At 47.7% G+C, this 72089-nt stretch overlaps 1 protein-coding gene across 1 annotated transcript; it reads left to right on the forward strand.

Moving 5' to 3' along the window:
- The first annotated feature begins 863 nt into the window (after nucleotides 1-863).
- On the forward strand, nucleotides 864-56143 carry SDHAF3 (succinate dehydrogenase complex assembly factor 3). Its single transcript, XM_069729363.1, has 3 exons — nucleotides 864-926; nucleotides 7824-8007; nucleotides 55638-56143. Exons 2-3 carry the CDS (start codon nucleotides 7837-7839, stop codon nucleotides 55839-55841), a joined length of 375 nt encoding a protein of 124 aa, XP_069585464.1. The 5' UTR covers nucleotides 864-926; nucleotides 7824-7836; the 3' UTR covers nucleotides 55842-56143.
- The last annotated feature ends 15946 nt before the right edge of the window (nucleotides 56144-72089 follow it).

Below are 72089 nucleotides of genomic sequence, written 5' to 3' on the forward strand. Positions count from 1 at the left end.
TTTGCGTGGATTTTTTGCGGAATTTTTGCGGATTTTTTTTTTTCCGGAATGTCCTTTTTGATAGGAAATCCGCAAAAAATCCGTAAAAAGATAGAGCATGTACGTTTTTTTTGCGGAATGCGTTTTTTTTGCGGAAAAAAACTCTAACATATGCACAAAAAATGCGGAATGCATTCTAAAAGATAGGATGCATAATGTTAGCGTTTTTTTACTGTATTTATAGCGTTTTTATAGCGAAATTCCGCAAAAAAAACCCCGCTAAAAATCCTGACGTGTGCACATACCCTCAAAGTTCACTTCTTTTCCACAAAACCACCCAATATAAATCAGTTTGTGTGGGGGGCGTATTCTTATTCCACGACCCATAACTTTTCTCTTGTTTGGGTTTATTTTCCTGATACGTTGTACTTTTTTCTGCTGCCATAGATGTGTAATGACGCACAGGATACATAGTTATACTTTTATAATTGGGAGTCGAGGATTACAGCAAAACCCAAATGATGCCATTTTTTTAAACCTTTTGCTCTTTCACTGCAAAATCACTTTTTAATGATCTGAGAATTATCACGTTTTTAACTTTTTACAGAGCTGTATGATGGCTTGTTGATTTTTGCTTACCAAGCTGTAGTTTTTTTTTATTTGGGAACTACAACTCCCAGCACAAAACTGCGCGCGGTACGTGGAGGTCTCATCACGGCTAGGAGACTGACACAAGCGCTGGTCACATTTATCTGCTGCACGTACACGGGCGCCATCTGGTGCTCAATGTTGGTATTGCAGACCAGCCTTCTACCCACACTAAAGATGGCGCCTCTGTTACTTCCGGTGTGTGGCCGGCCTTTTTTTGTGGTCATGTGATTATCCACTACCGGAAGTACAGTGTCTGCAAAGGTCAAAAGTAAAGAGAGAAGAAAATCGCGTTTCTGGTAAGACTGTTATTTTATATCATTGGCTTCTTCCTTCTATGCGGCGACATCGCTATGTGACATTATTACTACTATTATTACACTGCTCTGTACCGACCGGGGACTCACACAGCGCCAGATACAAGCCCCTCAGAATGTCAACTACAGGTCCCCAGTGAGTGCCAGATATCCCCCCCGAAGACTGCCAGCCACAGGTCCCCCCACCCTGAAGACTGCCAGCCACAGGTCCCCCCACCCTGAAGAGTGCCAGCCACAGGTCCCCCCACCCTGAAGAGTGCCAGCCACAGGTGTCCCCACCCTGAAGAGTGCCAGCCACAGGTCCCCCCACCCTGAAAAGTGCCAGCCACAGGTCCCCCCCCCACCCTGAAGAGTGCCAGCCACAGGTCCCCCCACCCTGAAGACTGCCAGCCACAGGTCCCCCCACCCTGAAGAGTGCCAGCCACAGGTCCCCCCACCCTGAAGAGTGCCAGCCACAGGTGTCCCCACCCTGAAGAGTGCCAGCCACAGGTCCCCCCACCCTGAAAAGTGCCAGCCACAGGTCCCCCCCCCACCCTGAAGAGTGCCAGCCACAGGTCCCCCCACCCTGAAGACTGCCAGCCACAGGTCCCCCCACCCTGAAGAGTGCCAGCCACAGGTCCCCCCACCCTGAAGAGTGCCAGCCACAGGTGTCCCCACCCTGAAGAGTGCCAGCCACAGGTCCCCCCCCACCCTGAAGAGTGCCAGCCACAGGTCCCCCCCACCCTGAAGAGTGCCAGCCACAGGTCCCCCCCACCCTGAAGAGTGCCAGCCACAGGTCCCCCCCCACCCTGAAGAGTGCCAGCCACAGGTCCCCCCACCCTGAAGACTGCCAGCCACAGGTCCCCCCCCACCCTGAAGAGTGCCAGCCACAGGTCCCCCCCCACCCTGAAAAGTGCCAGCCACAGGTCCCCCCCCACCCTGAAGAGTGCCAGCCACAGGTCCCCCCCCCACCCTGAAGAGTGCCAGCCACAGGTCCCCCCACCCTGAAGACTGCCAGCCACAGGTCCCCCCCCACCCTGAAGAGTGCCAGCCACAGGTCCCCCCCCCACCCTGAAGAGTGCCAGCCACAGGTCCCCCCACCCTGAAGACTGCCAGCCACAGGTCCCCCCACCCTGAAGAGTGCCAGCCACAGGTCCCCCCCCCACCCTGAAGAGTGCCAGCCACAGGTCCCCCCACCCTGAAGAGTGCCAGCCACAGGTCCCCCCCCCCACCCTGAAGAGTGCCAGCCACAGGTCCCCCCCCGCCCTGAAGAGTGCCAGCCACAGGTCCCCCCGCCCTGAAGAGTGCCAGCCACAGGTCCCCCCCACCCTGAAGAGTGCCAGCCACAGGTCCCCCCCCACCCTGAAGAGTGCCAGCCACAGGTGTCCCCACCCTGAAGAGTGCCAGCCACAGGTCCCCCCCCCACCCTGAAGAGTGCCAGCCACAGGTCCCCCCCCACCCTGAAGAGTGCCAGCCACAGGTCCCCCCCCACCCTGAAGAGTGCCAGCCACAGGTCCCCCCCCCCCCCACCCTGAAGAGTGCCAGCCACAGGTCCCCCCCACCCTGAAGAGTGCCAGCCACAGGTCCCCCCACCCTGAAGAGTGCCAGCCACAGGTCCCCCCCCCACCCTGAAGAGTGCCAGCCACAGGTCCCCCCCCACCCTGAAGAGTGCCAGCCACAGGTCCCCCCCCACCCTGAAAAGTGCCAGCCACAGGTCCCCCCCCCACCCTGAAGAGTGCCAGCCACAGGTCCCCCCACCCTGAAGAGTGCCAGCCACAGGTCCCCCCCCACCCTGAAGAGTGCCAGCCACAGGTCCCCCCCCACCCTGAAGAGTGCCAGCCACAGGTCCCCCCCCACCCTGAAGAGTGCCAGCCACAGGTCCCCCCCCCACCCTGAAGAGTGCCAGCCACAGGTCCCCCCCCACCCTGAAGAGTGCCAGCCACAGGTCCCCCCCCACCCTGAAGAGTGCCAGCCACAGGTCCCCCCCCACCCTGAAGAGTGCCAGCCACAGGTCCCCCCCCACCCTGAAGAGTGCCAGCCACAGGTCCCCCCACCCTGAAGAGTGCCAGCCACAGGTCCCCCCACCCTGAAGAGTGCCAGCCACAGGTCCCCCCACCCTGAAGACTGCCAGACACAGGTCCCCCACCCTGAAGAGTGCCAGCCACAGGTCCCCCCATCCTGAAGAGTGCCAGCCACAGGTCCCCCCACCCTGAAGAGTGCCAGCCACAGGTGTCCCCACCCTGAAGAGTGCCAGCCACAGGTCCCCCCACCCTGAAGAGTGCCAGCCACAGGTCCCCCCACCCTGAAGAGTGCCAGCCACAGGTCCCCCCCCACCCTGAAGACTGCCAGCCACAGGTCCCCCCCCCACCCTGAAGAGTGCCAGCCACAGGTCCCCCCCCACCCTGAAGAGTGCCAGCCACAGGTCCCCCCCACCCTGAAGAGTGCCAGCCACAGGTCCCCCCCCCACCCTGAAGACTGCCAGCCACAGGTCCCCCCCCACCCTGAAGAGTGCCAGCCACAGGTCCCCCCCACCCTGAAGAGTGCCAGCCACAGGTCCCCCCCACCCTGAAGAGTGCCAGCCACAGGTCCCCCCCCACCCTGAAGAGTGCCAGCCACAGGTCCCCCCACCCTGAAGACTGCCAGCCACAGGTCCCCCCCCACCCTGAAGAGTGCCAGCCACAGGTCCCCCCCCACCCTGAAAAGTGCCAGCCACAGGTCCCCCCCCACCCTGAAGAGTGCCAGCCACAGGTCCCCCCCCCACCCTGAAGAGTGCCAGCCACAGGTCCCCCCCCACCCTGAAGAGTGCCAGCCACAGGTCCCCCCACCCTGAAGAGTGCCAGCCACAGGTCCCCCCCCCACCCTGAAGAGTGCCAGCCACAGGTCCCCCCCCCACCCTGAAGAGTGCCAGCCACAGGTCCCCCCACCCTGAAGAGTGCCAGCCACAGGTCCCCCCCACCCTGAAGAGTGCCAGCCACAGGTCCCCCCCCACCCTGAAGAGTGCCAGCCACAGGTCCCCCCCCCACCCTGAAGAGTGCCAGCCACAGGTCCCCCCCCACCCTGAAGAGTGCCAGCCACAGGTCCCCCCCCACCCTGAAGAGTGCCAGCCACAGGTCCCCCCCCACCCTGAAGAGTGCCAGCCACAGGTCCCCCCCCCACCCTGAAGAGTGCCAGCCACAGGTCCCCCCCCCCACCCTGAAGAGTGCCAGCCACAGGTCCCCCCCCACCCTGAAGAGTGCCAGCCACAGGTCCCCCCACCCTGAAGAGTGCCAGCCACAGGTCCCCCCCCACCCTGAAGAGTGCCAGCCACAGGTCCCCCCCCACCCTGAAGAGTGCCAGCCACAGGTCCCCCCCCACCCTGAAAAGTGCCAGCCACAGGTCCCCCCCCCCACCCTGAAGAGTGCCAGCCACAGGTCCCCCCCACCCTGAAGAGTGCCAGCCACAGGTCCCCCCCCACCCTGAAGAGTGCCAGCCACAGGTCCCCCCCCACCCTGAAGAGTGCCAGCCACAGGTCCCCCCCCCACCCTGAAGAGTGCCAGCCACAGGTCCCCCCCCACCCTGAAGAGTGCCAGCCACAGGTCCCCCCCCACCCTGAAGAGTGCCAGCCACAGGTCCCCCCCCACCCTGAAGAGTGCCAGCCACAGGTCCCCCCCCCACCCTGAAGAGTGCCAGCCACAGGTCCCCCCACCCTGAAGAGTGCCAGCCACAGGTCCCCCCACCCTGAAGAGTGCCAGCCACAGGTGTCCCCACCCTGAAGACTGCCAGACACAGGTCCCCCACCCTGAAGAGTGCCAGCCACAGGTCCCCCCACCCTGAAGAGTGCCAGCCACAGGTCCCCCCACCCTGAAGAGTGCCAGCCACAGGTGTCCCCACCCTGAAGAGTGCCAGCCACAGGTCCCCCCACCCTGAAGAGTGCCAGCCACAGGTCCCCCCACCCTGAAGAGTGCCAGCCACAGGTCCCCCCCCCCACCCTGAAGACTGCCAGCCACAGGTCCCCCCCCACCCTGAAGAGTGCCAGCCACAGGTCCCCCCCCACCCTGAAGAGTGCCAGCCACAGGTCCCCCCCCCACCCTGAAGAGTGCCAGCCACAGGTCCCCCCACCCTGAAGAGTGCCAGCCACAGGTGTCCCCACCCTGAAGACTGCCAGCCACAGGTCCCCCCCCACCCTGAAGAGTGCCAGCCACAGGTCCCCCCCACCCTGAAGAGTGCCAGCCACAGGTCCCCCCCCACCCTGAAGAGTGCCAGCCATAGGTGTCCCCACCCTGAAGACTGCCAGCCACAGGTCCCCCCCCACCCTGAAGAGTGCCAGCCACAGGTCCCCCCCCACCCTGAAGAGTGCCAGCCACAGGTCCCCCCCCCACCCTGAAGAGTGCCAGCCACAGGTCCCCCCCCACCCTGAAGAGTGCCAGCCACAGGTGTCCCCACCCTGAAGAGTGCCAGCCACAGGTGTCCCCACCCTGAAGAGTGCCAGCCACAGGTGTCCCCACCCTGAAGACTGCCAGCCACAGGTCCCCCCCTACCCTGAAGAGTGCCAGCCACAGGTCCCCCCCCCACCCTGAAGAGTGCCAGCCACAGGTCCCCCCACCCTGAAGAGTGCCAGCCACAGGTGTCCCCACCCTGAAGAGTGCCAGCCACAGGTGTCCCCACCCTGAAGAATGCCAGCCACAGGTCCCCCCACCCTAAAAAGTGCCAGCCACAGGTCCCCCCACCCTAAAAAGTGCCAGCCACAGGTCCCCCCCACCCTGAAGAGTGCCAGCCACAGGTGTCCCCCACCCTGAAGAGTGCCAGCCACAGGTCCCCCCACCCTGAAGAGTGCCAGCCACAGGTCCCCCCCACCCTAAAAAGTGCCAACCACAGGTCCCCCCCACCCTAAAAAGTGCCAGCCACAGGTCCCCCCACCCTAAAAAGTGCCAGCCACAGGTCCCCCCCACCCTGAAGACTGCCAGCCACAGGTGTCCCCACCCTGAAGAGTGCCAGCCACAGGTGTCCCCACCCTGAAGACTGCCAGTCACAGGTCCCTCCACCCTGAAGACTGCCAGTCACAGGTCCCCCCACCCTGAAGAGTGCCAGCCACAGGTGTCCCCACCCTGAAGACTGCCAGTCACAGGTCCCCCCACCCTGAAGAGTGCCAGTCACAGGTCCCCCCACCCTGAAGAGTGCCAGCCACAGGTGTCCCCACCCTGAAGAGTGCCAGCCACAGGTCCCCCCACCCTGAAGAGTGCCAGCCACAGGTGTCCCCACCCTGAAGAGTGCCAGTCACAGGTCCCTCCACCCTGAAGACTGCCAGTCACAGGTCCCCCCACCCTGAAGAGTGCCCTCCACAGGTGTCCCCCACCCTGAAGACTGCCAGCCACAGGTGTCCCCACCCTGAAGACTGCCAGTCACAGGTCCCCCCACCCTGAAGAGTGCCAGCCACAGGTGTCCCCACCCTGAAGACTGCCAGCCACAGGTGTCCCCACCCTGAAGACTGCTAGCCACAGGTGTCCCCACCCTGAAGAGTGCCAGCCACAAGTCCCCCCCACCCTAACAAGTGCCAGCCACAGGTCCCCCCTGAAGACTGCCAGCCACAGGTCCCCCCACCCTAAAAAGTGCCAGCCACAGGTCCCCCCTGAAGACTGCTAGGCATAGATATGCTGCCCTCCCTGAAGACTGCCAGCCACAGTTTTGTCCACCTGACCCCAAAGAGGTATCTTGAGCCCCCTCCCCCCCCCTCCACATGTGTCCCCCACCCTGAAGAGTGCCCTCCACATGTGTCCCCCACCCTGAAGAGTGCCCTCCACATGTGTCCCTTACCCTGAAGAGTGCCCTCCACATGTGTCCCCCACCCTGAAGAGTGCCCTCCACATGTGTCCTCCACCCTGAAGAGTGCCCTCCACATGTGTCCCTTACCCTGAAGAGTGCCCTCCACATGTGTCCCCCACCCTGAAGAGTGCCCTCCACATGTGTCCCTTACCCTGAAGAGTGCCCTCCACATGTGTCCCCCACCCTGAAGAGTGCCCTCCACATGTGTCCCTTACCCTGAAGAGTGCCCTCCACATGTGTCCTCCACCCTGAAGAGTGCCCTCCACATGTGTCCCTTTCCCTGAAGAGTGCCCTCCACATGTGTCCCCCACCCTGAAGAGTGCCCTCCACATGTGTCCCCCACCCTGAAGAGTGCCCTCCACATGTGTCCCCCACCCTGAAGAGTGCCCTCCACATGTGTCCCCCACCCTGAAGAGTGCCCTCCACATGTGTCCCCCACCCTGAAGAGTGCCCTCCACATGTGTCCCCCACCCTGAAGAGTGCCCTCCACATGTGTCCCCCACCCTGAAGAGTGCCCTCCACATGTGTCCCCCACCCTGAAGAGTGCCCTCCACATGTGTCCCCCACCCTGAAGAGTGCCCTCCACATGTGTCCCCCACCCTGAAGAGTGCCCTCCACATGTGTCCCCCACCCTGAAGAGTGCCCTCCACATGTGTCCCCCACCCTGAAGAGTGCCCTCCACATGTGTCCCCCACCCTGAAGAGTGCCAGCCACAGGTGTCCCCCACCCTGAAGACTGCCAGCCACAGGTGTCCCCCACCCTGAAGAGTGCCAGCCACAGGTGTCCCCCACCCTGAAGAGTGCCAGCCACAGGTGTCCCCCACCCTGAAGAGTGCCAGCCATGTTACCCCTGTTCCTATAACAGTACCAGTGGTCCAGCACCCACGCACTGTGCCAGCCAGCGTGCCTATGACAGTGCCAGTTCTCAGCCATGTGTCCACTCTCGCTGTCCCCCTGGTCACCGGGGCAGGGAGCACTTGTCCTGGGGGCAGAGAAGAGTTCCTATTAGTGACATTAGTGGTCACATGACCAGTGCTGGGGCCAGTGGACTGCGCCTCCCATCATGCACTGCTCTACCTCCTGTCTCTTGTGCTTCCTGCAGGTCCGCGCCAGTGATGGCGTCTCACGTGTCGCAGGTCCGAGCTCTGTACAAGAAGATCCTCCTGCTGCACCGCACGTTACCGCTGCACCTGAAGGCTCTGGGAGACCAGTATGTGAAAGACGAGTTCAGGAGACACAAGAGCGCGGGGCAATCCGAAGCCAAACTGTTCATGAAGGAATGGGAGGTACTGACCACCTCTGATCAGGGGTAGTCCCTAGGATAATCCCCACCTGCAGACCTCGGGCTCCCTCTTTCCTCCCACTGGTCCCCGTAAATTAGTATTTTCCCTTTACATACTTGCTGGGTGGGATGTTCATGAAGAGATGTCAGAGCTGAGCGATGGTCGTCCAGCTTCCTTTCATTTTTCCTGATTTATTGCAATACTGAGAAGCTGCAGCTGCATCCCCCTCCTCTCCCCTCCGTCTTCTTAACTACTTTCGAACCCCCCATAGACTTTATCTGTCTGGGTGGGCCTCATATAGCTCTAACGTGACATTCTAGGAGCGGGGAGCAGCTGTCAGACACAGCCAGACTCTCCATAGAGAAGACAGAGAGGGTTTACCACCGACTCTGCCTTCCTGATAACTGTATACACGGCACTGAACGAGCGCAGAATACACAGTATGGTTGGGAGGGAGCAGGAATTCTCGTAGCAAATCATAGTAACATAGTAACATAGTAACATAGTTAGTAAGGCCGAAAAAAGACATTTGTCCATCCAGTTCAGCCTATATTCCATCATAATAAATCCCCAGATCTACGTCCTTCTACAGAACCTAATAATTGTATGATACAATATTGTTCTGCTCCAGGAAGACATCCAGGCCTCTCTTGAACCCCTCGACTGAGTTCGCCATCACCACCTCCTCAGGCAAGCAATTCCAGATTCTCACTGCCCTAACAGTAAAGAATCCTCTTCTATGTTTGTGGAAAAACCTTCTCTCCTCCAGACGCAAAGAATGCCCCCTTGTGCCTGTCACCTTCCTTGGTATAAACAGATCCTCAGCGAGATATTTGTATTGTCTCCTTATATACTTATACATGGTTATTAGATCGCCCCTCAGTCGTCTTTTTTCTAGACTAAATAATCCTAATTTCGCTAATCTATCTGGGTATTGTAGTTCTCCCATCCCCTTTATTAATTTTGTTGCCCTCCTTTGTACTCTCTCTAGTTCCATTATATCCTTCCTGAGCACCGGTGCCCAAAACTGGACACAGTACTCCATGTGCGGTCTAACTAGGGATTTGTACAGAGGCAGTATAATGCTCTCATCATGTGTATCCAGACCTCTTTTAATGCACCCCATGATCCTGTTTGCCTTGGCAGCTGCTGCCTGGCACTGGCTGCTCCAGGTAAGTTTATCATTAACTAGGATCCCCAAGTCCTTCTCCCTGTCAGATTTACCCAGTGGTTTCCCGTTCAGTGTGTAATGGTGATATTGATTCCCTCTTCCCATGTGTATAACCTTACATTTATCATTGTTAAACCTCATCTGCCACCTTTCAGCCCAAGTTTCCAACTTATCCAGATCCATCTGTAGCAGAATACTATCTTCTCTTGTATTAACTGCTTTACATAGTTTTGTATCATCTGCAAATATCGATATTTTACTGTGTAAACCTTCTACCAGATCATTAATGAATATGTTGAAGAGAACAGGTCCCAATACTGACCCCTGCGGTACCCCACTGGTCACAGCGACCCAGTTAGAGACTATACCATTTATAACCACCCTCTGCTTTCTATCACTAAGCCAGTTACTAACCCATTTACACACATTTTCCCCCAGACCAAGCATTCTCATTTTGTGTACCAACCTCTTGTGCGGCACGGTATCAAACGCTTTGGAAAAATCGAGATATACCACGTCCAATGACTCACCGTGGTCCAGCCTATAGCTTACCTCTTCATAAAAACTGATTAGATTGGTTTCACAGGAGCGATTTCTCATAAACCCATGCTGATATGGAGTTAAACAGTTATTCTCATTGAGATAATCCAGAATAACATCCCTCAGAAACCCTTCAAATATTTTACCAACAATAGAGGTTAGACTTACTGGCCTATAATTTCCAGGTTCACTTTTAGAGCCCTTTTTGAATATTGGCACCACATTTGCTATGCGCCAGTCCTGCGGAACAGACCCTGTCGCTATAGAGTCCCTAAAAATAAGAAATAATGGTTTATCTATTACATTACTTAGTTCTCTTAGTACTCGTGGGTGTATGCCATCCGGACCCGGAGATTTATCTATTTTAATCTTATTTAGCCGGTTTCGCACCTCTTCTTGGGTTAGATTGGTGACCCTTAATATAGGGTTTTCATTGTTTCTTGGGATTTCACCTAGCATTTCATTTTCCACCGTGAATACCGTGGAGAAGAAGGTGTTTAATATGTTAGCTTTTTCCTCGTCATCTACAACCATTCTTTCCTCACTATTTTTTAAGGGGCCTACATTTTCAGTTTTTATTCTTTTACTATTGATATAGTTGAAGAACAGTTTGGGATTAGTTTTACTCTCCTTAGCAATGTGCTTCTCTGTTTCCTTTTTGGCAGCTTTAATTAGTTTTTTAGATAAAGTATTTTTCTCCCTATAGTTTTTTAGAGCTTCAATGGTGCCATCCTGCTTTAGTAGTGCAAATGCTTTCTTTTTACTGTTAATTGCCTGTCTTACTTCTTTGTTTAGCCACATTGGTTTTTTTCTATTTCTAGTCCTTTTATTCCCACAAGGTATAAACCGCTTACAGTGCCTATTTAGGATGTTCTTAAACATTTCCCATTTATTATCTGTATTCTCATTTCTGAGGATATTGTCCCAGTCTACCAGATTAAGGGCATCTCTAAGCTGTTCAAACTTTGCCTTCCTAAAGTTCAATGTTTTTGTGACTCCCTGACAAGTCCCCCTAGTGAAAGACAGGTGAAACTGCACAATATTGTGGTCGCTATTTCCTAAATGCCCAACCACCTGCAGATTTGTTATTCTGTCAGGTCTATTAGATAGTATTAGGTCTAAAAGTGCTGCTCCTCTGGTTGGATTCTGCACCAATTGTGAAAGATAATTTTTCTTGGTTATTAGCAGAAACCTGTTGCCTTTATGGGTTTCACAGGTTTCTGTTTCCCAGTTAATATCCGGGTAGTTAAAGTCCCCCATAACCAGGACCTCATTATGGGTTGCAGCTTCATCTATCTGCTTTAGAAGTAGACTTTCCATGGTTTCTGTTATATTTGGGGGTTTGTAACAGACCCCAATGAGAATTTTGTTACCATTTTTCCCTCCATGAATTTCGACCCATATGGACTCGACATCCTCATTCCCTTTGCTAATATCCTCCCTTAAAGTGGACTTTAGACAAGACTTTACATAGAGACAAACCCCTCCTCCTCTCCGATTTTTACGATCCTTTCTAAACAGACTGTAACCCTGTAAGTTGACTGCCCAGTCATAGCTTTCATCTAACCATGTCTCGGTTATTCCCACTATGTCAAAGTTACCTGTAGATATTTCTGCTTCTAGTTCTTCCATCTTGTTTGTCAGGCTTCTGGCGTTTGCGAGCATGCAGTTTAGAGGATTTTGTTTTGTTCCAATCTCCTCACTGTGGATTGTTTTAGAAATGTTCTTACCTCCCTTCTGAGTATGTTTTCCTGGGTCGTCTTTGTTCGAGTCTAATGTTTTTCTTCCCGTCCCCTCTTCTTCTAGTTTAACGCCCTCCTGATGAGTGTAGCGAGTCTTCTGGCGAATGTGTGTTTCCCAGGTTTGTTGAGATGTAGTCCGTCTCTGGCGAGGAGTCCATCATACCAGTAATTCACACCGTGGTCCAGGAATCCAAATCCTTGTTGTCTGCACCATCGTCTTAGCCAGTTGTTTGCATCAAGGATCCTGTTCCATCTCCTGGTGCCATGCCCGTCTACTGGAAGGATAGAAGAAAAAACTACCTGTGCATCCAGTTCCTTTACTTTCTTCCCCAACTCTTCAAAGTCCTTGCAGATTGTCGGTAGGTCCTTCCTTGCCGTGTCATTGGTGCCAACATGTATCAGAAGAAATGGGTGGATGTCCTTGGAGCTGAAGAGCTTTGGTATCCTATCGGTCACATCCTTGATCATCGCACCTGGAAGGCAGCATACTTCTCTTGCAGTTATGTCCGGTCTGCAGATGGCTGCTTCTGTGCCTCTCAGTAGTGAGTCTCCCACCACCACCACTCTTCGTTGCTTCTTGGCTGTACTTTTTGCTGTCACTTGTTGCTGTGTGCCCTTTTCTTTTTTGCTTGCTGGTATTGCTTCATCCTTGGGTGTGCCATCTTCATCCTCTACAAAGATTTGATATCGGTTCTTCAGTTGTGTGGTTGGTGATTTCTCCATGGTCTTCTTGCTTCTTTTGGTCACATGCTTCCACTCATCTGCTTTTGGAGGTTCTCTGACACTTTTTGCACCTTCTGTGACCAGTAGAGATGCTTCTGTTCTGTCTAGAAAGTCTTCATTCTCTTTGATGAGTTTCAAAGTTGCTATTCTTTCTTCCAGACCCCGCACCTTTTCTTCTAAAAGGGCCACTAGTCTACACTTCTGACAGGTGAAATTGGATTCTTCTTCTGGTCGATCTGTGAACATGTAGCACATGCTGCAGCTCACCATGTAGGTTGTCACATCTGCCATGTTGCTCCTAGATCCTGCTGACTTGCTGTGTGTTTTCCTTCTTGTGTAATCTACTCAGCCAAGCTCTCTTGCAATAATGTCCTACAGGCAAAAATTTGCGCGCCGTAAGGCGCGCGGTTTGGTGATGCTTTCGAAGCAGCTGGTCCCGGCTGTACCCAACGATCTTCTAGCTTAGGGAGACTTCGCTTCTCCCAGAAGGCACCTGGAATATGCAAATTAGCCTCCTGAAGCTTGAATCCCTGGTTTGGTGATGCTTTCGAAGCAGCTGGTCCCGGCTGTACCCAACGATCTTCTAGCTTAGGGAGACTTCGCTTCTCCCAGAAGGCACCTGGAATATGCAAATTAGCCTCCTGAAGCTTGAATCCCTGGTTTGGTGATGCTTTCGAAGCAGCTGGTCCCGGCTGTACCCAACGATCTTCTAGCTTAGGGAGACTTCGCTTCTCCCAGAAGGCACCTGGAATATGCAAATTAGCCTCCTGAAGCTTGAATCCCTGGTTTGGTGATGCTTTCGAAGCAGCTGGTCCCGGCTGTACCCAACGATCTTCTAGCTTAGGGAGACTTCGCTTCTCCCAGAAGGCACCTGGAATATGCAAATTAGCCTCCTGAAGCTTGAATCCCTGGTTTGGTGATGCTTTCGAAGCAGCTGGTCCCGGCTGTACCCAACGATCTTCTAGCTTAGGGAGACTTCGCTTCTCCCAGAAGGCACCTGGAATATGCAAATTAGCCTCCTGAAGCTTGAATCCCTGGTTTGGTGATGCTTTCGAAGCAGCTGGTCCCGGCTGTACCCAACGATCTTCTAGCTTAGGGAGACTTCGCTTCTCCCAGAAGGCACCTGGAATATGCAAATTAGCCTCCTGAAGCTTGAATCCCTGGTTTGGTGATGCTTTCGAAGCAGCTGGTCCCGGCTGTACCCAACGATCTTCTAGCTTAGGGAGACTTCGCTTCTCCCAGAAGGCACCTGGAATATGCAAATTAGCCTCCTGAAGCTTGAATCCCTGGTTTGGTGATGCTTTCGAAGCAGCTGGTCCCGGCTGTACCCAACGATCTTCTAGCTTAGGGAGACTTCGCTTCTCCCAGAAGGCACCTGGAATATGCAAATTAGCCTCCTGAAGCTTGAATCCCTGGTTTGGTGATGCTTTCGAAGCAGCTGGTCCCGGCTGTACCCAACGATCTTCTAGCTTAGGGAGACTTCGCTTCTCCCAGAAGGCACCTGGAATATGCAAATTAGCCTCCTGAAGCTTGAATCCCTGGTTTGGTGATGCTTTCGAAGCAGCTGGTCCCGGCTGTACCCAACGATCTTCTAGCTTAGGGAGACTTCGCTTCTCCCAGAAGGCACCTGGAATATGCAAATTAGCCTCCTGAAGCTTGAATCCCTGGTTTGGTGATGCTTTCGAAGCAGCTGGTCCCGGCTGTACCCAACGATCTTCTAGCTTAGGGAGACTTCGCTTCTCCCAGAAGGCACCTGGAATATGCAAATTAGCCTCCTGAAGCTTGAATCCCTGGTTTGGTGATGCTTTCGAAGCAGCTGGTCCCGGCTGTACCCAACGATCTTCTAGCTTAGGGAGACTTCGCTTCTCCCAGAAGGCACCTGGAATATGCAAATTAGCCTCCTGAAGCTTGAATCCCTGGTTTGGTGATGCTTTCGAAGCAGCTGGTCCCGGCTGTACCCAACGATCTTCTAGCTTAGGGAGACTTCGCTTCTCCCAGAAGGCACCTGGAATATGCAAATTAGCCTCCTGAAGCTTGAATCCCTGGTTTGGTGATGCTTTCGAAGCAGCTGGTCCCGGCTGTACCCAACGATCTTCTAGCTTAGGGAGACTTCGCTTCTCCCAGAAGGCACCTGGAATATGCAAATTAGCCTCCTGAAGCTTGAATCCCTGGTTTGGTGATGCTTTCGAAGCAGCTGGTCCCGGCTGTACCCAACGATCTTCTAGCTTAGGGAGACTTCGCTTCTCCCAGAAGGCACCTGGAATATGCAAATTAGCCTCTTGAAGCTTGAATCCCTGGTTTGGTGATGCTTTCGAAGCAGCTGGTCCCGGCTGTACCCAACGATCTTCTAGCTTAGGGAGACTTCGCTTCTCCCAGAAGGCACCTGGAATATGCAAATTAGCCTCCTGAAGCTTGAATCCCTGGTTTGGTGATGCTTTCGAAGCAGCTGGTCCCGGCTGTACCCAACGATCTTCTAGCTTAGGGAGACTTCGCTTCTCCCAGAAGGCACCTGGAATATGCAAATTAGCCTCCTGAAGCTTGAATCCCTGGTTTGGTGATGCTTTCGAAGCAGCTGGTCCCGGCTGTACCCAACGATCTTCTAGCTTAGGGAGACTTCGCTTCTCCCAGAAGGCACCTGGAATATGCAAATTAGCCTCCTGAAGCTTGAATCCCTGGTTTGGTGATGCTTTCGAAGCAGCTGGTCCCGGCTGTACCCAACGATCTTCTAGCTTAGGGAGACTTCGCTTCTCCCAGAAGGCACCTGGAATATGCAAATTAGCCTCCTGAAGCTTGAATCCCTGGTTTGGTGATGCTTTCGAAGCAGCTGGTCCCGGCTGTACCCAACGATCTTCTAGCTTAGGGAGACTTCGCTTCTCCCAGAAGGCACCTGGAATATGCAAATTAGCCTCCTGAAGCTTGAATCCCTGGTTTGGTGATGCTTTCGAAGCAGCTGGTCCCGGCTGTACCCAACGATCTTCTAGCTTAGGGAGACTTCGCTTCTCCCAGAAGGCACCTGGAATATGCAAATTAGCCTCCTGAAGCTTGAATCCCTGGTTTGGTGATGCTTTCGAAGCAGCTGGTCCCGGCTGTACCCAACGATCTTCTAGCTTAGGGAGACTTCGCTTCTCCCAGAAGGCACCTGGAATATGCAAATTAGCCTCCTGAAGCTTGAATCCCTGGTTTGGTGATGCTTTCGAAGCAGCTGGTCCCGGCTGTACCCAACGATCTTCTAGCTTAGGGAGACTTCGCTTCTCCCAGAAGGCACCTGGAATATGCAAATTAGCCTCCTGAAGCTTGAATCCCTGGTTTGGTGATGCTTTCGAAGCAGCTGGTCCCGGCTGTACCCAACGATCTTCTAGCTTAGGGAGACTTCGCTTCTCCCAGAAGGCACCTGGAATATGCAAATTAGCCTCCTGAAGCTTGAATCCCTGGTTTGGTGATGCTTTCGAAGCAGCTGGTCCCGGCTGTACCCAACGATCTTCTAGCTTAGGGAGACTTCGCTTCTCCCAGAAGGCACCTGGAATATGCAAATTAGCCTCCTGAAGCTTGAATCCCTGGTTTGGTGATGCTTTCGAAGCAGCTGGTCCCGGCTGTACCCAACGATCTTCTAGCTTAGGGAGACTTCGCTTCTCCCAGAAGGCACCTGGAATATGCAAATTAGCCTCCTGAAGCTTGAATCCCTGGTTTGGTGATGCTTTCGAAGCAGCTGGTCCCGGCTGTACCCAACGATCTTCTAGCTTAGGGAGACTTCGCTTCTCCCAGAAGGCACCTGGAATATGCAAATTAGCCTCCTGAAGCTTGAATCCCTGGTTTGGTGATGCTTTCGAAGCAGCTGGTCCCGGCTGTACCCAACGATCTTCTAGCTTAGGGAGACTTCGCTTCTCCCAGAAGGCACCTGGAATATGCAAATTAGCCTCCTGAAGCTTGAATCCCTGGTTTGGTGATGCTTTCGAAGCAGCTGGTCCCGGCTGTACCCAACGATCTTCTAGCTTAGGGAGACTTCGCTTCTCCCAGAAGGCACCTGGAATATGCAAATTAGCCTCCTGAAGCTTGAATCCCTGGTTTGGTGATGCTTTCGAAGCAGCTGGTCCCGGCTGTACCCAACGATCTTCTAGCTTAGGGAGACTTCGCTTCTCCCAGAAGGCACCTGGAATATGCAAATTAGCCTCCTGAAGCTTGAATCCCTGGTTTGGTGATGCTTTCGAAGCAGCTGGTCCCGGCTGTACCCAACGATCTTCTAGCTTAGGGAGACTTCGCTTCTCCCAGAAGGCACCTGGAATATGCAAATTAGCCTCCTGAAGCTTGAATCCCTGGTTTGGTGATGCTTTCGAAGCAGCTGGTCCCGGCTGTACCCAACGATCTTCTAGCTTAGGGAGACTTCGCTTCTCCCAGAAGGCACCTGGAATATGCAAATTAGCCTCCTGAAGCTTGAATCCCTGGTTTGGTGATGCTTTCGAAGCAGCTGGTCCCGGCTGTACCCAACGATCTTCTAGCTTAGGGAGACTTCGCTTCTCCCAGAAGGCACCTGGAATATGCAAATTAGCCTCCTGAAGCTTGAATCCCTGGTTTGGTGATGCTTTCGAAGCAGCTGGTCCCGGCTGTACCCAACGATCTTCTAGCTTAGGGAGACTTCGCTTCTCCCAGAAGGCACCTGGAATATGCAAATTAGCCTCCTGAAGCTTGAATCCCTGGTTTGGTGATGCTTTCGAAGCAGCTGGTCCCGGCTGTACCCAACGATCTTCTAGCTTAGGGAGACTTCGCTTCTCCCAGAAGGCACCTGGAATATGCAAATTAGCCTCTTGAAGCTTGAATCCCTGGTTTGGTGATGCTTTCGAAGCAGCTGGTCCCGGCTGTACCCAACGATCTTCTAGCTTAGGGAGACTTCGCTTCTCCCAGAAGGCACCTGGAATATGCAAATTAGCCTCCTGAAGCTTGAATCCCTGGTTTGGTGATGCTTTCGAAGCAGCTGGTCCCGGCTGTACCCAACGATCTTCTAGCTTAGGGAGACTTCGCTTCTCCCAGAAGGCACCTGGAATATGCAAATTAGCCTCCTGAAGCTTGAATCCCTGGTTTGGTGATGCTTTCGAAGCAGCTGGTCCCGGCTGTACCCAACGATCTTCTAGCTTAGGGAGACTTCGCTTCTCCCAGAAGGCACCTGGAATATGCAAATTAGCCTCCTGAAGCTTGAATCCCTGGTTTGGTGATGCTTTCGAAGCAGCTGGTCCCGGCTGTACCCAACGATCTTCTAGCTTAGGGAGACTTCGCTTCTCCCAGAAGGCACCTGGAATATGCAAATTAGCCTCCTGAAGCTTGAATCCCTGGTTTGGTGATGCTTTCGAAGCAGCTGGTCCCGGCTGTACCCAACGATCTTCTAGCTTAGGGAGACTTCGCTTCTCCCAGAAGGCACCTGGAATATGCAAATTAGCCTCCTGAAGCTTGAATCCCTGGTTTGGTGATGCTTTCGAAGCAGCTGGTCCCGGCTGTACCCAACGATCTTCTAGCTTAGGGAGACTTCGCTTCTCCCAGAAGGCACCTGGAATATGCAAATTAGCCTCCTGAAGCTTGAATCCCTGGATTCCCTTGAATCCTCAGCTGTGCTCAAAATATTCAGGCCCTAAATGTAAAGCAAGCTGTTCCTGTACACCGAGAGCAAGCAAAGATGTTGAAAGCGAGGAAAATTTTGAATACAAAATTCTATACACCGATTTTGATGGAAGTGTAAAATCCGCCAAAGTCATTAATTCTGGCATCCAAACTGGTGTGCAATACTGAGTTTTACCACTAGGTGGCAGTAGATACATGCGATATAATAGAACATGCATGTAAAAAGCTGGTGATGTCCTGCACTGGAGGAGTTAATGCTGCATTATATGTTTTAACTTTGAATGAAAAATATATATATATATTTGGTTTGTGCTGCCATTTACTGAGATTTGTAACTTTTTTTGGATTTTCTTGATAATGGAGCTGTGTGATGGTTCATTTGTGTGGCGAGCCGATGTGTTTATTATCAATATGACTTTGGGAAACTTTTATTTTTCTTTTTCATCGCTTTTTCCCTCCACCTTTTGGGAGATGAGCAGTGAACAATAAATGTCACTTCTGGTGTTTCTATTTTTTTTTTCTTCTTTTACGGACTGAATATAATTTCATAATGTCTTTAATTTTCAAGCTGGTAAAAGTGGTGATTGCAATTTTATTTTTTTTTACTATTTAAATTTTTTTTTTTTTTTTAACTTTTTTTTTTTTTAAGTTCCCTTAGGGGACTTGAGTTAATTACCACAATATGTAACAAGTCCCTGACTGCAATGGCAGCCGCCATCCCTCTCCGAAATCCACGGTTGCCACATTTCAAGGGTTTGATCATGTTTATCCAAAAAAAAAAAGGGTCAAAAAGTTTTTCATGGGGAATGTTCCATATCTTCCTTGAATGGGCGACTGATTACTTGGCCGAAGACTTGTAAGAACGTCTATTTGTACTCTTGTGATTTCTGGTGTCCTTAATACAAAAGGACAGCTAAAGGGTAACGCCAGGTGCTAGTGTCAGCGCTGCAGTCAATCGGTGAGCTCAGCGGCAACATAGGTGGAGATGATTGGCTGCAGCATTGTCAACCAGATGTCAGCACTGCAGACAATCGCATAATCTGAGAGCAGCAGTGGGGACTCAGTATTGGACCTGGGGAGGGTGAGGAAGGCAACGGCAGCCAAGGAGAGTTTACAAAAAAAAAAAAGGAAGACCGCTTTAAAGTGGGTATATCAGTTATTTCCCTTTGATAGGAAACTAGGATATTGATCGCTGGTGCTCTTACCGGTGAGAACCCCACCCACTGAATGTAGCAGGGGTCGAGCATGCGCACCTTTCCTCCATTGATCCTATATGTGATCGGTAAAAATAGCCAGGCTCTGCACTAGAGGATGAATGGAGCGCAGGTGCGTAGAGACCCCATTCTTGGGATTGGAGGGGATTCCAGCAGTCGGATCCCAGAGATCAATACATATATAATTTTTTTTATTTTGCAATGTATTACACCTCCAGTGGATACTGAATCCCATCAGCTTTGCACCATCTCACTGCATCGGGTGTGTGAACTTCTTCCTCCTTTCCTTTACTACGTATTTTGAACGCTGGGGTCTATACGTAGAGGAGAATATATGGAATTATATATTTTATACATTGTTCCTACCACAAGGTGGCGCCATTACTCTATATTCCAGTTTGGGTTATATCTGATCATATGCAGCTTCCTAACAAAACTCAGAGCCCTGTCTTATGCCTTTTTACAGCTGACACTGTGCTACAATGGTGTACAGTCTAGGCAATATTCTGTCAGATAGACCACCAGGACTTTCTGGTTGAACAGGACCTTGAAAGTGGTGAGGATAGGACACTTGATACATTAAGGCTCAATACAGACTGATACATGAAGCAAACGATCAGGACCGACTGATACATGGAGCAAACGATCAGGACCGGAGGGAAATTTATGCCATCAATGTGTCAGGCTTACACAACATGAATACAATTTTAGAAAATGAAAACAATTCAATCTTTTTCTATCCACATATATACAGTCATGGCCAAAAGTATTAACACCCCTGCAATTCTGTCAGATAATACTCAGTTTCTTCCTGAAAATGATTGCAATCACAAATTCTTTGTTATTATTATCTTCATTTAATTTGTCTTAACTGAAAAAAACACAAAAAGAATTGTCCTAAAGCCAAATTGGATATAATTCCACACCAAACATAAAAAAGGGGGTGGACAAAAGTATTGGCACTGTTCGAAAAATCATGTGCTGCTTCTCTAATTAGTGTAATTAACAGCACCTGTAACTTACCTGTGGCACCTAACAGGTGTTGGCAATAACTAAATCACACTTGCAGCCAGTTGACATGGATTAAAGTTGACTCAACCTCTGTCCTGTGTCCTTGTGTGACCACATTGAGCATGGAGAAAAGAAAGAAAACCAAAGAACTGTCTGAGGACTTGAGAAACCAAATTGTGAGGAAACATGAGCAATCTCAAGGCTACAAGTCCATCTCCAAAGACCTGAATGTTCCTGTGTCTACCGTGCGCAGTGTCATCAAGAAGTGTAAAGCCCATGGCACTGTGGCTAACCTCCCTAGATGTGGACGGAAAAGAAAAATTGACAAGAGATTTCAACGCAAGATTGTGCGGACGTTGGATAAAGAACCTCGACTAACATCCAAACAAGTTCAAGCTGCCCTGCAGTCCGAGGCTACAACAGTGTCAACCCGTACTATCCGTCGGCGTCTGAATGAAAAGGGACTGTATGGTAGGAGACCCAGGAAGACCCCACTTCTTACCCCGAGACATAAAAAAGCCAGGCTGGAGTTTGCCAAAACTTACCTGAAAAAGCCTAAAACATTTTGGAAGAATGTTCTCTGGTCAGATGAGACAAAAGTAGAGCTTTTTGGGCAAAGGCATCAACATAGAGTTTACAGGAGAAAAAAAGAGGCATTCAAAGAAAAGAACACGGTCCCTACAGTCAAACATGGCGGAGGTTCCCTGATGTTTTGGGGTTGCTTTGCTGCCTCTGGCAATGGACTGCTTGACCGTGTGCATGGCATTATGAAGTCTGAAGACTACCAACAAATTTTGCAGCATAATGTAGGGCCCAGTGTGAGAAAGCTGGGTCTCCCTCAGAGGTCATGGGTCTTCCAGCAGAACAATGACCCAAAACACACTTCAAAAAGCACTAGAAAATGGTTTGAGAGAAAGCACTGGAGACTTCTAAGGTGGCCAGCAATGAGTCCAGACCTGAATCCCATAGAACACCTGTGGAGAGATCTAAAAATGGCAGTTTGGAGAAGGCAGCCTTCAAATATCAGGGACCTGGAGCAGTTTGCCAAAGAAGAATGGTCTAAAATCCCAGCAGAGCATTGTAAGAAACTCATTGATGGTTACCGGAAGCGGTTGGTCGCAGTTATTTTAGCTAAAGGTTGTGCAACCAAGTATTAGGCTGAGGGTGCCAATACTTTTGTGTGGCCCATTTTTGGAGTTTTGTGTGAAATGATCAATGTTTTGCTTTTTGCTTCATTCTCTTTTGTGTTTTTTCATTTAAGACAAATAAAATGAAGATAATAATACCAAAGAATTTGTGATTGCAATCATTTTCAGGAAGAAACTGAGTATTATCTGACAGAATTGCAGGGGTGTCAATACTTTTGGCCATGACTGTAAATTTCATATTCACTGGCAGTAGAGGTCTTGAAAATTGTATGAAATTCATGCATAAATAATTTTAAAAAGTTGCAGAATATTTTACTACACAATGATTTATTCATCTATGATTTATTGGAGGACCTGGCCCAAACATCGGAGCCGAATTTTTATTAAATGGTCGCTGTCATTTAAACAAACTTCCCATAAATCCATAATGCAGACGAATGTAAGAAACTTTGTAACATATCTTATTAGCGAAATAAGCTGCTTTCTCCACTTTTGAGCCACTTCTTCGCCCCACCCTCCCCCTTTCTGCCTCCTGAATTCATGACTTAAAAATTCAGCTCTAGTCAGTCTCTGACTAGAAGCAAGAAGATTGTCAGATCACTGGGGGATCAGATTACAGCTGCTTTATTAAGTCTATGAGGAACGGAAGGGGGGAGGACAGTGAGAGTACAGGCAGAGTTAGTCGTCACAGTTCATGCTGCTGCTTTTTCTAGTTTTTTTTTTTCTCACCCCTGTGGTAGATTCCCAGCTACACTGCTCAGTACTTCAGTATAATGTTCTCCATGTTGCTGCTGCTTTTGAACATGTACTACAAAGAGACAGGAGAGCAGGAATCCCTCTTGTCAGTGTGCACTTTGTTTGGGAGACCTCATGACAGCTAGTCTCACCCCAGAGCTGGATTCACAGCTACACAGCACGATACTGCTATATATTGTCCTCCATGCTGCTACTTTTTCTGAGAATGACCTGCTTAGAGACAGGAGACAGCATAGGAAAAGGGGAGAGGATTTAATCAGTGCTCACCAGAGTATCATAGGACCACGGGTGCCAGGTTCAATGTGGCTGGAGACCACATCATAGCAGCTAGTCTCACCCCAAAGCTGTATTCACAGCTACACAGGTCAATACTGATGTATAATGTGCTGTCATGCTGCTGCTTCAGAACATAAGCTACTTCAAGACAAGAGAGCAAGAAACCCTCATATCTGTGTGTGCTGTGTATGGGACACATCATGACACCCACTAGCTCAGAGGCAACTGAAAATTTAGAGTGTTAATGTTATTCCTTACTTTTTTTTTTTTTCTGAAAAGGCACCTAAAATGACAGGTTTTCTTTAAGATCTGAAGACCTTCGCTTTATAGACGGTTTCCATTTATAACCCTACTGTTCACTTATCACGATCTTCAGCCCTTTGGTGTTTGTGCTGTCAGGGGTGACGTTACATTCAGGATGATATTGTGCATTATTAAATAATAATTGTAATCTTATCTGTATAAGTATTGAGATTCCTTTAGTTCAGTATTTGAGACTTGATTGTTGTGGATGATCAGAGGAAACGTTATGTATAATATCCCTGTAGAGGGTCGAGAGATCCAGAGCGTTTATTCAGCGATAAAGTAAGGAAAGCAACATTTCATCTGGGACCTGATAATCCGGAATATTTTGTATGTTAGATAATCAGATGCTGGATCCTGTATACACCTGCAGGATTACACTTTCGCTCCTTTCATGGTTTTTATTTTTCTTCGACTCAGTATAAAGAAAGTCGCCGAAGAGAATGCGGGGGATAAATGCACTTGGAAGGAATTGTCTTCTATGGCTCCTAATGGTGGAGCCGCCATCGGTGAAGACCTTGTGTTTTCAGGGCTCTCAGCAGGAATCGTCTGTGGAATGAGCTCCTGCCGAACACATGAAAAGAGTCTGAAGAAAATGAGTTCATAGGTGACCGTTCCTGTGTGTAAGGGAAATAACTGCTGTAATTCTGCATAATCGTAACATCATCGACCAAACCTATAAATACCGGAATAATAAGAATATTACTGACACTGATGTGTACATACATTACATTACTGATCCTGAGTTACATCCTGTATTATACTCCAGAGCTGCACTCACTATTCTGCTGGTGCAGTCACTGTGTACATACATTACATTACTGATCCTGAGTTACATCCTGTATTATACTCCAGAGCTGCACTCACTATTCTGCTGGTGCAGTCACTGTGTACATACATTACATTACTGATCCTGAGTTACATCCTGTATTATACTCCAGAGCTGCACTCACTATTCTGCTGATGCAGTCACTGTGTACATACATTACATTACTGATCCTGAGTTACATCCTGTATTATACCCCAGAGCTGCACTCACTATTCTGCTGGTGTAGTCACTGTGTACATATATTACATTACTGATCCTGAGTTACATCCTGTATTATACTCCAGAGCTGCACTCACTATTCTGCTGGTGTAGTCACTGTGTACATACATTACATTACTGATCCTGAGTTACATCCTGTATTATACCCCAGAGCTGCACTCACTATTCTGCTGGTGCAGTCACTGTGTACATACATTACATTACTGATCCTGAGTTACATCCTGTATTATACTCCAGAGCTGCACTCACTATTCTGCTGGTGCAGTCACTGTGTACATACATTACATTACTGATCCTGAGTTACATCCTGTATTATACTCCAGAGCTGCACTCACTATTCTGCTGGTGCAGTCACTGTGTACATACATTACATTACTGATCCTGAGTTACATCCTGTATTATACCCCAGAGCTGCACTCACTATTCTGCTGGTGTAGTCACTGTGTACATATATTACATTACTGATCCTGAGTTACATCCTGTATTATACCCCAGAGCTGCACTCACTATTCTGCTGGTGCAGTCACTGTGTACATACATTACATTACTGATCCTGAGTTACATCCTGTATTATACTCCAGAGCTGCACTCACTATTCTGCTGGTGCAGTCACTGTGTACATACATTACATTACTGATCCAGAGTTACATCCTGTATTATACCCCAGAGCTGCACTCACTATTCTGCTGGTGCAGTCACTGTACATACATTACATTACTGATCCTGAGTTACATCCTGTATTATACTCCAGAGCTGCACTCACTATTCTGCTGGTGCAGTCACTGTGTACATACATTACATTACTGATCCTGAGTTACATCCTGCATTATACCCCAGAGCTGCACTCACTATTCTGCTGCTGCAGTCACTGTGTACATACATTACATTACTGATCCTGAGTTACATCCTGTATTATACTCCAGAGCTGCACTCACTATTCTGCTGATGCAGTCACTGTGTACATACATTACATTACTGATCCTGAACTACACCCTGTATTATACTCCAGAGCTGCACTCACTATTCTGCTGGTGCAGTCACTGTACATACATTACATTACTGATCCTGAGTTACATCCTGTATTATACTCCAGAGCTGAACTCACTATTCTGCTGGTGCAGTCACTGTGTACATACATTACATTACTGATCCTGAGTTACATCCTGTATTATACCCCAGAGCTGCACTCACTATTCTGCTGGTGCAGTCACTGTGTACATACATTACATTACTGATCCTGAGTTACATCCTGTATTATACCCCAGAGCTGCACTCACTATTCTGCTGGTGCAGTCACTGTGTACATACATTACATTACTGATCCTGAGTTACATCCTGTATTATACTCCAGAGCTGCACTCACTATTCTGCTGGTGCAGTCACTGTGTACATACATTACTGATCCTGAGTTACATCCTGTATTATACCCCAGAGCTGCACTCACTATTCTGCTGGTGCAGTCACTGTGTACATACATTACATTACTGATCCTGAGTTACATCCTGTATTATACCCCAGAGCTGCACTCACTATTCTGCTGGTGCAGTCACTGTGTACATACATTACATTACTGATCCTGAGTTACATCCTGTATTATACTCCAGAGCCGCACTCACTATTCTGCTGGTGCAGTCACTGTGTACATACATTACATTACTGATCCTGAGTTACATCCTGTATTATACCCCAGAGCTGCACCCATTATTCTGCTGGTGCAGTCACTGTGTACATACATTACATTACTGATCCTGAGTTACATCCTGTATTATACCCCAGAGCTGCACTCACTATTCTGCTGGTGCAGTCACTGTGTACACACATTACATTACTGATCCTGAGCTACATCCTGTATTATACCCCAGAGCTGCACTCACTATTCTGCTGGTGCAGTCACTGTGTACATACATTACATTACTGATCCTGAGTTACATCCTGTATTATACCCCAGAGCTGCACTCACTATTCTGCTGGTGCAGTCACTGTGTACATACATTACATTACTGATCCTGAGTTACATCCTGTATTATACCCCAGAGCTGCACTCACTATTCTGCTGGTGCAGTCACTGTGTACACACATTACATTACTGATCCTGAACTACATCCTGTATTATACTCCAGAGCTGCACTCACTATTCTGCTGGTGCAGTCACTGTGTACATACATTACATTACTGATCCTGAGTTATATCCTGTATTATACCCCAGAGCTGCACTCACTATTCTGCTGGTGCAGTCACTGTTCATACATTACTTTAATACTTATACACCATATGTGGAAAAGTATTGGGCGCATGAATCATTTAAGTCTGTGTTGTTCTTCAGTCCCATTGCCCCCAGTGTATAACCCCCATGCCCCCCCATATGCCATATTAATTTACCACCATATGACAGAACACCAGTGGTCCAGAGTTCACTGATCCCAGCGTGGTCCTGTAATAGGAGCCACTGGGGTTACAAGTCCATCCATGACATTTCTTTCTCCTGAATCTTCCCCATCACCTGTGAGTGATATTACTGAGAAGTGGAAGAAAACGCAGCAACTCAGCCAAAAAGTGGAGACCCCATAATGTTACAGAGCGGGGGGCCAAGTACTGAGGAGCAGAGGGCAGGAAAGTCACCAACGCTCTACTGACCCCGTAACTGCAGAGTCCAGACCTCTTCTCCATCAGTACAAACACTGTTCCCCCTCTGGGAGTTTCATGGCTGAGCAGCTGCATGCAGCCGTACATCACCAAGCACAATGCTGACCATCGGATGGAGTGGTGTAAAGCCGCCACCACTGCACTCTGGAGGAGACGTGTTCTGTGCAGTGACGGATCACACTTCTCTGATGGAGGAGTCTTGGTTTGGTGACACCAGGAGGACGTTCCCCCCTGACTGCACTATGGGGCTGTTATCAGGGGGCGGCCTCGGACCCTCAGCTCCAGTGATGAGAAATCTTAATTCTTCAGCACAAGACATTGTGGACAATAGTATCTTCAGCTTTGTGGGAACAGTTTGAGGAAGACCCTTATCTGCCCCCCATGACTGTGCTCAGAGCACAAGCTCCATACAGACATGGGGGGAGAACATGAGCGGCCGCACAGAGCCCGGACCCCAGCCCCCTCCTATAATGAGGATTGTGAGCCCGGCCGCCCCCCAACATCTGGGTCTGACCCCAAAAATGATCTTCTGGATGAAGGGGCAAAAATTCCAACAGAAGCCTCCAAAATCTTGTAGAAACCCTTCCTGAAGAGGAAACATCATGTCGTCATCGCAGGAGTCGGGGATGACTTATTGATGAGCACTAGTCGGCCTCTTACCAACCTGACACAGTGGCACAGCGGGTGGTGGGCAGTTGCCCCATGCACCACAGTCCGTTGGGGGAAATTTCACCCACTGCCTCTCTCCAATGTATCCTGCGCTGTGAAGTAATTGTGCCAGTAAATGCACAGTGAGTGCCCGCCTTGAGCTGCCTATGCAGAGCGCAGCAGTGGAGATGAGTTTGCTTTTGGCTGCTGCGCTCTGCAGTATTTTCCTCCTATTACAATACATGTGCCCGGGTGGAGCGTGAACTGTTCTCATATGACGGGGGGTGCAAATACTTTCCTTGCCCCGGTCGCTGGCAACCCATGCCACCCCACTGACCTGAAGTAGCTGATAACAGGGAACAGTAGACGTTGGACGTAGTGTTCCTTTAAGGGGTAGGGAGTTTATTTAGAAAACACTTCTCCAGGCTCCTAATTGTCTCCTTTAGCAAGTTAAGACGTCTCATTTCTTCCAGTCCGGTCCTGGGAGTCGGTAATCAAAGACCTGCCTGTGTGTATTTGGTGGAGAGGAGCCTGGAGTGCGCTCACACGACATCCGCCGTATGATGAAACGGGGAATGTCATTAGCAGGATTCTCCGGGCGGCCGCCGGGCCTGTGACACACAGCGCTCGCAGCCAGATCCCGCACTCTTTATTCTGATTTTTGTGGATTATGAATATTTCAAGATTTCTCCCTAATCTATTTATTCTAATGAAAACGCATCTGTCATTGCCTGATTATATATTCCCTAGCGTTGGTGCTGCACTGCTCGGAGGGTGTGCATTCTCTTGCAAAATGCATTTTTTGTTGCAACAATGCAATGCTAACATTTAAAAAAAAAAATGTAATAACTACATGATAGTCTTAGTTTAAAACGTCTTATCCTTATGCGTGCACGGCTGCTATGCAGACAGATGTGTCTTCATGGTTACAGACGACAAAATGGTTGACCATGGGAATAAATGCGGAGTGGTGCGCCAGAGCCTTTCCCCTTGTGGTAATGCCCCGTGCCTAATATTGCTGCTCATACCTATATAATGGAGTGGAGCTGAGCTGCAGTACCTGATACAGATGAAGGTGGCGCTGTCTCTCCATCTTGTGCTGAAGATCACCACCTGCTATTGGACCTGCCAACTTTCAAGTAAGACCTTCCTTGAGGCTACCGAATGCGGCAAACCACAGCGGTAAAAAGAATTTTCACTCTTGTCCAAGGTTCATTTTCTAAAAGGAGGATTTTGTGTCGCCCAGAATTTTGCCGACTCTGCTGGGAGTCTTGGAAATCTTTCTTTTTTTTCCCAGGAGTCCTCGTAGGATACAATGGCATGTAAAAGTTTGGGCACCCCCTGGTCAAAATGACCATTACTGTGAACAGTTAAGCAAGAAGAAGATGAAATGATTTCCAAAAGGCCTAAAGTTAAAGTTGACACATTTCCTTTGTATTTTAGGCAAAAAAAAAAAAGTTGTAATTTTATAAAATTACAAAAACGAAAATGGGCCCAGTGGTTTTCCGTTCGATAGAGCTGCAGCATCAGTCAAGAACCATTGAAAGAGGTGCACTGTTATTAGATGAAAAATAGCCTTCATTTTCTAATTCTGAACAACCCCTTTTAAATGAGCATTTGGAAGGCAGTTCTCCATAGACGCCCTCATTTGGGTCCTCATTCCATGATCCAAAGCATAGAGTATGTACAAGGGAGGACCCATCATATCCATACGTTACATGGTCAGCCCAGCAATTGCATTAGGCCACCTGCAATACATAATTTCTCCTGTGGTGGTGCTACAGCTAATAAAACTGGGTGGGTGATGGCAATGGCACAGTTCCGGCTCACCTGGTGAGGTAGATTCACTAAGCTGCAGGTCTGCACGGTCCAGCGAGGTATGGCAAAGCTGGGTAACTTGTACTGGATATGCTGGTCAGTACACAGCGTTGTGTGCAACAGCAGAGCTGAATTTTCACAACAGAATATGGAACAGTGGAGCTGGATATGCAGTACGGCACGTGGAACAGAAGAGCCGAGTGTGCACTCAGACAACTTGGAACAGCAGAGCCAAGAATGCAGACATGCACCATAGAACGGAAGAGCCATGTATGCAGGCAGGCACATGGGTACAGCACCGCTGTGTGTGCGATATAGCAGAGACGAGTTTGTCAGAATGCACCCATTGGAGGATATGTTGCAGAGCAGGGTTTACCTAGTGGCGCTGACACATGAGGTCAAGAATTTGTTAGCCAACAAGAACCTCCAACTAGTGAGTGTCCTGACACCTGAGCCTTCCTAATAAGACTTAGGAGAGGAACGTTAGAGGTGGAGGCCGTGTTACTATGCAGCCGGCCACCAGAGGAGGAGGAAGCAAAGCCCGGCGCTGGAGCCGGGACAGGTGGGCAGCCGGAACAGAAGATTAACAGTGGAGCTGGATATGCTGGACCTCACGTGGAACAGAAGAGCCGAGTGTGCACTCATTCAGCTTGGAACAGCAAAGCCAAGAATGCAGACATGCACCATAGAGCGGATGAGCCATGTATGGGTACAGCACGGCTGTCCGTGCGATGTAGCAGAGAAGAGTTTGTCAGAATGCACCCATTGGAGGATATGTTGCAGAGCAGGGTTTACCTAGTGTCACTGACGCACGAGGTCAAGAATTTGTTAGCCAACAAGAACCTCAAACCAGTGAGTGTCCTGACACCTGAGCCTTCCTAATAAGACTTAGGAGAGGAACGTTAGAGGTGGAGGCCGTGTTACTATGCAGCCAGCCACCAGAGAAGGAGGAAGCCAAGCCCGGCGCTGGAGCCGGGACAGGTGGGCAGCAGGAACAGAACACCAACAGCTGATTTTCAAGCAGACTCTATAGGGCTGGATTGTAAAAAGACACTGCTTTTAAGTACTCTTACTTTTCCTTCTCCATCAATTTAGAGATTGTTTGCCTCTTCTGTACAAATTCCTTGATTTGTGAGATGAAATCCCCGGGGGAATTAATGAAGTCCATAAACTGGATTATCGCAGGTGCTTATCACTGAATCATGTGCTGGAATAGTAAGTGTGCTCGATAAGACCATGCGAGTATGACTGCGCTGAGGACAGGAGATGAGGACACTCCCGAGGGGCCGCTCTTCTCGCTCTGACAGCTATGGTCTTGTTATTCTGAATTTCCCATATCTTCTTGTTTGTTACTGCAAACTCAACTGATAAAATGCCCATAGGAGTGGAAACCAAGCAGCGCCAGCTTCCATTATAATGCAGCGCAATGCATAGACTACTAAAGAGGGTGGCCAATATTTTTACTTTTGAAACTGTACTCTAGGTGGCCCTTACAAAATAAACTCACATAGCAAACCCTTGCTGCTCCCCTGTCCTGCTGCTGCCGGTCACTTGGCTTCCTCTTCCAGTGGGGGCGTTTAGTAACAGCGAACATTCTGCTTTTGGAGTCACCTAATGCTCCCAACAAAAGAGGAATCCAGACTAGCGAGGAACATCGGCAGCAGTACAAAGAAACAACAGGGGTGCAGTAGGCGAGTGTTTTTTTGTTAGGAGCAAAACTCCTATTTTTAAACTAAGTAATAGTAGTGGACAGCCATTTTGAAGAGTGCTCAGTTCATAAGGGTTTTGCAGATGGGACCCCCAAAGCTATTCATGGTCCTGGTCAACAGTGGACAAGCGGCAGTGTGTGGTCCTTTCTTGATGGAACCTGTAAAATGTTGATGGAACCTGTAAAATGTTCCAATCCATTGCAATGTACTGACCTCTTTCTGGTCAACGGTGGCATCTAGGACCGCCACCAACCTGTAGAGTTGCCAATTTCTGGTTATCGGCAGTGGAGAGTTTGCCTTTTGACTTCCACCAGCTCTGGAAATGAGTCATTCTTGGTCCTGGACATGTAGGCCATAGTTTCTGATCATTCTTATGAACGATTGACACTCATTGTAATGGAATGACCTTTTTGTAGTGCCATCTCCTTGTTTCTATTCAAGACTGGAAGTTGTTTCTTTTACAGATCAGAGGAATGAGCTATTCTTGGTATCGGGCAACAATGGAGAGGTGGCCCTTCGAAACCTTCCATCCATGTCAGTAGAGTGACCACCAGTTCTCCATTTGTAGTAAAGACTGGAAGCTTGTAAATCAATCGGCTAAAGAAAAAGGGATTCTTAATCCTAGTGAAAATCGGAGAGGTGGCCATGATTTCTAATGAATCTTTAGCCCAAAGAATCGCCATTAAGACAAACGACTACTTTATTAGGACTTGGTGCTGGATCATAGATCTTGTGTTGAGCTATTCCTGGTCCCGGCCAACAATATAGAGACGACCATGGTTAAATCATTCTTCACTGACGTTAACAATTTCAGAAACCTCCAATTAATTTCGGTAGAGTGTCCACACAGGCACTGCTACCTTTTTTGGTCAGGACAGGCATCTGGGACCTTCACCAATCTCAATATTTAACTATTAATGGTCCCAGACAGCTTAATCTTGTTCATCAGCGGTTCAATGGCCATAAATGTGAGATCAATGTTTATTCCAAACAATGGGAACCCTTACGTTTTAATGGAATGCATTGCCGCCTCTGTTTCTGTTCGAGACTTTTTGCCCTTTTCCCAGTCCCAGTCAATATTGGAGAGGCGGCCATGTTTGTGTGGCCTTTATACATAAAAATAGGCAGGGCAACTGTGGCCCACAGTAATCAGACTTTTATGAATACCATAAAGCTACATGTAGGTCAGTCTCCCTTGTGGACGGTTACTGGTTATACTGGGAGCGATTCTGGTAATGGAGGTATATTAGTGATTTGCTGCGTACACAGTTTCCCAATATATGATTACAGGTCATTAACAATTTACATTTATTGGTATACTATGCTGTAGCCTTGGATTAAAATCTATCCTTATAGAATATACCTTTCCTCTTGGCTCGAGATATCTGAAGATAGCCCAACAGAGGAACGTAAAAGTCATCTGACGCCATTCATCTCAGGATATTTCAGGCCAGACTGGAAAGGTAAGAAAAGACATGTCCGTAAATACAGATCGCCCTCCACACGCCCATCGGAGCGTCCTGTTGCCCTGTTCACGATTACCACTAGATGGCGCTCACAGCTATGGCACACTTCACACTAATCAAAAGTTAAACGTAGAAAACCGCCCAGAAATGTGACCGAAATGGAAAATATGTCAAGACAATATGAAGTGTGATCTTCTGATGTTTAGTGTCACGTCTGCTATATAGTGCACACGACTGCTGTCACATCATACACGTATACAGTGCTGTGCAAAAGTTTTAGGCAGGTTTGGCAAAAATATTACAAAAGTAAGAATTGGAGTGTTAATAGAAAATCTCATCGTCATTTAGGTCATCGCTCTTTGTCTAGATACACTGAATCAGGATTTTTGTTGGATGGTAGTCAAGTGTACCAGTAATTCATTATATCAGACATGTGATAATGATCATAACTTTCATAAATAAGTAGAAACGGTCATTCACTGAAACAGAAACAGCCGTGTAGGAGACTTAAAACTGGGTGAGGAACAAGAAACTCTGCTACAAAGGTAAGGTTGTGAAAGACAGATTCATGACACAGCATTGCAAGACCGAGAAGAGCAACGAGATACAAGGTAGTTATACTGCATCAGCCAGGTCTCTCCCAAAGATTTAAAAGCAGACTGGGGTTTCATCATGTGCTGTTTAAGCTATTTTGAATAAGCACCAATGAATGGGCAATGTTGAGGACCATATACGCACTGGCGGCCAAGGAATCTTGGTGTAGCAGATGAAAAACATATCATGCTTAATTACTTCGAAATTGGAAGATGTCCAACAGTGCCATCAGCTCAGAACTGACCCGGTCAGTGAGACCCGGCAACACCCATCTTCTTCATGGAAGAATTGCGTCAAAAAACCATACCCTTGACATAGAAACAAGGTCAAGTGACTTAACGATGCACAAAAAACATAGGACTCAGGGTGCAGAATAATGACAGCAGGGGCACTGGACTGATGAGCCAAAATGTGAAATATTTGGATGTGTTAGAAGGCAGTTTGTTCTCCGAAGGACTGGAGATCGGCACAATAATGAGGGTCTTTAGGAGTAGTGATGCACAGTGGAGGATCCTGCATATTTGTGGCTGTAGTTCAGAAAATTAAGTTGGGGATTTGGTCATGTTAATAGTGTCCTCAACGCTGAGAAATACTGGCAGATACTTATCCATCATGTAATACCATCAGGGAGACGCCTTGATTGGCTCCAAATTTATTTTTCAGCCGGACAACGACCCCAAAGATACAACCAATGTCATTAAGAACAAAGAGTCATGAAGGTGATGATCCGGCCCCCACAGAGCCCTGATCTCAGATCATCCAGTATCTCCTGGGATCACATGAAGAGACAGAAGGATCTGTACAAGCGACAGAAGATCTGAGGTTTCTTCACCAAGATGTTTTTAATAATCTCCCCAGTTCTTTCAAAAACTGTGCAAGTGACCGAGAAGAAGTTGATTTGATTTAGATTTTCGTTCGTTCACTTTGCATTTTGTTTCTTTATAAAAAATAAACTATCTATCTATTCTACAGTTGGTTACCTGCCGGACCACTCCAGTGTATGCTGGACGAGCTGGAGGTCACGTCTCAATGTAAATCCATGAGAGCCAAAGCGAGTCTCTCCTAGACTTACATTGAGAGCTTGTGACTGTTACCTCTGATTTCGTCATTCAGACATTACGGTCACAAGATGGGAGATTGGGATTGGAGAGGCTGAAGATAGCGGCTGAGTAAATAAATACCGGAGCAGTGCTTTAACCTTTTTCCGACGTTGGGCGTAGTAGTACTCCCACGTCGCACTCCCCTTGTTTGGTACGGGCTCCGGTGATGAGCCCACATTTTTCCAGGCACACGTCAGCTGATCTGTACAGCTGACATGTGCCCACAACAGCCACGGGTGGAATCACAATCCACTCGTGGCTGTTAGCTAGTCAATTTCTGACAGCGGCAGTTAACTCGCGCTTACCAGATGCATGTCATAAATCCCGCCCATCGGTGACCCCATCACATGATTGCAGGTCACCGATGGGTAGGCATGACAACCAGAGGTTTGCAGCAGACCTCTATGGTTGTCAGTGCCAGATTGCTGTGAGTGCCGCCCATTGGTCAGCGCTCATAGCAAGTGAGCATTTCTGCTACACACAGTTAAACTGATCGTCGCCTGTGTGTAGCAGAGGCAGTCAGATTATCGCAGCTTCTAGTCTCCCATGGAGACTATTGAAGAATGCAAAAAGTAAAAAAAAAAGTTTAAAAAAAATAAAAAATATATAAACTTTCAAATGACCCCCCTTTCGCCCCATTCAAAATAAAACAATTACAAAAATCAAATATGCACATATTTGGTATCACCGCGTTCAGAATCGCCCAAACTGTCATTATAAAAAAAAATTAACCTGATCGCTAAACGGCGTAGCGAGAAAAAAATTTCAAAATGCCAGAATTACGTTTTTTGGTCACATCCACATTGTAATAAAATGCAATAGGGGGCGATCAAAAGAACATATCTACACCAAAATGGTATCAATAAAAACATCATCTTGGTGCGCAAAAAATAAGCCCTCACTCAGCCCTAGATCCCGAAAAATGGAGACGCTACAGGTCTCGGAAAATTTAGGAATTTATATCACCACTAGTGTTGAGCGATACCGTCCGATACTTGAAAGTATCGGTATCGGATAGTATCGGCCGATACCCGAAAAATATCGGATATCGCCGATACCGATATCCGATACCAATACAAGTCAATGGGACATCAAGTATCGGAATGTATCCTCATGGATCCCAGGGTCTGAAGGAGAGGAAACTCTCCTTCAGGCCCTGGGATCCATATTAAAGTGTAAAATAAAGAATTAAAATAAAAAATATTGTTATATTCACCTCTCCGGCGGCCCCTGGACATCAGCGGGAGGATCCGGCGTCCGGCACGGCTTCTTTCTTCAAAATGCGCGCCCTCAGGACCTGTGGAATGACGTCCCGGCTTCTGATTGGTCGCGTGCCGCCCATGTGACCGCCACGCGACCAATCAGAAGCCGCGACGTCATTCCTCAGGTCCTAGAAGGCGCTCATTCTAGGACTTTAGCTGAGGAATGACGTCGCGGCTTCTGATTGGTCGCGTGGCGGTCACATGGGCGGCACGCGACCAATCAGAAGCCGGGACGTCATTCCACAGGTCCTGAAGGCGCGCATTTTGAAGAAAGAAGCCGTGCCGGACGCCGGATCCTCCCGCTGATGTCCAGGGGCCGCCGGAGAGGTGAATATAACAATATTTTTTATTTTAATTCTTTATTTTACACTTCCGATACCGATACCCGATATCACAAAAATATCGGATCTCGGTATCGGAATTCCGATACCGCAAGTATCGGCCGATACCCGATACTTGCGGTATCGGAATGCTCAACACTAATCACCACTTAAATAAAAAAGAACCTAGACATGTTTGGTGTCTGTGAACTCATAATGACCTGGAGAATCATAATGGCAGGTCAGTTTTAGCATTTAATGAACAGGGTAAAAAAAAAAAAAAACTGTGGAATTGCACTTATTTTGCAATTTCACCACACTTGGAATTTTTTTCCAGTACATGATATGTTAAAACCAATGGTGTCGTTCAAAAGTTTGACTTGTCCCACAAAAAACAAGCCCTCACATGGCCATTTTGACCAAAAAAATAAAAAAGTTATGTCTCTGGGAAGAAGGGGAGCAAATGATGAAAATGCAAAAACTGAAATACCCCTGGTCGTTAAGGGGTTAAAGGGAACCTATCGCCAGGAATAAACGCTATTGACATCCGAATATGGGGTTAATCTCGAGGTTAATAGTGTTATTAACCTGTCCGACTGTCACGAATTCACACCGCCACCACCAATATGTCACGATTCACCCCGTGAGCGTCACCCCCACGTCACAGATCGGGGTGACTTTAGGCCAACAGACGGCTATCACATGTGCAGGGGGGCTTATCTTAGTTATACCTCCACTGCTACAATGTGATGAAAAAAACACACACAAGGCTATTGACCTCTTAGTTTACAGCAGTGGCTTATTCTAGTTATCCCACTGCTCTTCAATATACCACGAACTGCAGGGATTTATGTATATCCCGATTTACAGTTCTGCTTGAAACTTGCAGCTTTCTAGCGTCCCCCTTATCCTCAGGTCAGACTAGGTACTGCACCTAGGGTAATTAGTCGCCAGAAAGGCTGCCTGCTATGTACTGGCTATTGGGCACGCTGCAGCGAGGCGATTTAACTACTCCCGCTCGGGCAGGAACAATAATTATCAACGCCGCAGTCGCTACAACGACACCCAAAGGCCCCGCACACGATCTGCCACCAGCTCCGATTAAACGGGTCCGAAGCTAACCCCAAAACAGTGGCGTAATTCCCTTCAGAAGACTTAGGGTATGTTTTAGAGCAGAAGAACGAATATAGTATATTAAATATTATACTCCATAAAAGATTTAAGGCAGTGTTTATAAAAAGGCATATAAAGATGTTACAGTATGAGACAATTGAAAAAATATGTACAAGGTAATTATAAAAATAAGAAGGATTAAATAAGAAATCAACACTTACATGTGTTCAGATCATTTCAGGCAAAACCATGCTGGTGGGCTGAGCTCCCCAAATGTCCCAGTGTATCAGGAGGTTTGGATAGAAACAGCTCCTTAAGTAAAACTCTGCTGACTCTGAAGGCTGGGCAAAGTGTGGTCACTTAAATAACCAAAGCCTTGTGACATCACTAACAGTGCTGGCTTCCTTAGACCCTCCTACCTCTTCAGCCTTAGTAAATTTCACACAAGTTTGTCTAATGCCTGTATCTCCGCTACAGAACATGTCAGAATCATAACACACCCAGTATTCATCTTGTATTAAGATTTGCTCTCTATAGATACTAAATTCGGGCTACTAGGGACACTCCGTTCCAGAGAAATCTGTACTTTGTACCTGATGGAGTTAGAAGCTCATGCTTACAGGGGCGGACAGACCCATCGATGGACGTTAGCAATATGTATTTATTATTTTCCTAGCCAAAGTCGTTGGCCAAGAATTTTACAATATTAGGACAAAGGACCTCATGTTTTAACCCCTTCCCGACCTGTGACACAGCGTATGCGTCATGAAAGTCGGTGCCAATCCGACCTGTGACGCATATGCTGTGTCACAGAATGATCGCGTCCCTGCAGATCCGGTGAAAGGGTTAACTCCCATTTCACCCGATCTGCAAGGACAGGGGGAGTGGTAGTTTAGCCCAGGGGGGGTGGCTTCACCCCCCCGTGGCTACGATCGCTCTGATTGGCAGTTTCACTTTCAACAGCCAATCAGAGCGATTTGTAATATTTCACCTATAATAACTGGTGAAATATTACAATCCAACCATGGCCGATGCTGCAATATCATCGGCCATGGCTGGAAACACTGATGTGCCCCCACCCCACCGATCGCCCCCCCAGCCCTCCGATCTGTCCTTTACAATGCTCCGCTCCCCTCCGTCCTCCTGTCCGCTCCCCCCGTGCTCTTGTCCGCTCACCCCCGTGCTCCAATCACCCCCCCGTGCTCCAACCACCCCCCCTGCACTCCACCCCCGTGCTCCGATTTACCCCCCCATGCTCCGATTCCCCCCCCCCTCGTGCTCCCCACCCACCCCATCATACTTACCGAGCCTCCCGTGGTCCGTCCGTCTTCTTTCCTGGGTGCCGCCATCTTCCAAAATGGCGGGCACATGCGCAGTGCGCCCGCCGAGTCTGCCGGCCGGCAGATTCGTTTCAAGTGCATTTTGATCACTGTGATAAAACCTATCGCAGTGATCAAAATAAAAAAAATACTGAATGACCCCCCCCCCCCTTTGTCACCCCCATAGGTAGGGACGATAATAGAATAAAGATTTTTTTTTTCTTCCACTAAGGTTGGGGTAAGAACTAGGGTTAGGGGTAGGGTTAGGGTTTCGGTATGTGCACACGTATTCTGGTCCTCTGCGGATTTTTCCGCTGCGGATTTGATAAATCCGCAGTGCTAAACCGCTGCGGATTTACCGCGGTTTTTCTGCGCATTTCACTGCAGTTTTACAACTGCGATTTTCTATTGGAGCAGTTGTAAAACCGCTGTGGAATCCGCAGAAAGAAGCGACATGCTGCGGAATGTAAACCGCTGCGTTTCCGTGCAGTTTTTCTGCAGCATGTGTACAGCGATTTTTGTTTTCCATAGGTTTACATTGAACTGTAAACTCATGGGAAACTGCTGCGGATCCGCAGCGTTTTCCGCAGCGTGTGCACATACCTTTAGAATTAGGCCATGTGCACACGGTGCGGATTTGGCTGCGGATCCGCAGCAGTGTTCCATCAGGCTTACAGTACCAAGTATACCTATGAAAAACCAAATCCGCTGTGCCCATGGTGCGGAAAATACCACGCGAAAACGCTGCGTTGTATTTTCCGCAGCATGTCAATTCTTTGTGCGGATTCCGCGGCGTTTTACACCTGTTCCTCAATAGGAATCCGCAGGTGAAATCCGCACAAAAAACACTGGAAATCCACGGTAAATCCGCAGGTAAAACGCAGTGCCTTTTACCCGCGGATTTTTCAAAAATGATGCTGAAAAATCTCACACGAATCCGCAACGTGGGCACATAGCCTTAGGGTTAGGGTTGGAATTAGGGTTGTGGTTAGGGTTAGGGGTGTGTTGGGGTTAGGGTTGTGGTTAGGGGTGTGTTGCGGTTAGGGTTGTGATTAGGGTTACGGCTACAGTTGGGATTAGGGTTAGGGGTGGGGTTAGTGTTGGAGGTAGAATTGAGGGGTTTCCACTGTTTAGGCACATCAGGGGTCTCCAAACGCAACATGGCGCCACCATTGATTCCAGCCAATCTTGTATTCAAAAAGTAAAATGGTGCTCCCTCACTTCCGAGCCCTAACGTGTGCCCAAACAGTGGTTTACCCCCACATATGGGGTACCAGCATACTCAGGACAAACTGCGCAACAATTATTGGGGTCCAATTTCTTCTGTTACCCTTGTGAAAATAAAAAAATGCTTGCTAAAACATCATTTTTGAGGAAAGAAAAATGATTTTTTATTTTCACGGCTCTGCGTTGTAAACGTCTGTGTAGCACTTGGGGGTTCAAAGTGCTCACCACATATCTAGATTAAGTTCCTTGGGGGGGTCTAGTTTCTAAAATGGGGTCAATTGTGGGGGGTTTCTACTGTTTAGGCACACCAGGGGCTCTGCAAACGCAACGTGACACCCGCAGACCATTCCATCAAAGTCTGCATTTCAAAAGTCACTACTTCACTTCTGAGCCCCGACGTGTGCCCAAACAGTGGTTTACCCCCACACATGGGGTATCAGCGTACTCAGGAGAAACTGGACAACAACTTTTGAGGTCCAATTTCTCCTGTAACCCTTGGGAAAATAAAAAATTGCAGGCTAAAAGATCATTTTTGAGAAAATAATTTTTTATTTTATTTTCATGGCTCTGCGTTATAAACTTCTGTGAAGCACTTGGGGGTTCAAAGTCCTCACCACACATCTAGATAAGTTACTTTGGGGGTCTAGTTTCCAAAATGGGGTCATTTGTGGGGGATCTCCAATGTTTAGGCGCACAAGGGCTCTCCAAACGTGACATGGTGTCTGCTAATGATTGGAGCTAATTTTCCATTTAAAAAGCCAAATGGCTTGCCTTCCCTTCCGAGCCCTGCCGTGCGCCCAAACAGTGGTTTACCCCCACATATGGGGTATCAGCGTACTCAGGACAAACTGGACAACAACATTTGGGGTCCAATTTCTCCTAATACCCTTGGCAAAATAGGAAATTCCAGGCTAAAAGATCATTTTTGAGGAAAGAAAAGTTATTTTTTATTTTCATGGCTCTGCGTTATAAACTTCTGTGAAGCAGCTGGGGGTTTAAAGTGCTCAATATGCATCTAGATAAGTTCCTTGGGGGGTCTAGTTTCCAAAATGGGGTCACTTGTGGGGGAGCTCCAATGTTTAGGCACACAGGGGCTCTCCAAACGCGACATGGTGTCCGCTAACAATTGGAGCTAATTTTCCATTCAAAAAGTCAAATGGCGCGCCTTCCCTTCCGAGCCCTGCCGTGTGCCCAAACAGTGGTTTACCCCCACATATGAGATATCGGCGTACTCGGGAGAAATTGCCCAACAAATTTTATGATCCATTTTATCCTATTGCCTGTTATGACCTGGTGGTCAGGACAATAATGGACCTGGTGGTTAAGAGCACACGGAATGACCTGATAGTTACTGATAATAAGGACGAGCTCTGGGACGTGGGAACTCTGCTGACCGCAATCCCTAAACCTATCAAACACACTAGAAATAGCCGTGGATTGCGCCTAACGCTCCCTATGCAACTCGGCACAGCCTAAGAAATTAGCTAGCCCTGAAGATAGAAAAATAAAGCCTACCTTGCCTCAGAGAAATTCTCCAAAGGAAAAGGCAGCCCCCCACATATAATGACTGTGAGTAAAGATGAAAATACAAACACAGAGAGGAAATAGATTTAGCAAAGTGAGGCCCGACTTACTGAACAGACCGAGGATAGGAAAGGTTACTTTGCGGTCAGCACAAAAACCTACAAAAAGACCACGCAGAGGGCGCAAAAAGACCCTCCGCTCCGACTCACGGTGCGGAGGCGCTCCCTCTGCGTCCCAGAGCTTCCAGCAAGCAAGACAACAAATTAAATAGCAAGCTGGACAGAAAAATAGCAAACCAAAGAAATACAAGCTGGAACTTAGCTTCTGAAGGGAAGACAGGTCACAAGAACGATCCAGGAGTGAACAGACCAATACTGGAACATTGACAGGTGGCATGGAGCAAAGATCTAAGTGAAGTTAAATAGAGCAGCAGCTAACGAATTAACCTAGTCACCTGTGAAACTCAGAAACACCCACCAGAGGAAGTCCATGGACAGAACCAGCCGAAGTACCATTCATGACCACAGGAGGGAGCCCGACAACAGAATTCACAACAATTGCCCACGTGAAAATGAAAAAATTGAGGCGAAAAGAAATTTTTTGTGAAAAAAAAGTACTTTTTCATTTTTACAGATCAATTTGTGAAGCACCTGAGGGTTTAAAGTGCTCACTAGGCATCTAGATAAGTTCCTTGGGGGGTCTAGTTTCCAAAATGGGGTCACTTGTGGGGGAGCTTCAATGTTTAGGCACACAGGGGCTCTCCAAACGCGACATGGTGTCCGCTAACGATGGAGATATTTTTTCATTCAAAAAGTCAAATGGCGCTCCTTCCCTTCCGAGCCTTACCATGTGCCCAAACAGTGGTTTACCCCCACATGTGAGGTATCGATGTACTCAGGAGAAATTGCCCAACAAATTTTAGGATCCATTTTATCCTGTTGCCCATGTGAAAATGAAAAAAATGAGGCTAAAAGAATTTTGTTGTGAAAAAAAAAAGTACTTTTTCATTTTTACAGATCAATTTGTGAAGCACCTGGGGGTTCAAAGTGCTCACTATGCATCTAGATAAGTTCCTTGGGGTGTCTAGTTTCCAAAATGGGGTCACTTGTGGGGAGCTCCAATTTTTAGGCACACGAGGGCTCTCCAAACGTGACATGGTGTCCGCTAAAGAGTGGAGCCAATTTTTCATTCAAAAAGTCAAATGGCGCTCCTTCCCTTCCAAGCCCTGCCGTGCGCCCAAACAGTGGTTTACCCCCACATATGAGGTATCAGCGTACTCAGGACAAATTGGACAACAACTTTCGTGGTTCAGTTTCTCCTTTTACCATTGTGAAATCAAAAAAAATTGTTGCTAAAAGATAATTTTTGTGACTAAAAAGTTAAATGTTCATTTTTTCCTTCCATGTTGCTTCTGCTGCTGTGAAGCACCTGAAGGGTTAATAAACTTCTTGAATGTGGTTTTGTGCACCTTGAGGGGTGCAGTTTTTAGAATGGTGTCACTTTTGGGTATTTTCAGCCATATAGACCCTGTAAAGTGACTTCAAATGTGAGGCGGTTCCTAAAAAAAATGGTTTTGTAAATTTCATTGTAAAAATGAGAAATCGCTGGTCAAATTTTAACCCTTATAACTTCCTAGCAAAAAAAAATTTGTTTCCAAAATTGTGCTGATGTAAAGTATACATGTGGGAAATGTTATTTATTAACTATTTTGTGTCACATAACTCTCTGGTTTAACAGAATAAAAATTCAAATTGTGAAAATTGCGAAATTTTCAAAATTTTCGCCAAATTTCCGTTTTTATCACAAATAAACGCATAATTTATTGACCTAAATTTACCACTAACATGAAGCCCAATATGTCACGAAAAAACAATCTCAGAACCGCTAGGATCCGTTGAAGCGTTCCTGAGTTATTACCTCATAAAGGGACACTGGTCAGAATTGCAAAAAACGGCCATGTCATTAAGGTCAAAATAGGCTGGGTCATGAAGGGGTTAAAGAACTTCTATACCAGTCCTAGCTGGTACAGATGGGAGGGGCGAGTAAGGTGCTCAGAGCTTGGAATTTATGGCCAGAGCAATAAAAGCCTCTTCTACACATACATTCAGAAACACACAAAGGAGGGGGGGTTTAGCCCGCAGCATGGGTCTGAAGGTCAAAGCATCAAAATCATATTATATTTCATACAATATCGTGACACCATCGTCTGCACTTCCCCGAACACAACCACGCCCAAGGCCATGACTGACAGCTGGCCCTACTGCAGAGCCAGTGTCAGTCAGGGCCAGAGGTGTGGTAACTGAACCTTTGCTGGTGCTGCCCCCATGATTGAAACCCGAACGCTGTCAGGGAGAATAAAGTTAATTTTCTCCCTGCATTGTTTGGCTAAGTGCACCAGGAAGATTAATAACGCTATTAAACTGCAGATTAGCTGGTTCATAGTTTTTTTTCTGGTGACAGGTTCCGTTTATCTTATGTAAGAAAGGCCTTTAGTCTCTCAGAGGTTACCTTGGGTTCCTTTGTTACCTTGCAGACTATTATATGGCGTGCTCTTGGCGTAATCTTTGTTCTATCATTCCTGGGGAGTTTAGTAATGGTCTGGAATTTTTTTCCATTTGTACACAATCTGTCTGTGGAGTGGTGAATTCCAAACTCTTTAAATTTGATTTTATTATCTTTTCCAGCCTGATAAGCATCAATAATCCTTCTTAGACGCTCCTCAGAAGTCTCCTTTATTCTTCCGGTGATTCACTTCCACAGACATGTTTTAGATAAATCCCTGCTGTTTAAATAAAACAGGTCGCCTACTCACACCTGATTGTCATCCCATTGATTGAAAACACAAACTGACTCTAATTTCACTTTACTGCGAATCCTAAAGGTTTAAAAAAAAAAAAGAGTAAAATCCTAATATTTTGTCTCAGATTTGGTTCTCTTTATCTAATTTTATGAAGTGTAAAAATCTGATGACGTTTTAGCTCAAATTTAGGAAGAAATGTCGAATATTTTGAAGGGTTCAGAAACTTTAAAAGACCACTGTACGGGAATAATAAAATTAATTTTGTTATAGCATTCTATTAAAAAAATACAGGAATGGCACGGAGCAGGTATTACATATTTTTATTAATTAACTTTTCTACCTAATTGAAGGAATAAAAAAAGTTCCCAGTTTGTGATCTTGCAGTCATGTGCGGATGGGACTGTTACCTTATAAGCCACTCAGATCCGGAGTATTGCAATAAGTTAATATTTCGTGTCACCTGAATTGGAGACTTGTATTGTATCTTCCAGCACAGATAAAATTCAATAACCGACTCCTACAGGTTTCATTGTATCCTGACCTTTAAAGCAGAAAACCGCACAAGCAGTCCGTCTCCTTTGTATCAACTCCATCATTGTGCGCGAGCAGCAAATCCCGAAAATCGCTTCCAATGAGTCTATATTATGTCCCGTAATGCCTGAAGCCGGCAATTCTCTGACTGCGCCTTGTACCTTCCCGCTCGGCACGGGGGGTTTATTAAATCACAATCCATCGATTCTTTCTAGTTTTAACCAGTTTCTCCCAGAAAAAAAGGAAAAATAAAATCGAGTTGTGAGTCTCTTGTCTACCTAAAAACTTGCTTCTTTGTAGCAAAGATCTTAAAAGGAACCTGCCAGGACATTTTTACTACTGAAGCTTGAGATTACGGCTGTATAGGGTCTAGTGCTACAATAAAAATGATACCTGTTTTGTAGGAATCCGATGTGCCAGTGCTGAGATATCCACCTTTGGTGCCACATGCAAATTAATTATTTTGGAAGCACTTTGGTTGCGTCGACAGGCTCCCAACGCTTTTCCAACACATGTGGCTTGAAAGCTCGATTTCTCAACTGTGGCACATCGTATTACTATAAGACCATATCACTTTTATTGTTATACTAGAATCTATACAGCTGTACTGCTAGTTTTAGTAGCAAAATTTTCTTGAGATGTTCCCCTTTAAGGTGTTTTTATGTATGTAAAGCTGAAAGGGAACCTGACAGCCCATAGTTTGAACAGCATGTATCAAGCTTTATCATTTCAGCCATGGATCATATACTCTGAAATGCTGCGGTCGGCCATGCCGAATGGATGACTAGTCCAATAAAGCAAGTCCCCGGCTGCTTCTCCCCTTGGGTGATAGGTCTTTCTCTATGTGTGTGACCTGTCACTCAAAGGGAACAAGGGAGGAGAATCCACCGGGGATCAGCCTTTTGGGCTAGTCACCCTTGCGGCAGGGTCCACCGTCCCCCACACCGTACTGTTTCAGAGTAAAACATACCTGGCTGAAATGACGGAGACGGTGTCTTGACACGTTCTGCCCGTGGTTTGTATCAGCTGTCGAGTTCCCTTTAATTAATGGATTTTGGACAGAAGCCATGATGCATATGTGATCAGAGCCTAATACAGCATGCTTATTAATGAGGTTATTGTCTACATCCTTGGTGGTCTAAGGCGATAAAAAACGTTCATTGTTGGTCCAACTTAGTGAGGAGGTTATGTTCTGCATCCCTTGTCTTCTAGAGCAATAAAAGGGTTCATTTCAGATTTTTAGAATAATGACAGAGATAGCTGAACACTGGTGCAAACCCCTTAATGTCAGCAGCCTTAGAGGTCTAATGCAGTAAAGGGTTTATTTTAAAGGGAACCTGTCGCCAGACTTGTCCCATATGAGATGAGACTAACACTTGTCAGCCCTGATATACAGCATTCTAGTACGCTATATATCTGCCCCCAATCCAGCCTGCAATACCAGGAGAAGAGATTTTATTATACTCCCTTACAGGCAGGTCGGGTCCAACGGTCGTCGCTGTCTTGGCCGAGTGCCATCCTCCTTCTGTGCTTCGTGTGAATGGCGCATCCTATGTCACCCACACATTGTGCTTCTGCGCAGTCATACTTTTCTGGCCTGCCGAGGGCAGAGAAAAGTATTGCAGTGCGCAGGCACAGGCAAAGGTCAAAGAGACCCTCAGGCATTCTCTTTGCGGTATTTTTTGATCTGCCCTGGTCGTGACCGAGAAGTACAACTGCGCAGTAGCGCAATGCTGGGGAGACTGTGTGGATGACGTATGACGCGCCATCATCACGAAGCTAGAACGAAGACGGCATTGCAAGAAGAAGGGAGGCGCCAGACCAAGTCCAGCGATGCCCCTCGGATCCAACGACCCGGATGGTGAGTTTAATAAAAGGTGATGTTTATATTTAAGGATCTCTGGTGTATAAGCACATTGAAGAGGTTAATGTCAGGATCTCTGGTGGTCTGTGACATTGATGGGGTAAATCTTTCATACTTGGCATACAGTCGCTTACTCCAACTTTGTCCTGCAGCTTTCTGAACTCTAATCGTTCAGTTTTAGAGAGTATGACAGATCAATTCGGCCAGGTCAGGGCTTTGTGACTGTGTCACTTACCTACTCAAAATCCCCAGCCTGACTTTTGATTGGCTGGACTGGTGCAACATTATCATTGCGGCGTGACGCACAGATAAAATTGTGCCAGCCAACGAATCAAAAGCCGAGTCTGGGATACATCCCGGAAGGTAACAGATTTGCAGAGCTCCCGTCCAGTGGTCACAGTCAGAGCACTGACTTGGCCGAGTCCCACGAATCAATCTGCCCGACTCTATTCAACTCCCTCTCTTCTTTCCTGTGCTGAATGTAGATATGGGTGCATATAGGGGAAAGAGAGGACTGTGCAGCTGTAGCTAAATGGCTGCACAGTCCTCTACGATCAGGCAGAGTGTTTTAGGGCCTGATCACTACAGAAGGAAGCGTAGGAAGGTTAGGCAAGGTGGTAGCTTCCAAAATGTGGAGCCATATAGTCAGACCGTACTAACCTTTCCGCAGAACGTCAGTAGTGGACATTGGAAGGGGTTGTCCGGACTACAAAACCCTTTTGCATATACCTAAATTAGGTGATGATGAAGGGGATTCCTATTCAAGACCTTTTTCTAATAATAAAATGGACATTAGCTTCAAAGAGCATCTCACACTCTGGAGGACCTGGAATGTCAATACATGGAGCTGACAACATTGATTTGAATAGGCACGGTGTCATTCTTAATTTTTCCTGTTGTGGCGCTGCAGGGTAATTTAACACCCAGATAATTTCAGATCACTTGGGGTCCCAGCAGCAGGAAACTCTTTGAATTATCATATTTTTGCGAGATTCTTCCAACCATAAGGAAATGTCCAAAACGGAGAACCCTAGTGAATAGTTAAGTTTTTTTGGTTCGGTACCAAGAAAACAAAAATGAAATATGTCAGCATTGATTCTGACAAATTGCATTATCCAATTAGATAGGAACAGCCATTAGGATTAAAAGCATTTAAGAGGAAAACAATCCTACACCTCTGTCTGGGCCGTGTTTGTGCTGTTGTCTCGAGGCTGTGATAAAGTGACTTAATTATCCTGAGGGTTATTATGGAGGATGGGCATACGGGCCGCTTTCAGGAGTTTCGTGTGTAATTGCAGAGCGGCTGGCTTCCCGTCATATTTTCTCGGCATGCAGTCATGGTATTACCGATCCACACGGCTTCTTTCTGTTCTTCCAGCTCCCCAGCCTCCTAAGTCAATGGGAACCAATCTGTTCCAAAATGTTTATCACAAAATAAAGTGAAGTAAATGACCCTCCGAGGAATCATCTCTTTTTTTTCCCCATAAAAATCAGATTGGAATAGTGTAGCCAATATGGAAATAAACTCACATTTGTGGCGGAGTATTTAGAATGTTGAGTAGTTTGTCACAGCGGCGGTCTTCCAATGTGCCGTTACCGGCTGTATTCCAAGCCTGGAACGTGAAGACCCCCTGCAAATGTGATATTGAATCAAACATGAAGAAATGCTTGGCAAAGGATCGGGCAGGAGACTGCTACGTAGCTGCGTCTGAAGCGCCTGAAGAACGCCAGTAACGGTGATCACAACCTGTCGATGTGCCAGGGCCGAGGTGCCATCCATTGAATTTATTGGCCACCAAGTAATACTCTCCTTTCGGCCACATGAGTGTTCAGAGATGGTCACTGGTCGAGTGACCGTAGCTAATAAGTTCACCCAATTTTCAGAATCCCGCTAATTACAAACCTTATTAGCATATAAGGATGTAATTAAGGAGCAAGTATATGCAAAGTTCAGCTCTTCATTTGGAAATTTGCCCAGAGGCGTATCTAGCCTTTCCTGCACCCGGGGCAAAGGATCAGTTCGGCGCCCACCCCCCCCCCCCCCCGACAACAGATTTGGACAGTATGGGGGCACAGGTCTGGACAGTATGGGCCATATTGTCCAGATTTGTGCCCCCAAATGTCCAGATTTGTGCCCCCCATACTGTCCTGATTTGTGCCACAGTGCCCCCATACTGTACTGATTTGTTGTGCCCCCTTAATGTCCTGATTCTGAAACCCATCCGCATCCATTCCCCCCGGCCCCCATATCATGATATGTTCCCTCAGTCAGAGCAGCAGTCTTTCATCCAGCTGAGCTGCCAGTGCCTGCCCCTAAAGGTACCTTCACACTCAGCAACTTACCAACGAGAATGACAATGATCCGCGACGTTGCAGCATCCTGGATAGCGATCTCGTTGTGTTTGACACACAGCAGCGATCTGGATCCCGCTGTGATATCACTAGTCGGAGCTAGAAGTCCAGAACTTTATTTGGTCATCAGGTCGGCGTGACTCGTCATGTTTGACAGCAAAAGCAACAATGCCAGCAATGGTTTTACATGGAGCTAACAACCAGCGAGAACGATAAGTGAGTCGCCGTTACGTCACTGGATCGCTCCTGCATCGTTCTGGAGTTGCTGTGTTTGACGTCTCTACAGCGACCTAAACAGCGACGCTCCAGCGATCTAGTTTAGGTCGGCTCGTTGTCGATATCGCTGCAGCGTCGCTGAGTGTGACGGTACCTTTAGGTTTTGCCTTGCTTTCCTAAGCTTCACAGTCGTCAGACTCACATTCTTACAACAGTGAGTCTGACAGACACACACACCCATTTTTTCCGTTGTTGCCCCTGCCCTGGCCGGCGCTGTCATCAAGACACAGTGGATCCCGAAAATATAAGTATCTGCTCCGCCAAAGACTCAGGGCCCCCCTAATACAAGGATCCGCTCTCTCTTCCAGATATACAAGACCCCCATAATGTAGTCATATGCTCCACCAGAGATGCAGGGGACCACATAATACCAGGATCTATTCCTCCAGAGATTGCGGACCCCCTATAATACAAGAATCTGCTCTCCATAGATCAGGACCCTCATATACAGGTTTGCTCTTCCAGAGACCCCCCATGATGTAAGGATCTTGTCCTCCAGAAAAACAATAATCCCCATAATATAAGGATCTGATCCTCCAGAGACACAGGACCCCCATAATACAGGGATCTACTTCTCCGCATACACAGGACCCCTATAATACAAGGCTCTGCTTTTCCATTGTCACAGGGCCCCATAGTACCAGGATCTGATCCTCCAGAGATATAGGGACCCCCATAATACAAGAGGATCTGCTCCTCCAGTCTGACACAGACACCCCCATAGTACAAGCATCTGCTCCTCCAGAGATCAGATCACTGTAAATCTGCTCATCCAGTCCTACACACCCTCCCCCTATGCAGCAGGCAGCTTTCGGTTCGGTTACTCGGTCGGTGTCTGCAAAGTTACTAACTTAGTTCAGACTCTTCAGAGTCAGACTTCAGCTCCACCCAGTCCCCGTGGCCACGGTCTGGAGCACTTACCACTGGCACCGACGACGTCACCGTCCAGCTCTCCACCCACAAACAGCACACAGAGAGTGCGAGTGAGTGACCGGAGTCACTGACCGGCGCTGCGGCGCAACGACCGTGAGTGACGACGAATGAACTGAAGCAGCAGCGGTACGGCAGCCTGTCACACGCTCAGTGACGTCAGCCGCCGCTGGTGCTTCCCTGATGCGGAAGTGCCAGCAGCGGTCAGCGCCTCTCAGCGGTTGTCAGGGGCGCAAGCAGGGACAGGACTCCTCTTGTCACTGAGTGAGTTACTAGTCACAAGGCAAGCGAACCGGGCGGGTAGTAGCGCAGCAGCACGGGGTGGATTATCTCACTGGTCTGTCTGTGGGGGCGGCAGAATGCCGCCGGCGCCGACGAGGAGCCTAGCTTTGAGACATGCAGCCGCAATGCTGCATCATCAGGTGGCCCCGCTGGCGCCCCCTGTCAGCTGCGCCCGGGGCAGATGCCCCGCCTGCCCCCCCCTGGATACGCCACTGAATTTGCCATAGATTTGCTATTTTATTCAGTAGGACAATCCGGCCTTCACTACCAGTGATAACAGTTGGGTCAGTAGGTTCCTATTCATTCTCAGAGGAGCCTCTGAAGGTTGTTGTATCTACTATATTCAGGAGCACAACTCTTCCCAACTTCTCAACTTTCTGCATGCCGGAAGACAGTGCACTCCTGAAGAGTGACAGCTGGGGTTGGTGGAATGGCTATGCTTCTAGCCCAAACTGTTTGCTCTCAAATGCTGCAGACAGGGGCAGCTTTACCTCTTCACTCTCCAGAGGGACACGGCGGTACTGAATCTGGCCGCATTCAACATTCAGGTGACCTTCAGAGCAGCATTTTAAGTTCTGTAGAAAAGAGCTTGTAAATGCTGTGCTTCTTGCAGAGACCAGTCACCCTTGGCAGGATGCAGCCGTGGCTGATAAACTAGGCAACAAGCTGAACAAAATACAGCTCTAGCAAAAATTAAGAGACCACTGCAAAATGTTCAGTTTTTCCGATATTTCTCTTTTTATAAGTATATTTCTGAGTAAAATGTAAATTGTTCTTTTAGTCTATAAATTTCTAACAACATGTCTCTGAATTTCCAAGCAATAAATTCTGTAGTTTTTTTTCTGAAAAGGAGAAATGGTCAAAATTTTTAAAAAAAAACCAGTGCTTTCAGACCTCAAATAATGCAAAGGAAACAAGTCTATAATCATTTAGAAACAACAATACTAATGTTTTAACTCAGGAAGAGTTCAGAAATCAATATTTTGTGGAATAACCATGATTTTTAATCACAGCTTTCATGCGTCTTGCCATGCTTTCCACCAGTCTTTCACACTGCTTCTGGCGCAAAAATGTAAGCAGTTCTTCTTTGTGTGATGGCTTTTGACCATCCATCATCCTCTTGATTACATTCCAGAGGTTTTCAATGGGGTTCAGGTCTGGAGATTGGGCTGCCCATGACAGGGTTTGGATGTGGTGGTCTCTTAATTTTTGCCAGAGCTGTATACCATAATTAAGAATCCCTCTGTTTGTAGCCCTAAATGCCTATTCTGCCGACCAGACTGTCAAATAACATGGTCCTGACTCCCCTATAAAATGTAATAGCACATAATTATGGATTCCAAAAGTAATAATGCCCATAGAGTGCTCCCTTAACAATAATGCCACAGAGTGTCCCTTAAAAGTAATAATGTACACTGAGTGCCCCCCCAAAAATGAAATAATGTTTCCTAAGTGCGCCCCACGTGTTTGCGCTGTCTCGCAGAGATTCAATGAGTGACCCCACCAGACTATAGACTGAAGGCCAATTGCTACTTGAGGCTTTCGAAACAAAGTAGTAGAGCTGGTAGCCCTTGGCTCACTGATCTACTACAGGCTTTGATTGTAATGGCGTGCATTAAACCCCAATATGGTTGAGTGGCGCTCTCTTGGGGATCTGGTCGGGCCTCACCATCTTACTTTGCTTCTACGAGTCCCATTCATTTTTGGCCAAGACTTGTAATGAATGCGGAGGGATTAAGATAGAAGGCCTGTTAGGCTTGTGCCATGAAGACCACCCTTATCTAGACATCACAGAGGGGTATGTCCGCTCTTCTGATCCCCTCTATTAAAGTTCAGACCTGCTCACCACTCTGGCTTAAGATGGCCATAGACTTTAGCTAGCGATCAGCCAAACATTTCTTTGGCCACAATTACCGCTCACTAGCCTCCTTTACACATGCAAACTTGGTTCGACCAGACACCTCTGGTGACGGCTTGTCTCCTGGCGATCAACAATGCCCAATTCTTCTTTGCCCATGACTTTATCTGTTGGGGTGGAATGTGGACCTCCATTCACATTAGATAGTTGGCTGCTCTCACTGGTTTCTTCGGGTTCTGCCATCTTGACTTTAAAATGTATTGGGTCCATGTTTTGTGCAGTCCTCTTGCCAAAGCCGGACCTTCAGCTGGTCCTCGTGGCACGTGAAGTCCCAGCAGCTGGTAAGTATTCAGCTCTAGTACCAGGCTGGCACAGAAAAGAACCGCGAGTCTCCGGCTTCCACTGGCGCTCTACCTACTTAGTGTATGAATTGTGGATGGTCATTACAAGAACGAGTCGGATTGGGGTATGAGCCAGGCAGTGTGACCGCATGCAGGAGGGGGTGACCTGACATTGATGAATGGGTCCTCCGCCATCGTCGGTGAATAGCACCGCACTCCCAGTGTGCACTCAGCGGGCCACCGTCATTCTGCTGGCTACTAATTGCTTTAATTGCTGCCTGAACGATTGCTTTATCTCCATTGATTTCCTGCTTCTGAGTTTTTGGCCTTTACCTCTGGAACGTGAGTGATTCGCAGCCATGATGACCTTCCTCCTAATATTATTCTGTCCCGGCTAACTGATGCTTCTATTGCAATGCCACATTACCTGCAGCTGGAATAACAGTTTTTCCCCCCCTTTTTTTTCAGTATTTCACCAAATTCCAATGCAAAAATGTATGATCTTTAGGGTTTATTATGGAACCATAAAATATAGGTACTTTTTCAACGTTACTACCTTCAGATAATAACCTGTTCGGATCATGTAATGGACACACGGGTGCACGGATCATTACAAGATTACTGTACCTTTAAGAGTCCTCTTCCTGCGTGTCCATCACTTGTCCAGAACGGGTTATTCTCCCCTGACCGATAACAATGAGGGCTCCTGTGGATGGCAGCAAGCAGAGATCTTAAAAGCGAGTGCAATGAGAAAGGATTTTAGGTTAACAAAGTTTCATCTCGGTATACATGAAAAGTTTTCCAATTTTCTAATATACCGTTTATCATTTATAGGGCTTCAGAAGTCACTTCTCTCTTTTTTTTTTAATGGTTTTTTACGATTTTTTTGCACCAAACGCTTCAGAACGGCGCATGAATTTTATGCAAAATCAAAGATGCATTTCATTTTTGTCTCTTTTACCTTTTTTTGCGCCTTTTAGAGGAAATGTTGCATGTACTACTAAAACATTGCAACATTCGCACCTAAAATTTCTGTTGTACATGAAATCACTCCCGGGGGGAACAGGTGTAAATTTGTTCGAGGATATTGCAACTTTTTCAAAATTTGCAATTGATGAATTAGCTAAAAACATCAATAAACTCCAAATATCATTCAGAACGAGAGACATTAAAAAAGAAGCGAAGACTTTAAAAGAGGCGCAAATTAATAGAATTTGGTCTGAAACATAAAGAAGCGAAAAAACACCAAAAAAAAACCAGACAAATAAAAGGCGCAAGTGCAATGAATCCTGTCAATGTTTAGATAGAAACCATATAATTTTTAGTGTCGTTTTGACCACATAATGCTTTACCGGATCTAACTTTCTATTTCCTTGAGCTGCCAAATAATTTATGTAGCACTTTCTCTTTCATACAGACATTTTATGATGCTCTTTTTTGTTGTTGTAAAGAAATGTTTTTTCAAGTTTGGTTTCATTTGTAATGTGAACAAATAAAAAAAAAGTAAACAGTAAGGCTGGTTTCACACTTGCGTTTCAAAACGCATGCGTTTAAAAAAAACGCATGGTGCAAACGCTGCATTTTTTTGACGCATGCGTTTTTGCATGTGGTGACAAAAACGCAGCGTTATGATGCGTTTACATGCGTTTTTTCATGCGTTTGCGTTTTTTAAACGCATGCTGAGAAATGTGTGACAGCTGCCAATCATCAAAATAAAGTAAAAAACCCACTATAAACAGAAATAGTTAGGGGTAGGGTTAGGGGTAGGGATCATAACCCTAAAGGGATCCTAACCCTAACCCTACCCCTAACCTTAAGCCTAAAGGGATCCTAACCCTAAAGGGATTAGGGTTAGGGTTAGGATCCCTTTAGGGGTAGGGTTAGGGTTAGGATCCCTTTAGGGTTAGGGGTAGGGTTAGGGATAGGGTTAGGATCCCGTTAGGGTTAGGATCCCGTTAGGGTTAGGATCCCTTTATCACCTTTATGGTGGGGGGTGGCATATTAGTGTTTTTTTTTTTTTAATAAAAACGCATGCGTTTTTAACGCAAACAAACGCATGTGCTTAAAAACGCATGCGTTTACATAGACATCAATAGTTTTTTTTGCCGCGAAAAAACGCATGCGTTTTTTTGCGACAAAAAAAACGCCACAAAAATTACTACATGTTGCATTTCTGCAAATGAACGCATGCAGAAAAAAAACGCATGCGTTCATAAACACGACCAAACGCGTATACAAAAAAACCCATGCGTTTTTAATGTTAAAGATAGGGAAAAAAAATGCATGCTTTTTTTGCGGTAAAAACGCTGCAGATGAAAACGCAAGTGTGAAACCAGCCTAAAGTTTACAAAGAAAAGTTTTCAAAAAGTGTTTTTTTTTGTATGGTGTTTTCATTCATTTAGTTTTTTTCTAAACTTATTTTTGTATGCATACTACTGTGCAAAAGTTATAGGCAGGTATGTAAAGTAATGTTGCTGCATTCCGACTCTGACACACAGATGATGTGGCCCCGGGATCTGACGCTCTTAGCAGAACGCCAATCGACATGTGAGATGGGATTTGCTGCCTTTAGTTGCTGTACTCAACCTTCTCAGATCGATCTGCCGGCAGTGACAGCCATCTGAGCAGTTACAGAGGGAGAGTGCTCCATCTGTCAGCTCTTCGCTCACCCTCGAGATTCTATGGCACACGGAGTCTAATAATGGCCTCCCTCCGAATCTGCCATAGCCTATTAGATCCTGCTAGAGGTGGGGTCTAACAGGCCTCCTAGACTGTGATAACGCACTGCACTACATAGGCAGCACAGAGTATCGGGACGAATAAATATTATTATTTTTTTAAATTGAAAACAAACAAATCACAGTTTTCCCAATAAAAAAGTGGTTTAAAGTTGGTGTAAGAAACTTTCTTTCAAAAATAAACAGTGCTGCCTTTACTATTGCTCTGACTGCTACCTAATGCTATCCATTACCAGGTTTGTTCCTAGATGGATTCTTCATTTGTAGGTAATAACACATAGTCTCCTTAGAATCCTGCGTCTCTATTTTATGTTTAAATTCTCCATCATTTTCAAGATCTCTGTAAGCTGTCAATGAATGGGAAACACTGATATTTCCATTCCGAGGCTGTAAACCTGCTCATAGCTCATCCTGCTCTCAGCTGAGAAGTTTTACCTGGTCTGCAATGCTCTGTGAGATAAGCGCATCAGCAGATACTGCACAAATCTCTCGTCTGCTACAGTGTATTAATCTAGAGTCCGCATCTCTATAGGAGAGATTGGTGTCGGTCAAACAAATAGGTTCCCTACAAAGGTGCCAAATATCAGAAGGTTTATACAATGTAATCTGAGAGCAGTATGATGTATGGGGCAGAGACCCTGATTCCAGCGATGTGTCACTTACTAGGCTTTGTTTTCCTGTTTCAATACAATCAGTGTTTTATTAGCATGAGATTATCACTACAGGACTAGGTGTCTGGTGCCTCCTGGTCCAACCACGTCCTCAGCACTGATGCATTTTACACAGGAAGCAGCCAATCAAGTGCTGTGGGCGGGGTTATACACAGCTCAGCATTCCGAGCTTTGCTAGATCTGCTGCAGAGAAAACTGTGATTCTATCACAACTGCTGCATCACTGGAATCAGGCTCTCTGCCTTGACATCTGATTACATAGCAAAATCCTGTTGACAGATTCCCTTTAACAAGCTAAAAAGTTGTGGTCTCTGCAATAAGTAGACATTTGGGGTACTGGTTTGTCTCCCAGTTTATCCCTGTCCCATTATAAGATCATAGAGTATCCTGTAAATATAAATAGTGCTGCCATATCGTGCCCAGACAACATTTTCCATTACTCATCCCTCTTTTGCCTCTGGTCCAGACTGGCACCAAGGCTTATTCCAGGAGCGGGTCATTTTTATGCAGTTCCCCCCTCCCGCCATCACATCGGTCATAAATCTTTTTTGACAAAAGTTGAAACAATAACCGGTTGTGCGAGGGACATTTTCACATGTGTATATCTTCCCATGGACTTGGGTAACCGTCTCCATATTTTTGTTTTTCCTGCTCAGATTTTTCATGTTTTTGGCTTATCTAACGTCAAGGGCCCTTTCTTGTATTCCCCAGGGCTATGCCGCGATGCTATGGGAGCAAGCCAAACACGGGATCCAACATTCGGAAGCCAACGGACACTACGGCGTTCCTCTGACGGAAGATAAACTGGACTGGTTCAATGAGGAGCAGATCGGACAATTACATGAACTTATGCAAGAAGCCACAAAGTCCAAAACGCAGTTTGATGTAGATGAAGACACCGGGCAGAAAAGATAAAAAACTTCTGTGACCAGAAACATTTTAATTTAAAAACTCATAATGAGATTTGTTGTTCTCGATGCTTTAATGTATGATAATGAAAAGTTCAGATTCTGGAGACTGATGGAGCAAAGTGAAGAAATGGAACTTGATGGATATCGTACAAAGCAGACGGCTTTTATTCGCTGCTTTCAGTGACACCAACTGTAATGTCTAAAGACCAACAAGCTGCGTCATGTCAGACGATGATGAAGGTGAACGGTTAGAATACAAATGTGTATATGACGTAAAGGACAGAAAATAAAGAAACAAAAGTGAAATTTCTCTTGTGTGAATCGTCATATCCACTTATTCTTCAGAATATTAACATCAGATTGTAATACATAGTCTATTTTAATAATTAAATACGCAAATGCTCAAATTATAATAAAACAATAATACTTTCCTCTATAACACTGTGCCTATATGCAAGAATACAATTATCATAGTGATACTACCTGAAAGAATATAGCTACTATATTACCCCTATGTACAAGAATAGAACTACTATAATACTGCCCCTATGTACAAGAACATAACTACTATAATACTGCCCCTATGTACAAGAATATAACTACTATAATACTGCCCCTATGTACAAGAATATAACTACTATAATACTGCCCCTATGTACAAGAACATAACTACTATAATACTGCCCCTATGTACAAGAATATAACTACTATAATACTGCCCCTATGTACAAGAATATAACTACTATAATACTGCCCCCTATGTACAAGAATATGACTACTATAATACTGCCCCCTATGTACAAGAATATGACTACTATAATACTGCCCCCTATGTACAAGAATATGACTACTATAATACTGCTCCTATGTACAAGAATATAACTACTATAATACTGCCCCTATGTACAAGAATATGACTACTATAATACTGCTCCTATGTACAAGAATATAACTACTATAATACTGCCCCCTATGTACAAGAATATGACTACTATAATACTGCTCCTATGTACAAGAATATAACTACTATAATACTGCTCCCTATGTACAAGAATATAACTACTATAATACTGCCCCTATGTACAAGAATATGACTACTATAATACTGCTCCTATGTACAAGAATATAACTACTATAATACTGCCCCCTATGTACAAGAATATGACTACTATAATACTGCTCCTATGTACAAGAATATAACTACTATAATACTGCTCCCTATGTTCAAGAATATAACTACTATAATACTGCCCCCTATGTACAAGAATATAACTACTATAATACTGCTCCTATGTACAAGAATATAACTACTATAATACTGCTCCTATGTACAAGAATATAACTACTATAATACTGTTCCCTATGTACAAGAATATACCTACTATAATACTGCTCCTGTGTACAAGAATATAACTACTATAATACTGCTCCTATATACAAGAATATAACTGCTATAATACTGCCCTTATGTACAAGAATATAACTACTATAATACTGCTCCTATGTACAAGAATATAACTACTATAATACTGTTCCCTATGTACAAGAATATACCTACTATAATACTGCTCCTATGTACAAGAATATAACTACTATAATACTGCTCCTATGTACAAGAATATAACTACTGTAATACTGCTCCTATGTACTGGAATATAACTACTATAATACTGCTCCTATGTACAAGAATATAATTACAATAATACTGCTCCTATGTACAAGAATATAACTACTATAATACTGCTCCTATGTACAAGAATATAACTACTGTAATACTGCTCCTATGTACTGGAATATAACTACTATAATACTGCTCCTATGTACAAGAATATAATTACTATAATACTGCTCCTATGTACTGGAATATAACTACTATAATACTGCTCCTATGTGCAAGAATATAATTACTATAATACTGTTCCCTATGTACAAGAATATACCTACTATAATACTGCCCCTATGTACAAGAATATAACTGCTATAATACTGCCCCCTATGTACAAGAATATAACTACTATAATACTGCCCCTATGTACAAGAATATAACTACTATAATACTGCCCCTATGTACAAGAATATAACTACTGTAATACTGTCCCTATGTACAAGAATATAACTGCTATAATACTGCTCCTATGTACAAGAATATAGCTACTATAATACTGCCCCTATGTACAAGAATATAACTACTATAATACTGCTCCTATGTACAAGAATATAGCTACTATAATACTGCCCCTATGTACAAGAATATAACTGCTATAATACTGTTCCTATGTACAAGAATATAACTACTACTAGATTGTGGCCCGATTCTAACGCATCGGGTAGTCTAGAATATGCATGTCCCCGTAGTATATGGACAATGATGATTCCAGAATTCGCGGCAGACTGTGCCCATCGCTGATTGGTCGAGGCAACCTTTATGACATCATCGTCGCCATGGCAACCATTATGACATCATCGTCGCTGTGCCCGTTGCTGATTGGTCGAGGCCTAGCGGCCTCGACCAATCAGACGCAGGATGTCTACGTCCTTTATGACATCATCGTCGCTGTGCCCGTTGCTGATTGGTCGAGGCCTGGCGGCCTCGGCCAATCAGAGACGCGGGATTTCTACGTCGATGCTGTGCCGGTCTCTGATTGGTCGAGGCCTAACGGCCTCGACCAATCAGAGAGCCGGGATTTCCAGGACAGACAGACAGACAGACAGACAGACAGACGGAAAAACCCTTAGACAATTATATATATAGATAATACTGCTCCTATGTACAAGAATTGAAATTTAATTCCATCTTTCATGCATAATTCTCTTGTTTTCTATAGATAGTTGGATTACTTAGACGCCATATAATGATTACATCGTGACATTCACTGTCTTTTTTCACCAAACAATGAATGCTAATCTGCCAAATGTGCAGCAAACATTGAAGAAAACAATGGGAAAACAGAATATTGCCTGAACAAAAAAATATTTTTTTCCTGAATGTGACATAGAATGTCATATAAAATGTTGTCATTCTGGAATATTTTGACATGTCCTCAGGATTCAAACAATGAAACCGTCAGATCTGGATAATCAGGTAGTGTCATATAAACATAATCATACTATTTCTGTATTATTATTTCTTCTTTTGATCTTGCAAGGTTCTGCATAATTCGATAATTTATTAGTGTAATTATTATTATTATACATTTTTATAGCGCCATTTATTCCATGGCGCTTTACATGTAAATACGGGGCAAATGTAGACAAATACGTTAAACATGAGCAAAAAACAAGGCACACGGGTACATAAGGAGGGATGACCCTGCCCGCGAGGGCTCACAGTATGCAGGGGATGGGTGATGAAACACTAGGAGAGGGTAGGGCAGGTTGTGCGGCCGTTCAGTAGGTTGAGGATCACTGCAGGCTGTAGGCTTGTCAGAAGAGGTGAGTCTTAAGGTCTTTTTGAAGGTTTCTATGGTAGGCGAGAGTCTGATGTGTTGGGGTAGAGAGTTTCAGAGTATGGGGGAAGCACGGCAGAAGTCTTGGATGCGGTTGTGGGAAGAAGAGATGAGAGGGGAGTAGAGAAGGAGGTCTTGAGAGGATCGGAGGTTGCGTGTAGGTAGGTACCTACAGAGACCATGTCACAGATGTATGGAGGAGACATGTTGTGGATGGCTTTGTATGTCATTGTGAGGGTTTTGAACTGGAGTCTCTGGGCAATAGGAAGCCAGTGAAGGTCTTGACATAGGGGAGAGGCTGGGGAATAGCGGGGAGACAGGTAGATTAGTCGGGCAGCAGAGTGTAGGATGGATTGGAGTGGTGACAGAGAGTAGGAGGTTGCAGTAGTCGAGGTGGGAGATAAGACATTTTTGCAGTGTCGCGGTCAAGGAATGCGCAGATCCCGGAAATATTTTTGAGCTTGAGACGGCAGGAGGAGGCAAGGGCTTGAATTTGTGGCTTGAAAGAGAGGGCAGAGTCGAGGATCATCCCGAGGCACTGGGCGTGTGAGACTGGGGAAAGTGAGCAGCCATTGACATTGATGGATAGGTCTGGTGGAGGGGTAGAGTGAGATGGGGGAAAGATGATGAATTCTGTTTTGTCCATGTTCAGTTGTAGAAAGCGAGCAGAAAAGAAGGCTGAAATAGCAGACAGACAGTGCGGGATTTTGGTAAGTAAGGAGGTGAGGTCAGGTCCGGATAGGTAGATCTGCGTGTCATCAGCGTAGAGATGGTACTGCATACCGTGGGATTCTATGAGCTGTCCCAGGCTGAAAGTGTAGATGGAGAAGAGTAGGGGTCCTAGAACAGAGCCTTGAGGAACACCGACTGACAAGGGGCGAGATGAGGAGGTCGTGTGGGGGAGGGAGACACTGAATGTTCGGTCTATCAGATATGACGAGATCCAGGAAAGGGCCAAGTCTGTGATGCCAAGAGATGAGAGGATTTGTAGCAGAAGGGAGTGGTCCACAGTGTCGAAGGCAGAAGACAGGTCCAGGAGAAGGAGGACAGAGTAGTGTCGCTTGCTCTTGGCAGTTAGTAGGTCATTGGTGACTTTAGTTAGGGAAGTTTCAGTTGAGTGATGGGAACGGAAGCCAGATTGTAACCGATGAAAGAGGGAGCAGGAGGAGAGGTGGGAGGACAGTTCAAGATGGACATGTTGCTCCAGCAATTTGGAGGCAGAAGGGAGAAGAGATATCAGGCGATAGCTAGACACAGAAGATGGGTCGAGGGAGGGCTTTTTGAGGATGGGTGTGATCTTGGCATGCTTGATGGATGAGGGGAAGACACCTGTTGTGTGTGAGAGGTTGAAGAGGTGCATTAGGCTTGGGATGAAGACCGTGGAAAGGTTAGGGATGAGGTGGGACGGGAGCGGGTCGAGCGTGCAGGTGGTGAGGTGTGATCTTGACAGGAGTGTGGAGAGCTGATCTTCTGTCATGGTGGAGAAGCTGGTTTTGGAGGAGCAGGGTTGAGCAGCTAAGAAGGGCAGTGGGCGCTGTGGGCCAAAGCTTTCTCTGATCATATCGATCTTCTATTTAAAGAAAGAGGTGAAGTCTTCAGCAGAAATGAGGGGGGAGGGAGGAGGTGCTGGGGGACGGAGTAGAGAATTGAAAGTGTTGAAAAGCTGTTTAGGGTTGTGAGTCAGGGAGGATATGAGAGATGAGAAGTAAGTTTGTTTTGTGGCAGTGAGCGCAGACTTGATGCTGGCGAGGGACTGCTTGTATGTAGTGAAGTGGTAAGCAGAGCGGGATTGCTTCCATCTCCGCTCAGCGATCCTGGAAGCCCGTCTCAGTTCTTTGGTCAGGCTGGTCAGCCAGGGCTGCCTGTTGAGTGTACGAGTTTTGCCATGCAGGAGCGGGGCGGCCAAATTGAGTGTTCCTGTTATTGTGGTGTTATAAAAAGTGGCAGCAGCATCTGTGTCATGAAGGGAGGCTATGTCTGTAAGAGGGAGAAGGGACTCCGATAGTGTTTGTAAATTGAGATGTTTGAGATTTCTGCGAGGGAGTTTGTGGAGTGGGGGTTGCACACTAGGAGAGGGAAGAGAATGTCAGTAGGTTGTGGTCAGACAGGGGAAGGGGTGTGTTACTGAGATTAGTAAGGGAGCAGAGGCGGGTGAAGATGAGGTCCAGCGTGTGGCCATCTTTGTGAGTGGCCTCAGAGGACCATTGGGTGAGGCCGAAGGAGGCAGTCAGTGATAGAAGTTTAGAGGCAGCTGAGGTGGAAGTGTCAATGGGGATATTGAAATCACCCATGATGATAGTGGGGATGTCAGCAGAGAGGAAATGAAGTAGCCAGGTGGTGAAGTGGTCGAGAAAGGTGGAGATGGCTAGTTCTGGGGGGCGGTAGATGACAGCCAGCTGGAGGTTGGAGGGGGAATAGATGCAGACAGTGCACCTCAAATGAGGGAAGAGTAGCGGAGGGTGGTAGCGGGATTGGAGTAAAGGAGCAGGTGTCGACAGGAGCAAGCCATCTCCTCCACCACGTTTGTTGCTGGGGCGAGGGGTGTGAGAGAGGTGGAATCCGCCATAGGAGAGCGCAGCTGGAGAGGCCGAGTCAGAGGGGGTGAGCCAGGTTTCAGTGAGGCCGAGGAAGGATAGTTTGTTGGTGATGAAGAGGCCATGGATAAATTACAGTTTATTGCAGACAGAGCGTGCGTTCCATAGTGCTCCAGGTAAGTGGACCAGGGGAGTGGGGGCTGGATGAATGGGTATGAGGTTGTCATGGTTGGGAAAATGTGCGGAGGATCGTGGCAGGGGGTTAGAAACTAGTGTGGGGATGAATTGGGGAGGGCCGGGATTTGGGGATGTGTCACCAGCAATGAGGAGTAGCAGACAGAATATTAGAAGGTGGGAGCAGGATAGAACATGATGTGGCCGTGTGTGTCTGGAGAAAAAGGATTGTATGTGGAGGAACAGTTCTGAGGAGAAGGTGAGATGGCTGGGGAGGATGGAGGAAGAAATGACTAGTTCCTTACTAGGTGGAGGGATTGCAGGAGATTGTAAGAAGGAAAGTAGTATGGGGGTGAAAGAGAAAAGAAACCGAAACATTGTAGTGGTTGGTATTATGTTACCTTCCAATCAATTCCAGTAGAATTCAGTCTAATTCAAAATCATAATTAAAAAGATGTAATTTAAAAGATGGAAGATAAAAGATGACTTGCAGCAGACTGCGTCTGTAGCAGACTCCTGCATGTGAATATATCCCCAGTTAAGGGCAATCAGGTGTGAATGAGGAGGTGGCTGGGTATGGGAGACCAGATGTAGAGAGTTAAGCAGAGGTCATAAAGAGAGGGAGGGGCTGGAGTGACCACTCAAAGAGATGCCAGGACAGCACAAGGAGAGACATGGAAACAAGCTGATAGGTAAGAAATAGTGTTGAGCATTCCGATACCGCAAGTATCGGGTATCGGCCGATATTTGCGGTATCGGAATTCCGATACCGAATTCCGATACTTCCCGCGTATCGGATACCGGAATCGGAAGTTCCCAGAATTCAAACAGAACGCAGCAGCCAATGAGGAATGATTGGAAGTGTGGGCACATCCTGTTTAGCATGGTGGGCATATAAGTACTGGCAAGGCTGTGATTGGCTGCTGAAATGATGTCACTCTGCACTATAAAAAACGCTGCCGCCATTTTGCGCTCACTCTGCTGTGATTTCAGTTAGGGACAGGACGCTGTGTTCTAACTGAGGGCCAGTTGAGCTAGCTAATTGCTTTATTTTCCTTTCCAAAGGCTAATTTAGCAAAACGCTGTGTGTTCTTCACTGTTCACCTTGCTCTTGCCTTGCAGCGCTGTTTTAACAGCGTTCTGCAAGGTCTCTGTGTGTGTGTGTGTGTGCAGCTCACTCTGTAGTCTGTGTGCAGCCATATACCCGGTTGTATTCAGCTCAGGGGGGGTTCACACTGCCTCACACAGTTGTCCTTTTTTGCTCATAGTGCAGCCTGCTGCACATTTTTTCTCAAATTTCCTATTAGTGTTTTTCCACCCGTCTCCAGCTAAATTGTGGAAAAACACTACATAGGATAACCTAGAGGGGGGTTTTTGGGCCTTGCAGCGCCGTTTACGGCTGTCTGCACGGTCTCTGTGTGAGCCCAGCTCGCCCTGTAGTCTGTGTGCAGCCATAGCCGGTTGGATTCAGCTCAGGGTTCGTTACTGGCTCATACCTTGAGAAAAATTTTCCTTTTTTTCAAATAGTGCAGCCTGTTTAAAAATTTTTAAAAAAATTCCCTATTAGTGTTTTTCCACCCGTCTCCAGCTAAATAGTGGAAAAACACTACATAGGATAACCTAGAGGGGGTTTATTGGGCCTTGCAGCGCCGTTTACGGCTGTCTGCACGGTCTCTGTGTGAGCGCAGCTCGCCCTGTAGTCTGTGTGCAGCTATAGCCGGTTGGATTCAGCTCAGGGTGCGTTACTGCCTCATACCTTGAAAAACAATTTCCTTTTTTTCAAATAGTGCAGCCTGTTTAAAATTTAAAAAAAAAAATTCCTATTAGTGTCTTTCCACCCGTCTCCAGCTAAATAGTGGAAAAACACTACATAGGATAACCTAGAGGAGGGTTTTTTGGCCTTGCAGCGCCGTTTACGGCTGTCTGCACGGTCTCCGTGTGATTTAAACTAGCTCTGTAGCCCGATCTGCACAAAAAAAAAAGTAAAGTTCACCAAACACAACTTAACACTTGTGTAGGCCACATTTGAAAAATAATAAAGTTTAGTCCACACTTTACAACATTAGTGTTTCTTACACCTGTTAGAAGGAGCATTACAGGAATAAGCACGCTAAGGCCTTAGTACTTTTCTGCTTATCTTTATCTGTCAACCAAGATGAAGAGGGCAGGGAGTAAGGCACGTGGGCGTGGGCGCGGAGCAGGGAGAGGAGCAGGGCGAGGACGTGGTGTTTCTGTGCCTGCTGCGGGCGCCGGTGACTCGTCGTCACTCAGTTTCAGCAGGGAACAGTCCTTCATGCGCAGCTTTGTCGGAGAGCGCCGTGCACCGCTGCTGCGTGAAGACCAAATTGAAGCCGTTGTCGGGTGGATGGCAGCTAACGCCTCGGCATCGACTTCAGTTAGTGCCACATCCTCTCAGGCACAGAGCACTGGAGAGCAGCCATCTGTCTCTTCACCACCTGCCAAATTGGCCAGGCAGTCAGAGAGCCCAGGACAGGAGCCGTCTCTACTTCTGTTCTCTGAATCTCTTGGCTTGGAAACAGGGGGCCAGCCAAGCAGCATTGGAGAAATGGAAGAAGAGGCAGTGTGCAGTGATGCCCAACAGCTTTTTCTCTCTGACTCTGAAGAGGCAGGTGGGCCAGTGCCTCCGGTGACCACAGCGCAGTACGCATCTGATGATGAAACTCAGGTGCCGCTTTCTGATACGTACTGTGCTGCCGAGACTACCCAGGAGGAGCAGTTGGTGGCAGAGGGTAGTGGAGATGATGAGGTCGTTGACCCATCGTGGCGTGAGGAACAGGAAGGTGGTGGGAGCAGCTCTGAGGAAGAGCTTCCCCTTACGGGCCAAAGAGGGAGAGGGAGGGGGAAGACTGCGGAGCCTGTAGCCTCCACTTTGGCACCCGTTAGGAGCCTGTCTCTTTCCAAAGCCAAAAAGGGCGCTCCCAAGACTTGCAGTGCCTGGTCCTTTTTTGACACAGTTGCAGATGACATTTGTTTTGTCAAATGCAAGCTGTGTCATCAGAAAGTAAAAAGAGGTAAAAGTGTCAGCAACCTCAATACCACAAATATGTGGAAACATGTGCGGACCAGGCACGCGGTGGAGTTACAGAAACACAGTGAAGACGTAGGCCAACCAACAGCGGCAGCTACCACCTCTTCATCTCGTGTTGCCTCTTCCTCCACTGTTGTCCAGAGACCTAGTGTAATTCCACCCACAGCACCACCTTCCCAGTCATCCTCACACTCCCAGTCTACTCTACAGCCATCGGTAGTACAGGCATGGGAGAAAAGGCGGGCATTCTCGGCCAACCACCCCCGAGCACAGGCTCTGAATGCAGGCATTGCCAAACTGTTGTCCCTGGAAATGCTCTCGTTCAGGCTGGTGGAGACTGACAGCTTCCGTGACTTGATGGCATTGGCAGTCCCACAGTACAAGGTGCCCAGCCGCTTTTACTTCAGCAGGCAGGCTGTCCCTGCCCTGCACAGGCATGTTGAGGCAAACATAAAACATGCGCTACTGAACGCCGTCAGTAGCAAGGTCCACCTCACCACCGATGCGTGGACCAGTCAGCATGGACAGGGGCGATATGTTTCCCTCACTGCCCATTGGGTTAATGTTGTTGAGCCAGGTACAGATCGTGCGAGTGGCGCAGGACGTGTCCTGCCCACTCCAAGGATTGCAGGAATCCAGTCTGTACGCATCGACTCCTCCTCTTACACCAGTTCCTCAGATTCCTCTCTGCAGGATCCGTCACAGTCCACCTCCACATGGACCCGTGAACGTTTACCTATGACCGACATGAGCACAGCCGTGGCCAAACGTCAGCAGGCCGTCTTGAAACTAGTTTCATTGGGGCATCGAAGCCACACAGCGCAGGAGCTCTGGAATGCCATCAAGCAGGAGAGCGATGTGTGGTTACTGCCAGCGAATCTCCAGCCAGGCATGGTAGTGTGTGACAATGGCCGAAATCTGGTGGCAGCTTTGGCCCTTGGCAACCTCACTCACATCCCATGTCTGGCACATGTGCTCAATTTGGTTGTGCAGAGTTTTCTGAGGGACTATCCGGATCTTGATGCCCTGCTGCACAAGGTCCGCCTAGAGTGTGCTCACTTGCGGCGTTCCAGCTTGGCCAGATCCCGCATTGCTGCTCTGCAGCGCCGATTCCGCCTTCCGGAACACCGCATCATATGTGACCTACCTACCCGGTGGAATTCCACGTTACATATGTTGGAGCGGTTGTGTGAGCAGCAGCAAGCAGTTATGGAGTACCAGCTGCATCAGGCGCAAAGAAGTCGCAGTCAGCGCCGATCAGACTTCACAACCACAGAGTGGGCCACTATGAAGGACGTCTGCCAGGTTTTGCGTCCTTTTGATTATTCCACGCGGATGGCAAGTGCAGATGATGCACTAGTCAGCATGACTGTCCGCCTTATCTGCCTGCTTCAGCAAACTTTGCAAGGGTTAAGGGATGATGTTGTGGAAGAGGTGGAGGATGAGGAGTCACCTTTTCCATCAGCTTCTGGAGAGTCAGCGCCACGTGGTTCCTCACAAAGGGGTACGCAGGGGCCAATTTGTGAGGAGGATGAGGAGGAGTCAATGGAGGAGGAAGAGCTCCGTCCAGAGGAGGGAGCGACACAATTGTCCAGTGGTCAGTGTGTACAGCGAGGGTGGGGTGATGACAAGCGGGCAGAGATCATGTCTCAAGCAGGGGACAGCGTTTCTGGGCCAGTTGGCACTCTGCAGCACATGGTGGATTTCATGCTGCAGTGCCTGAGAAACGACCGCCGCATCGACCACATTCTCAACATGCCTGATTATTGGGTGTTCACCCTCCTCGATCCTCGCTACCGGGACAACGTCCAAAACCTCATCCCTGCGTTGACCCGGGAGCGTAAATTGCGGGAGTACCACGACACACTGGTGAATTCCATCATCTTCTCCTGTCCAACTGAGAGGAGTGCTGCTAGTGCTTTACAAAGCAGCTCAGTGCGTCGAGGCAGTGGGGGAGGCTCTGCCCAAAGAGGGAGCAGAAGCAGTGCCTCTGCCCAAGGCAAGCCCAGTATGGCACAACTCTGGCACACTTTTGTGTGCCCGCCCCAAATGTCTACACCATCACCGGCGGCTCCAGTCAGCAGGAGGCAACGGTTCCGTCAGATGGTGACAGACTACATGGCTTGCCCTCTTACTGTACTCCCAGACGGCTCTTCCCCGTTCAAGTTTTGGGTCTCTAAGCTGGATACATGGCCAGAGCTAAGCCAGTATGCATTGGAGGTGCTGGCTTGCCCTGCGGCTAGTGTCTTATCGGAACGTGTCTTTAGTGCCGCAGGTGGTGTACTAACAGACCGTCGCATGCGACTATCCTCCGATAACGTTGACCGGCTTACTTTCCTGAAAATGAACCAGGCCTGGATCTCGCAGGAATTTGCCACTCCTCTGCCTGATTAAGTAATTGGGTGTCATCCAGGTCTCCTGCTGTGTTCATCTTTCTACCACCTGAACTGCTATTCTTGGGCTCCAACACCGCCAGTTGCGGCTCAGAAGTGCAGACTGCACAGTAAAAACATACGACCCAGTGTTATTGGGTTTCAGTAACGTCAGCTGATCCCCAACTGTGTAGCCAGCAATGTGTCCTGCGACTGCCACGCTGGCACAACAACCTAAATGTAAGGGAACCTGTCCCCCCCCCCCCCGTCGTTTGTTACTGAAAGAGCCATCTTGTGCAGCAGTAATGCTGCACAAGGAAAAGGTAGCTCTTTTTTTTTAGCTCCTTGCACACGCAGAACTTAACACTTATAAAATGTGTTCACTGATACCGTTATACTGTCCCGGAGCTGGGACTTTCCTTCGCAATGTGACGCAGCACAGCCGTCATTCCTACCCCCTTGGTGCCATGCGCTGCCTCCTCAGCGTTGTTTTAAGCTGTCACGGAGCCTGCGCTGTTCTGTTATCCCTTGGGCATGCCCTATTTGCGCTGCCTGTCTTCTGACATAATTTGGTGTCAGGCTGGCTGCGCCTGTGCGGCCGCGCTGCCCGAGATCCCGCCTCGCTGTGTCTTCTGATTGAGTCACACTGCGGGCCTGGGATCCATGGCCATGCGCAGTGCATATCTTCCCCTCGGGCTCTCGCTCATTTCCCTCCGCCTTCTTTAGACTGTGCGCCGTCAGCTGATCCCTAATAGCATGCCACGGCCGTGACACCGCACAGTCTGAAGAAGAGGGAAGGAGGGGAGTGAGAGTCGAGGATATGCACTGTGCATGTCCATGGTTCCAAGGCCCGCAGTGGGATTACGTTGGACGAGACTGCGAGGTGGGATCTGGAGCAGCGTGGACGCACAGGCAGTAACAGCCTGACACCAAATTATGTCAGAAGACAGGCAGCGCTAATTGGGCATGGCCAAGGGCTAACAGAACAGCGCAGGCTCCGTGACAGCTTAAAACAACGCTGAGGAGGCAGCGCACGGCACCAAGGGGATAGGAATGTCAGCTGTGCTGTGTCCCATTACGAAGGAAATTCGCACCTCCGGGACGGTTTAACGGTATAAGGGGACACATTTTTAGTGTTTACTTCGGTGTTTGCAAGGAGCATAATTAAAAGAACCACCTTTTCCTTTTGCATCGTTAGTGCTGCACAAGATGGCTCTTTCAGCTTCAAACGTCTTGGGGGGGGGGGGTTAAAGGTTCCCTTTCAACTTGCTCCAATCAGGCTTCGGCCTACACTCTGTTCCTCTGCTCCTCCTGCTGTCCCTGGGCTCTAACACCGCCAGTTGGTGCCTGGAAGTGCTGTGTGCACAGTCAACAGTCGCTCCTCTGTTATTGGGGTTCAGTAACGTCAGCTGATCCCCAGCTGTGTGTGCGTCAATACCTCCAATCTGCTCCTCCTGCTGTCCCTGGGCTCTAACACCGCCAGTTGGTGCCTGGAAGTGCTGTGTGCACAGTCAACAGTTGCTCCTCTGTTATTGGGGTTCAGTAACGTCAGCTGATCCCCAGCTGTGTGTGTGGCAATACCTCCAATCTGCTCCTCCTGCTGTCCCTGGGCTCTAACACCGCCAGTTGGTGCCTGGAAGTGCTGTGTGCACAGTCAACAGTCGCTCCTCTGTTATTGGGGTTCAGTAACGTCAGCTGATCCCCAGCTGTGTGTGCGGCAATACCTCCAATCTGCTCCTCCTGCTGTCCCTGGGCTCTAACACCGCCAGTTGGTGCCTGGAAGTGCTGTGTGCACAGTCAACAGTCGCTCCTCTGTTATTGGGGTTCAGTAATGTCAGCTGATCCCCAGCTGTGTGTGCGGCAATACCTCCAATCTGCTCCTCCTGCTGTCCCTGGGCTCTAACACCGCCAGTTGGTGCCTGGAAGTGCTGTGTGCACAGTCAACAGTCGCTCCTCTGTTATTGGGGTTCAGTAACGTCAGCTGATCCCCAGCTGTGTATCTGGCAACGTGTCATGCGACAGCCACGCTGGCACAACTAAAATGTAAGGGGACCTGTCCCCCCTCCCCCCCCCTAGGCGTTTGTTACTGAAAGAGCCACCATGTGCAGCACTAATACTGCACAAGGGAAAGGTCGCTCTTGAAATTATGCTCCTTGCAAACGCTGAACTACACACTCATGTAATCTCATGTAATGTGTCCCCTCACACCGTCCAACCGTCCCGGAGGTGGGACTTTCCTTTGTAATGTGACGCAGCACAGCCGTCATTGCTACCCCCTTGGCACCGTGCGCTGCCTCCTTAGCGTTGTTTGATTCCGTCATGGACCCTGCGCTGTTTTGTTATCCCTTGGCCATGCACAGTTTGCGCTGCCCGTCCTCTGACATCATTTGTTGTCGTCCTGGCTGCGCCTGTGCGTCCACGCTGCCCGAAATCACACCTCGCAGTGTCGTCTAATGTGATCCCACAGTGGGCCTGGTATCCATGGCCATGCGCAGTGCATATACTAGCCTCTCACTCCCCTTCTTCACGCTTCTTCAGACTAGGCGGCGTCAGCTGATCCCTAATAGCATGCCACGGCCGTGACTCCGCACAGTCTGAAGAAGCAGGAAGGAGGTGAGTGAGAGGCGATGATATGCACTGCGCATGCCCATGGATCCCTGGCCCGCAGTGGGACTACATTAGATGACACTGCAAGGTTGGATCTAGGGCAGCTTGGACGCACAGGTACTGCCAGCCTGACACCTACATGATGTCAGAAGACAGGCACCGCTAACTGTGCATGGCCAAGGGATAACATTACAGCGCGGGCTCCGTGACAGAACCAAACAACGTTGAGGAGGTGGCGCCCGGCACCAAGGGGGTTGGAATGACGGCTGTGCTGTGTCACATTACAAAGGAAAGTCCCACTTCCGGGATGGTTTGACGGTGTGAGGGGACACATTATATGAGTGTGTACTTCAGCGTTTGCAAGGAGCATAATTTTCGGAGCCACCATTTTCCATGTGCAGTATTACTGCTGTACAAGATGGCTCTTTCAGCAACAAATGCCTGGGGGGGGGGGGGGGGGGGTTAAAGGTTCCCTTTCAACTTGCTCCACTGCAGGCTTCGGCCTACACTCTGCTCCTCTTTGATTCCCTGGGTTTCAACACTGTCAGTTGCCACCTGGAAGTGTTGTCTACACAGAAAAAACACTAGGTGATGTGTCAGTGGGGTTCAGCACCGCCAGCTGTTCCCCTGCTGTGTAGTCGGCAACGTGTCCAGCACAAGCCACGCTGGCACAACAGAACAAAAGCTGCCACCAGTGCAGGCTTCGGCCTACACTCTGCTCCTCTCCTCCTCCTGCTGACCCTGGGCTCAAACACCGCTAGTTTTTGCCCGGAAGTGCTAGCTGCACAGAGAAAAACACCAGCCAATGTGTTAGTGGGGTTCAGCACCGCCAGCTGTTCCCCTGCTGTGTAGCCGGCAACGTGACCTGCAAACGCCACGCAGGCACATGAACTGAAATTAAAGGGAACCTGGCCCCACCCCCCCAGGTGTTTCTATGTATAACAGCCACCTAGTACAGCAGTACTGCTGCATTTGTACAAGGTGGCTGACTTTTTCTCCTTGCCCACGTGGAACTCAACACGTACAAAATGTGTCTCATTGAGACCATTCCACTGTCCCTGAGGTGTGACTTTCCTTTCTAATGATACGCAGCACCCCCCTTGGTAGCGTTTCCCGTCTTTTGTCATCATGGTTAGCTGGCTGCGCCTGTGCATCCGCCCTGCTAGAAACAACGCCCCTCGTTGTCATATTTATTTGGTCAGCGAGGGTGTGGTTTATGGGCACGAGCAGTGCATATGTTCGCCTGTCTTAACTCATCTCCTTCCGCCTTCTTCAGACTGTGCGGCCTCCTGGCCGTGGTAGGCGATAAGGGATCAGCTGAGGCCGCCCAGTCTGAAGCAGGTGTAAGGACATGTGTGAGCGGCAAACCTATTTACTGCACAAGGCCACGAATCCCAGCCACGCAGTGTGATTTTTTGAAAACACACTGTGGGTCTGGGATTCATGTCCATCGCTAACCGCAACGGCCGAAATGAAATGAGGTCAGAAGACAGGAAGCGCTCACAGCGCATGGCCAAGGGATCACAATAGCGCAGACTCCTGTACAGCAAATAACAACGCTCAGGAATCTGCGCCCAGTACCTAGGTGCAAATTTTGACACCTGTGCTGCGTCTCCTTAAAAAGACAAGTCACGCCTCCACAACTGTTTGACAGTATAATGGGCTAAATAGTGTACGTGTTTTATTCAGCGTGTGCAAGGAGCAAACTAAATAGAGCAACCTTTTACTTGTGCAGCATTAATGCTGCACAAGGTGTGGCTCTTGTACCTTGCAACACCTGAGGGGGGGTTAAAGGTAACCTTTGAAATTGGTTCAACTAGGCTTCGGCCTACACTCTGCTCCTCTCCTTCTCCTGCTGACCCTGGGCTCTAACACCGCCAGTTTTTGCCCGGACATGCGATCTGCACAGAGAAAAACACCAGTCAATGTGTCAGTGGGGTTCAGCAACGCCAGCTGTTCCCCTGCTGTGTAGCTTGCATCGTGTCCAGCACAAGCCACGCTGGCACAACCGACCAAAAGCTGCCAACAGTGCAGGCTTCGGCCTACACATTGCTCCTCTCCTCCTCCTGC

Source organism: Ranitomeya imitator, chromosome 6, assembly GCF_032444005.1.
Source record: "Ranitomeya imitator isolate aRanImi1 chromosome 6, aRanImi1.pri, whole genome shotgun sequence".
Lineage (NCBI taxonomy): Eukaryota > Metazoa > Chordata > Amphibia > Anura > Dendrobatidae > Ranitomeya > Ranitomeya imitator.

Bases quoted from the DNA above. Each gene is read 5' to 3' on its own strand.
- SDHAF3 (XM_069729363.1), top strand. From the start codon at position 7,837: ATGGCGTCTCACGTGTCGCAGGTCCGAGCTCTGTACAAGAAGATCCTC. The intron at 8,008-55,637 runs GTACTGACCACC...TGTATTCCCCAG, and splicing joins TGTTCATGAAGGAATGGGAG to GGCTATGCCGCGATGCTATG.